Genomic DNA, 72,089 nt, shown 5'->3' with positions numbered 1-72,089 from the left:
TTGTCCACAGATTTCAGATTGCCTCCAGATGTGCATCTGAAAATACTACTGGCCTTCCTGGGAACGATCAAAGCGTAGACTCTTTGAGACATTACTCCCATGGAGATAAGTGGGCATGGTGACTGTTGTATTCAATCCCGATGCCATTTCTGTGTTTCATCAACACTCAGATAGTCCACAGATTACAGAATGCCTCCAGATGTGCATCGGAAACTACTACTGGTCTTCCATCGAACGATCAAAGCGTGGACTGTTTGAGACATTACTCCCGTGGAGGAAATTGCGCATGGTGACTGTTGTTATCAATCCCGATGCAATTTCTGTGTTTCATCAACACTTTGAAGGTCCACAGATTACAGAATGCCTCCAGATGTGCATCGGAAGCTACTACTGGTATTCCATGGAACGATCAAAGCGTACACTGTTTCAGATATTACTCCCATGGAGAAAAGTGTGGATGGTGACTGTTGTATTCCATCATGATGCAATTTCAATGTTTCATCAACACTCTGATAGTCCACAGATTACAGATTGCCTCCAGATGTGCATCGGAAACTACTACTGGTCTTCCTGGGAACGATCAAAGCGTAGACTGTTTTGAGACATTACTGCCATGGAGGAAAGTGCAGATGGGGACTGTTGTATTCAAACTCGATGCAATTTCTGTGATTCATCAACACTTTGAGATTCCACAGATTACAGAATGCCTCCAGATGTGCATCGGAAACTACTACTGGTCTTCCAGGGAACGATCAAATCATAGACTGTTTGAGACATTACTCCCATGGAGGAAAGTGCGCATGGTGACTGTTGTAATCTATCCCGATGCAATTTCTGTGTTTCATCAACACTCTGTTAGTCCACAGTTTACAGAATGCCACCAGATGTGCAACGGAGACTACTACTGGTATTATAGGGAACAATCAAAGCGTTGACTGTTTGAGACATTACTCCCATTTAGAAAAGTGCATATGGTGACTGTTGTATTGAATCCCGATGCATTCTCTGTGTTTTATCAACACCCTGATAGTCCACAGATTACAGAATGCCACCAGTTGTGCATTGGAAACCACTACAGGTCTTCCAGGGAACGATCAAAGCGCAGACTGTTTGAGACATTACTCCCATGGAGGGAAGTGCGCATGGTGACTGTTGTATTCAAAACCTATGCAATTTCTGTGTTTCATCAACATTCTGATAGTCCACAGATTACAGAATGCTTTCGGATGTGCATCGGAAACTACTACTGGTCGTCCAGAGAACGATCAAAGCGTAGACTGTTTGAGACATTACTCCTAATGAGGAAAGTGCGCATGGTGACTGTTTTATTCAATCCCGATGCTATTTCTGTGTTTCTTCAACACTCTGGTAGTCCACAGATTACAGAATTCCACCAGATGTGCATCGGAATCTACTACTGGTCTTCCAGGGAACGATCTATGCGTAGACTGTTTGAGAATTACTCCCATGGAGGAAAGTGCGCATGGTGACTGTTGTATTCAATCCCGATCGAATTTCTGTGTTTCATCAACACTCCGATAGTCCACAGATTACAGAATGCCACCAGATGTGCATCGGAAACAACTACTGGTCTTCTAGGGAACGATCAAAGTTTAGACTGTTTGAGAATTACTCCCATGGAGGAAAGTGCGCATTTTAACTGTTGTATTCAATCCCGATGCAATTTCTGCGTTTCATCAACATTCAGATAGTCCACAGATTACAGAATGCCTCCAGATGTGCATCGGAAACTACTGCTGGTCTTCCATCGAACGATCAAAGCGTGGACTGTTTGAGACATTACTCCCGTGGAGGAAAGTGCGCATGGTGACTGTTGTTATCAACCCCGATGCAATTTCAGTGTTTCATCAACACTTTGAAGGTCCACAGATTACAGAATGCCTCCAGATGTGCATCGGAAGCTACTACTGGTATTCCATTGAACGATCAAAGCGTTAACTGTTTCAGATATTACTCCCATGGAGAAAAGTGCGGATGGTGACTGTTGTATTCCATCATGATGCAATTTCTATATTTCATCAACACTCTGATAGTCCACAGATTACAGATTGCCTCCAGATGTGCATCGGAAGCTACTAATGGTCTTCCAGGAAACGATCAAAGCGTAGAATGTTTCAGACGTTACTCCCATGGAGGAAAGTGCGGATGGTGACTGTTGTATTCAATCCCGATGCAATTTCTGTGTTTCATAAACACTCTGATAGTCCACAGATTACAGATTGTCTCCAGATGTGCATCGGAAACTACTACTGGTCTTCCTGGGAACGATCAATGCGTAGACTGTATCAGACATTACTCCCATGGAGGAAAGTGCGGTTTGTGACTGTTGTATTCACTCCCGATGCAATTTTTGTGTTTCATCAACACTTTGAAAGACCACAGATTACAGATTGCCTCCAGATGTGCATCGTAAACTACTACTGGTCTTCCAGGGAACGATCAAAGCGTGGACTGTTTGAGACATTACTCCCGTGGAGGAAATTGCGCATGGTGACTGTTGTTATCAATCCCGATGCAATTTCTGTGTTTCATCAACACTTTGAAGGTCCACAGATTACAGAATGCCTCCAGATGTGCATCGGAAGCTACTAGTGGTATTCCATGGAACGATCAAAGCGTACACTGTTTCAGATATTACTCCCATGGAGAAAAGTGTGGATGGTGACTGTTGTATTCCATCATGATGCAATTTCAATGTTTCATCAACACTCTGATAGTCCACAGATTACAGATTGCCTCCAGATGTGCATCGGAAACTACTACTGGTCTTCCTGGGAACGATCAAAGCGTAGACTGTTTTGAGACATTACTGCCATGGAGGAAAGTGCAGATGGGGACTGTTGTATTCAAACTCGATGCAATTTCTGTGATTCATCAACACTTTGAGATTCCACAGATTACAGAATGCCTCCAGATGTGCATCGGAAACTACTACTGGTCTTCCAGGGAACGATCAAATCATAGACTGTTTGAGACATTACTCCCATGGAGGAAAGTGCGCATGGTGACTGTTGTAATCTATCCCGATGCAATTTCTGTGTTTCATCAACACTCTGTTAGTCCACAGTTTACAGAATGCCACCAGATGTGCAACGGAGACTACTACTGGTATTATAGGGAACAATCAAAGCGTTGACTGTTTGAGACATTACTCCCATTTAGAAAAGTGCATATGGTGACTGTTGTATTGAATCCCGATGCATTCTCTGTGTTTTATCAACACCCTGATAGTCCACAGATTACAGAATGCCACCAGTTGTGCATTGGAAACCACTACAGGTCTTCCAGGGAACGATCAAAGCGCAGACTGTTTGAGACATTACTCCCATGGAGGGAAGTGCGCATGGTGACTGTTGTATTCAAAACCTATGCAATTTCTGTGTTTCATCAACATTCTGATAGTCCACAGATTACAGAATGCTTTCGGATGTGCATCGGAAACTACTACTGGTCGTCCAGAGAACGATCAAAGCGTAGACTGTTTGAGACATTACTCCTAATGAGGAAAGTGCGCATGGTGACTGTTTTATTCAATCCCGATGCTATTTCTGTGTTTCTTCAACACTCTGGTAGTCCACAGATTACAGAATTCCACCAGATGTGCATCGGAATCTACTACTGGTCTTCCAGGGAACGATCTATGCGTAGACTGTTTGAGAATTACTCCCATGGAGGAAAGTGCGCATGGTGACTGTTGTATTCAATCCCGATCGAATTTCTGTGTTTCATCAACACTCCGATAGTCCACAGATTACAGAATGCCACCAGATGTGCATCGGAAACAACTACTGGTCTTCTAGGGAACGATCAAAGTTTAGACTGTTTGAGAATTACTCCCATGGAGGAAAGTGCGCATTTTGACTGTTGTATTCAATCCCGATGCAATTTCTGCGTTTCATCAACATTCAGATAGTCCACAGATTACAGAATGCCTCCAGATGTGCATCGGAAACTACTGCTGGTCTTCCATCGAACGATCAAAGCGTGGACTGTTTGAGACATTACTCCCGTGGAGGAAAGTGCGCATGGTGACTGTTGTTATCAACCCCGATGCAATTTCAGTGTTTCATCAACACTTTGAAGGTCCACAGATTACAGAATGCCTCCAGATGTGCATCGGAAGCTACTACTGGTATTCCATTGAACGATCAAAGCGTTAACTGTTTCAGATATTACTCCCATGGAGAAAAGTGCGGATGGTGACTGTTGTATTCCATCATGATGCAATTTCTATATTTCATCAACACTCTGATAGTCCACAGATTACAGATTGCCTCCAGATGTGCATCGGAAGCTACTAATGGTCTTCCAGGAAACGATCAAAGCGTAGAATGTTTCAGACGTTACTCCCATGGAGGAAAGTGCGGATGGTGACTGTTGTATTCAATCCCGATGCAATTTCTGTGTTTCATAAACACTCTGATAGTCCACAGATTACAGATTGTCTCCAGATGTGCATCGGAAACTACTACTGGTCTTCCTGGGAACGATCAATGCGTAGACTGTATCAGACATTACTCCCATGGAGGAAAGTGCGGTTTGTGACTGTTGTATTCACTCCCGATGCAATTTTTGTGTTTCATCAACACTTTGAAGTTCCACAGATTACAGAATGCCTCCATATGTGCATCGGAAACTACTACTGGTATTCCAGGGAACGATCAAAGCCTACTCTGTTTCAGATATTACTCCCATGGAGAAAAGTGCGGATGGTGACTGTTGTAATCAATCCCGATGCAATTTCTGTGTTTCATCAACACTCTGATAGTCCACTGATTACAGTATGCCTCCAGATGTGCATCGGAAATTACTACTGGTCTTCCAGGAAACGATCAAATCGTAGACTGTTTGAGACATAACTCCCATGGAGGAAAGCGCGAAAATTGACTGTTGTATTCAAACCCGATGCAATTTCTGTGTTTCATCAACAATCTGTTAGTCCACAGATTACAGAATGCCACCAGATGTGCAACGGAGACTACTACTGGTATTCCAGGGAACGATCAAAGCGTTGACTGTTTGAGACATTACTCCCATGGAGAAAAGTGCGCATGGTGACTGTTGTATTCAATCCCGATGCAATTTCTGTGTTTCATCAACACTCGTATAGTCCACAGATTACAGAATGCCTTCTGATGTGGATCGGAAACTCCTACTGGTCTTCCAGGGAACGATCAAAGCGTAGACTGTTTGAGACATTACTCCCAAGAAGGAAGGTGCGCATGGTGACTGTTGTATTCAATCCCGATGCAATTTCTGTGTTTCATCAATATTCAGATAGTGCACAGATTACAGAATGCCTCCAGATGTGCATCGGAAACTACTACTGGTCGTCCAGGCAACGATCAAAGAGTAGACTGTTTGAGACATTACTCCCATGGAGGAAAGTGCGCATTGTGACTGTTGTATTCAATCCCATTGCAATATCTGTGTTTTATCAACACTCAGTTAGTCCACAGATTTCAGAATGCCTCCATATGTGTATGGGAAACTACTACTGGTCTTCCTGGGAACGATCAAAGCGTAGAGTGTATCAGACATTACTCCCATGGAAGAAAGTGTGGATTGTGACTGTTGTATTCACTCCCGATGCAATTTCTGTGTTTCATCAACAATTTGAAGGTCCACAGATTACAGAATGCCTCCAGATGTGCATCGGAAGCTACTACTGGTATTCCATGGAACGATCAAAGCTTACACTGTTTCAGTTATTACTCCCATGGAGAAATGTGCGGATGGTGACTGTTGTATTATATCATGATGCAATTTCTATGTTTCATCAACACTCTGATAGTCCACAGATTACAGATTGCCTCCAGATGTGCATCGGAAACTACTACTGGTCTTCCAGGAAACGATCAAAGCGTAGAATGTTTCAGACGTTACTCCCATGGAGGAAAGTGTGGATGGTGACTGTTGTATTCAATCCCGATGCAATTTCTGTGTTTCATAAACACTCTGCTAGTCCACAGATTACAGATTGTCTCCAGATGTGCATGGGAAACTACTACTGGTCTTCCTGGGAACGATCAAAGCGTAGACTGTATCAGACATTACTCCCATGGAGGAATGTTCGGATTGTGACTGTTGTATTCACTCCCGATGCAATTTCTGTGTTTCATCAACACTTTGAAGGTCCACAGATTACACAATGCCTCCATATGTGCATCGGAAACTACTACTGGTATACCAGGGAACAATCAAATCCTACACTGTTTCAGATATTACTCAAATGGAGGAAAGTGCGGATGGTGACTGTTGTATTCCATCATGATGCAATTTCTATGTTTCATCAACACTCTGATAGTCCACAGATTACAGATTGCCTCCAGATGTGCATCGGAAACTACTACTGGTCTTCCAGTCCACAGATTACAGATTGCCACCAGATATGCATCGGATAATACTACTGGTCCTCCTGGGAACGATCAAACCGTAGACTGTTTGAGACATTACTGCCATGGAGGAAAGTGCGGATGGTGACTGTTGTATTCAAACTCGATGCAATTTCTGTGTTTCATCAACACTATGAGGGTCCACAGATTACAGAATGCCTCCAGACGTCGTCGGAAACTACTGGTGGTCTTCCAGGGAACGATCAAAGCGTAGACAGTTTGAGACAATACTCCCGTGGAGGAAAGTGCGCATGGTGACTGTTGTATTCAATCCCGATGCAATTTCTGTGTTTCATCAACACTTTGAAGTTCCACAGATTACAGAATGCCTCCAGATGTGCATCGGAAGCTACTACTGGTCTTCCAGTCCACATAATACAGAATGCCTCCAGATGTGCATCGGAAACTACTACTGGTCTTCCAGGGAACGATCGAAGCGTAGACTGTTTGAGACATCACTCCCATTGAGGAAAGTGCGAATATTGACTGTTGTATTCAATCCCGATGCAATTTCTGTGTTTCATCAACACTCTGTTAGTCCACAGATTACAGAATGCCACCAGATGTGCAATGGAGACTACCACTGGTCTTCCAGTGAACGATCAAATCGTTGACTGTTTGAGACATTACTCCCATGGAGAAAAGTGCGCATGGTGACAGTTGTATTCAATCCCGATGCTATGTCTGTGTTTCATCAACACTCTGATAGTCCACAGATTTCAGAATGCTACCAGATGTGCATCGGAAACTACTACTGGTATTCCAGGGAACGATCAAAGCGTAGAATGTTTGAGATATCACTCCCGTGGAGGAAAATGCGCATGGTGACTGTTTTATTCAATCCCGATGCGTTCTCTGTGTTTTATCAACACACTGATAGTAGACAGATTACAGAATGCCACCAGCTGTGCATTGGAAACCACTACAGGTCTTCCAGAGAACGATCAAAGCGCAGACTGTTTGAGACATTACTCCCATGGAGGGAAGTGCGCATGGTGACTGTTGTATTCAATCCCGATGCAATTTCTGTGTTTCATCAACACTCTGATAGTCCACAGATTACAGAATGCCACCAGATGTGCATCGGAAACTACTACTGGTGCAAATGGGAACGATCAAAGCGTAGACTGTTTGAGACATTACTCCCATGGAGGAAAGTGCGCATGGTGACTGTTGTATTCAATCCCGATGCAATTTCTGTGTTTCATCAACACTCATATAGTCCACAGATTACAGAATGCCTCCTGATGTGGATCGGAAACTCCTACTGGTCTTCCAGGGAACGATCAAAGCGTAGACTGTTTGAGACATTACTCCCATGAAGGAAGGTGCGCATGGTGACTGTTGTATTCAATCCCGATGCAATTTCTGTGTTTCATCAATATTCAGATAGTCCACAGATTACAGAATGCCTCCATATGTGCATCGGAAACTACTACTGGTCTTCCAGGCAACGATTAAAGCGTAGACTGTTTGAGACATTACTCCCATGGAGGAAAGTGCGCATTGTGACTGTTGTATTCAATCCCATTGCAATTTCTGTGTTTTATCAACACTCAGTTTGTCCACAGATTTCAGAATGCCTCCATATGTGCATGGGAAACTACTACTGGTCTTCCTGGGAACGATCAAATCGTAGAGTGTATCAGACATTACTCCCATGGAAGAAAGTGCGGATTGTGACTGTTGTATTCACTCCCGATGCAATTTCTATGTTTCATCAACAATTTGAAGGTCCACAGATTACAGAATGCCTCCAGATGTGCATCGGAAGCTACTACTGGTATTCCATGGAACGATCAAAGCGTACACGGTTTCAGATATTACTCCCATGGAGAAAAGTGCGGATGGTGACTGTTGTATTATATCATGATGCAATTTCTATGTTTCATCAACACTCTGATAGTCCACAGATTACAGATTGCCTCCAGATGTGCATCGGAAACTACTACTGGTCTTCCAGGAAACGATCAAAGCGTAGAATGTTTCAGACGTTACTCCCATGGAGGAAAGTGCGGATGGTGACTGTTGTATTCAATCCCGATGCAATTTCTGTGTTTCATAAACACTCTGCTAGTCCACAGATTACAGATTGTCTCCAGATGTGCATCGGAAACTACTACTTGTCTTCCTGGGAACGATCAAAACGTAGACTGTATCAGACATTACTTCCATGGAGGAAAGTGCGGATTGTGACTGTTGTATTCACTCCCGATGCAAATTCTGTGTTTCATCAACACTTTGAAGTTCCACAGACTACAGAACGCCTCCAGATGTGCATCGGAAACTACTACTGGTCTTCCAGTCCACAGAATACAGATTGCCACCAGATATGCATCGGATAATACTACTGGTCTTCCTGGGAACGATCAAAGCATAGACTGTGGGAGACATTACTCCCATGGAGGAATGTGCTCATGGTTACTGTTGTATTCAATCCCGATGCAATTTCTGTGTTTCATCAACACTTTGAAGGTCCACAGATTACAGAATGCCTCCAGATGTGCATCGGAAACTACTACTGGTCTTCCAGGGAACGATCAAAGCATAGACTGTTTGAGACATTACTCCCATGGAAGGAAGTGCGCATGGTGACTGTTGTATTCAATCCCGATGCAATTTCTGTGTTTCATCAACACTCTGATAGTCCACAGATTACAGAATGCCACCAGATGTGCAACGGAGACTACTACTGGTCTTCCAGGGAACGATGAAAGCGTTGACTGTTTGAGACATTACTCTCATGGAGAAAAGTGCGCATGGTGACTGTTGTATTCAATCCCGATGCTATTTCTGTGTTTCATCAACACTCTGATAGTCCACAGATTTCAGAATGCCACCAGATGTGCATCGGAAACTACTACTGGTATTCCAGGGAACGATCAAAGCGTAGAATGTTTGAGATATCACTAACGTGGAGGAAAGTGCGCATGTTGACTGTTGTATTCAATCCCGATGCGTTCTCTGTGTTTTATCAACACCCTGATAGTCCACAGATTACAGAATGCCACCAGTTGTGCATTGGAAACCACTACAGGTCTTCCAGAGAACGATCAAAGCGCAGACTGTTTGAGACATTACTCCCATGGAAGGAAGTGCGCATGGTGACTGTTGTATTCAATCCCGATGCAATTTCTGTGTTTCATCAACACTCTGATAGTCCACAGATTACAGAATGCCACCAGATGTGCATCGGAAACTACTACTGGTCCAAATGGGAACGATCAAAGCGTAGACTGTTTGAGACATTACTCCCATGGAGGAAAGTGCGTATGGTGAGTGTTGTATTCAATCCCGATGCAATTACTGTGTTTCATCAACACTCATATAGTCCACAGATTACAGAATGCCTCCTGATGTGGATCGGAAACTCCTACTGGTCTTCCAGGGAACGATCAAAGCGTAGACTATTTGAGACATTACTCCCATGAAGGAAGGTGCGCATGGTGACTGTTGTATTCAATCCCGATGCCATTTCTGTGTTTCATCAATATTCAGATAGTCCACAGATTACAGAATGCCTCCAGATGTGCATCGGAAACTAGTACTGGTCTTCCAGGCAACGATCAAAACGTAGACTGTTTGAGACATTACTCCCATGGAGGAAGGTGCGCATTGTGACTGTTGTATTCACTCCCGATGCAATTTCTGTGTTTCATCAACAATTTGAAGGTCCACAGATTACAGAATGCCTCCAGATGTGCATCGGAAGCTACTACTGGTATTCCATGGAACGATCAAAGCGTACACTGTTTCAGATATTACTCCCATGGAGAAAAGTGCGGATGGTGACTGTTGTATTATATCATGATGCAATTTCTATGTTTCATCAACACTCTCATAGTCCACAGATTACAGATTGCCTCCAGATGTGCATCGGAAACTACTACTGGTCTTCCAGGAAACGATCAAAACGTAGAATGTTTCAGACGTTACTCCCATGGAGGAAAGTGTGGATGGTGACTGTTGTATTCAATCCCGATGCAATTTCTGTGTTTCATAAACACTCTGATAGTCCACAGATTACAGATTGCCTCCAGATGTGCATCGGAAACTACTACTGGTCTTCCAGTCCACAGATTACAGATTGCCACCAGATATGCATCGGATAATACTACTGGTCCTCCTGGGAACGATCAAAGCATAGACTGTGTGAGACATTACTCCCATGGAGGAATGTGCTCATGGTGATTGTTGTATTCAATCCCGATGCAATTTCTGTGTTTCATCAACACTTTGATGGTCCACAGATTACAGAATGCCTCCAGATGTGCATCGGAAACTGCTACAGGTATTCCATGGAACGATCAAAGCGTAGACTGTTTCAGATATTACTCCCATGCAGAAAAGTGCGGATGGTGACTGTTGTATTCCATCCCGATGCAATTTCTATGTTTCATCAACACTCTGATAGTCCACAGTTTACAGATTGCCTCCAGATGTGCATCGGAATCTTCTACTAGTCTACATGGGAACGATCAAAACGTAGACTGTTTGAGACATTACTCCCATGGAGGAAAGTGCGCATGGTGACTGTTGTAATCAATCCCGATGCAATTTCTGTGTTTCATCAACATTCAGATAGTCCACAGATTTCAGAATGCCTCCATATGTGCAGGGGAAACTACTACTGGTCTTCCTGGGAACGATCAAAGGGTAGAGTGTATCAGACATTACTCCCATGGAGGAAAGTGCGGATTGTGACTGTTGTATTCACTCCCGATGCAATTTCTGTGTTTCATCAACACTTTGAAGGTCCACAGATTACAGAATGCCTCCAGATGTGCATCGGAAACTGCTACAGGTATTCCATGGAACGATCAAAGCGTAGACTGTTTCAGATATTACTCCCATGCAGAAAAGTGCGGATGGTGACTGTTGTATTCCATCCCGATGCAATTTCTATGTTTCATCAACACTCTGATAGTCCACAGTTTACAGATTGCCTCCAGATGTGCATCGGAATCTTCTACTAGTCTTCATGGGTACGATCAAAACGTAGACTGTTTGAGACATTACTGCCATGGAGGAAAGTGCGGATGGTGCTCTTGTATTCAAACTAGATGCAATTTCTGTGTTTCATCTACACTTTGAGGGTCCACAGATTGCAGAATGCCTCCAGATGTGCATCGGAAACTACTACTGGTCTTCCAGGGAACAATCAAAACGTATACTGTTTGAGACATTACTCCCATGGAGGAAAGTGCGCATGGTGACTGTTGTATTCAATCCCGATGCAATTTCTGTGTTTCATCAACACTCATATAGTCCACAGATTACAGAATGCCTCCTGATGTGGATCGGAAACTCCTACTGGTCTTCCAGGGAACGATCAAAGCGTAGACTGTTTGAGACATTACTCCCATGAAGGAAGGTGCGCATGGTGACAGTTGTATTCAATCCCGATGCAATTTCTGTGTTTCATCAATATTCAGATAGTCCACAGATTACAGAATGCCTCCATATGTGCATCGGAAACTACTACTGGTCTTCCAGGCAACGATTAAAGCGTAGACTGTTTGAGACATTACTCCCATGGAGGAAAGTGCGCATTGTGACTGTTGTATTCAATCCCATTGCAATTTCTGTGTTTTATCAACACTCAGTTAGTCCACAGATTACAGAATGCATCCATATGTGCATGGGAAACTACTACTGGTCTTCCTGGGAACAATCAAAGCGTAGAGTGTATCAGACATTACTCCCATGGAAGAAAGTGCGGATTGTGACTGTTGTATTTACTCCCGATGCAATTTCTGTGTTTCATCAACAATTTGAAGGTCCACAGATTACAGAATGCCTCCAGATGTGCATCGGAAGCTACTACTGGTATTCCATGGAACGATCAAAGCGTACACGGTTTCAGATATTACTCCCATGGAGAAAAGTGCGGATGGTGACTGTTGTATTATATCATGATGCAATTTCTATGTTTCATCAACACTCCGATAGTCCACAGATTACAGATTGCCTCCAGATGTGCATCGGAAACTACTACTGGTCTTCCAGGAAACGATCAAAGCGTAGAATGTTTCAGACGGTACTCCCATGGAGGAAAGTGGGGATGGTGACTGTTGTATTCAATCCCGATGCAATTTCTGTGTTTCATAAACACTCTGCTAGTCCACAGATTACAGATTGTCCAAAGATGTGCATCGGAAACAACTACTGGTCATCCTGGGAACGATCAAAACGTAGACTGTATCAGACATTTCTCCCATGGAGGAAAGTGCGGATTGTGACTGTTGTATTCACTCCCGATGCAAATTCTGTGTTTCATCAACACTTTGAAGTTCCACAGACTACAGAATGCCTCCAGATGTGCATCGGAAGCTACTACTGGTCTTCCAGTCCACAGAATACAGATTGCCACCAGATATGCATCGGATAATACTACTGGTCTTCCTGGGAACGATCAAAGCATAGACTGTGTGAGACATTACTCCCATGGAGGAATGTGCTCATGGTGACTGTTGTATTCAATCCCGATGCAATTTCTGTGTTTCATCAACACTTTGAAGGTCCACAGATTACAGAATGCCTCCAGATGTGCATCGGAAACTACTACTGGTCTTCCAGGGATCGATCGAAGCATATACTGTTTGAGACATTACTCCCATGGAGGAAAGTGCGCATGGTGACTGTTTAATCAATCCCGATGCAATTTCTGTGTTTCATCAACACTCTGATAGTCCACAGATTACAGTATGCCTCCAGATGTGCATCGGAAATTACTACTGGTCTTCCATGAAACGATCAAAGCGTAGACTTTTTGAGACATCACTCCCATTGAGGAAAGGGCGAATATTGACTGTTGTATTCCATTCCGATGCAATTTCTGTGTTTCATCAACACTCTGTTAGTCCACAGATTACAGAATGCCACCAGATGTGCAACGGAGACTACCACTGGTCTTCCAGGGAACGATGAAAGCGTTGACTGTTTGAGACATTACTCTCATGGAGAAAAGTGCGCATGGTGACTGTTGTATTCAATCCCGATGCTATTTCTGTGTTTCATCAACACTCTGATAGTCCACAGATTTCAGAATGCCACCAGATGTGCATCGGAAACTACTACTGGTATTCCAGGGAACGATCAAAGCGTAGAATGTTTGAGATATCACTAACGTGGAGGAATGTGCGCATGTTGACTGTTGTATTCAATCCCGATGCGTTCTCTGTGTTTTATCAACACCCTGATAGTCCACAGATTACAGAATGCCACCAGTTGTGCATTGGAAACCACTACAGGTCTTCCAGAGAACGATCAAAGCGCAGACTGTTTGAGACATTACTCCCATGGAAGGAAGTGCGTATGGTGACTGTTGTATTCAATCCCGATGCAATTTCTGTGTTTCATCAACACTCATATAGTCCACAGATTACAGAATGCCTCCTGTTGTGGATCGGAAACTCCTACTGGTCTTCCAGGGAACGATCAAAGCGTAGACTGTTTGAGACAGTACTCCCATGAAGGAAGGTGCGCATGGTGACTGTTGTATTCAATCCCGATGCCATTTCTGTGTTTCATCAATATTCAGATAGTCCACAGATTACAGAATGCCTCCAGACGTGCATCGGAAACTAGTACTGGTCTTCCAGGCAACGATCAAAACGTAGACTGTTTGAGACATTACTCCCATGGAGGAAAGTGCGCATTGTGACTGTTGTATTGAGTCCCATTGCAATTTCTGTGTTTTATCAACACTCAGTTAGTCCACAGATTTCAGAATGCCTCCATATGTGCATGGGAAACTACTACTGGTCTTCCTGGGAACGATCAAAGCGTAGAGTGTATCAGACATTACTCCCATGGAAGAAACTGCGGATTGTGACTGTTGTATTCACTCCCGATGCAATTTCTGTGTTTCATCAACAATTTGAAGGTCCACAGATTACAGAATGCCTCCAGATGTGCATCGGAAGCTACTACTAGTATTCCATGGAACGATCAAAGCGTACACTGTTTCAGATATTACTCCCATGGAGAAAAGTGCGGATGGTGACTGTTGTATTATATCATGATGCAATTTCTATGTTTCATCAACACTCTGATAGTCCACAGATTACAGATTGCCTCCAGATGTGCATCGGAAACTACTACTGGTCTTCCAGGAAACGATCAAAGCGAAGAATGTTTCAGACGTTACTCCCATGGAGGAAAGTGTGGATGGTGACTGTTGTATTCAATCCCGATGCAATTTCTGTGTTTCATAAACACTCTGCTAGTCCACAGATTACAGATTGTCTCCAGATGTGCATCGGAAACTACTAATGGTCTTCCTTGGAACGATCAAAGCGTAGACTGTATCAGACATTACTCCCATGGAGGAAAGTGCGGATTGTGACTGTTGTGTTCACTCCTGATGCAATATCTGTGTTTCATCAACACTTTGAAGGTCCACAGATTACAGAATGCCTCCATATGTGCATCGGAAACTACTACTGGTATACCAGGGAACGATCAAAGCCTACACTGTTTCAGATATTACTCCCATGGAGAAAAGTGCGGATGGTGACTGTTGTATTCCATCATGATGCAATTTCTATGTCTCATCAACACTCTGATAGTCCACAGATTCAGATTGCCTTCAGATGTGCATCGGAAACTACTACTGGTCTTCCAGTCCACAGATTACAGATTGCCACCAGATATGCATCGGATAATACTACTGGTCCTCCTGGGAACGATCAAAGCATAGACTGTGTGAGACATTACTCCCATGGAGGAATGTGCTCATGGTGATTGTTGTATTCAATCCCGATGCAATTTCTGTGTTTCATCAACACTTTGAAGGTCCACAGATTACAGAATGCCTCCAGATGTGCATCGGAAACTGCTACAGGTATTCCATGGAACGATCAAAGCGTAGACTGTTTCAGATATTACCCCCATGCAGAAAAGTGCGGATGGTGACTGTTGTATTCCATCCCGATGCAATTTCTATGTTTCATCAACACTCTGATAGTCCACAGTTTACAGATTGCCTCCAGATGTGCATCGGAATCTTCTACTAGTCTTCATGGGAACGATCAAAACGTAGACTGTTTGAGACATTACTCCCATGGAGGAAAGTGCGCATGGTGACTGTTGTAATCAATCCCGATGCAATATCTGTGTTTCATCAACATTCAGATAGTCCACAGATTTCAGAGTGCCTCCATATGTGCAGGGGAAACTACTACTGGTCTTCGTGGGAACGATCAAAGGGTAGAGTGTATCAGACATTACTCCCATGGAGGAAAGTGCGGATTGTGACTGTTGTATTCACTCCCGATGCAATTTCTGTGTTTCATCAACACTTTGAAGGTCCACAGATTACAGAATGCCTCCAGATGTGCATCGGAAACTGCTACAGGTATTCCATGGAACGATCAAAGCGTAGACTGTTTCAGATATTACTCCCATGCAGAAAAGTGCGGATGGTGACTGTTGTATTCCATGGCGATGCAATTTCTATGCTTCATCAACACTCTGATAGTCCACAGTTTACAGATTGCCTCCAGATGTGCATCGGAATCTTCTACTAGTCTTCATGGGAACGATCAAAACGTAGACTATTTGAGACATTACTCCCATGGAGGAAAGTGCGCATGGTGACTGTTGTATTCAATCCTGATGCTATTTCTGTGTTTCATCAACACTCTGATACTCCACAGATTACGGAATACCTCCAGATGTGCATCGGGAACTAGTACTGGTCTAACAGGGAACGATGAAAGCGTAGAATGTTTGAGACATTACTCCCAAGGAGGAAAGTGCGCATGGTGAGTGTTGTATTCAATCCCGACACAATTACTGTGTTTCATCAACACTCTGATAGTCCTCAGATTACAGATTGCCTCCAGATGTGCAACGGAAACTACTACTGGTCTTCCATCGACCGATCAAATCGTGGACTGATTGAGACATTACTCCCGTGGAGGAAAGTGCGCATGGTGACTGTTGTATTCAATCGCGATGCTACTTCTGTGTTTCATCAACACTCTGATATTCCACAGATTACAGAATGCCTCCAGATTTGCATCGGAAAGTACTACTGGTCTTACAGGGAACGATCAAAGCGTAGACTGTTTGAGACATTACCCCCATGGAGGAAAGTGCGCATGGTGACTGTTGTATTCAATCCCGATGCAATTTCTGTGTTTCATTAACACTCTGATAGTCCACAGATTACAGAATGCCTCCAGATGTGCATCGGAAATTACTACTGGTCTTCCAGGTAACGATAAAAGCGTAGACTGTTTGAGACATTACTCCCATGGAGGAAAGTGCGAATATTGACTGTTGTATTCAATCCCGATGCAATTTCTGTGTCTCATCAACACTCTGTTAGTCCACAGATTACAGAATGCCACCAGATGTGCATCGGAAACTACTACTGGTCTTCCAGGGAACGATCAAAGCGTAGACTATTTGAGACATTACTCCCATGGAGGAAAGTGCGCATGGTGACTGTTGTATTCAATCCTGATGCTATTTCTGTGTTTCATCAACACTCTGATAGTCCATAGATTACAGAATGCCACCAGATGTGCTTCGGAAACTTCTACTGGTCTTCCAGGGAACGATCAAAGCGTAGACTGTTTGAGAATTACTCCCATGGAGAAAAGTGCGGATGGTGACTGTTGTATTCACTCCCGATGCAATTTCTGTGTTTCATCAACACTCAGTTAGTCCACAGATTACAGAATGCCTCCAGATGTGCATCGGAAACTACTATTGGTCTTCCTGGGATCGATCAAAGCATAGACTGTTTGAGACATTACTCCCATGGAGGAAAGTGCGCATGGTGACTGTTGTATTCAATCCCGATGCAATTTCTGTGTTTCATCAACACTCAGATAGTCCACAGATTACAGAATGCCTCCTGATGTGCGTTGGAAACTCCTACTGGTCTTCCAGGGAATGATCAAAGCGTAGACTGTTTGAGACATTACTCCCATGGAGGAAAGTGCGCATGGTGACTGTTGTATTCAATCCCGATGCAATTTCTGTGTTTCATCAACATTTAGATAGTCCACAGATTTCAGAATGCCTCCATATGTGCATGGGAAACTACTACTGGTCTTCCTGGGAACGATCAAAGCGTAGAGTGTATCAGACATTACTCCCATGGAGGAAAGTGCGGATTGTGACTGTTGTATTCACTCCCGATGCAATTTCTGTGTTTCATCAACACTGTGAAGGTCCACAGATTACAGAATGACTCCAGATGTGCATCGGAAACTACTACTGGTATTCCAGGGAACGATCAAAGCGTAGACTGTTTGAGACATTACTCCCATGGAGGAAAGTGCGGATAGTGACTGTTGTATTCAATCCCGATGCAATTTCTGTGTTTCATCAACACTCTGATATTCCACAGATTACAGAATGCCACCAGATGTTTATCGGAAACTACTACTGGTCTTCTAGGGAACGATCAAAGCGTAGACTGTTTGAGAATTACTCCCATGGAGGAAAGTGCGCATGGTGACTGTTGTATTCAATCCCGATGTAATTTCTGTGTTTCATTAACACTCTGATAGTCCACAGATTACAGAATGCCTCATGATGGGCATCGAAAACTACTACTGGTCTTCCAGGGAACAATCAAAACGTAGACTGTATGAGACACTATCCCCATGGAGGAAAGTGCGCATGGTGACTGTTGTATTCAATCCCGATGCTATTTCTGTGTTTCATCAACACTCTGATAGTAAATAGATTACAGAATGCCACCAGATGTGCATCGGAAACTTCTACTGGTCTTCCAGGGAACGATCAAAGCGCAGACTGTTGGGGACATTACTCACATGGAGAAAAGTGCGCATGGTGACTGTTGTATTCAATCCCGATGCAATTTCTGTGTTTCATCAACACTCAGATAGTCCACAGATTACAGAATGCCTCCAGATGTGCATCGGACAGTACTACTGGTCTTCCATCGAACGATAAAATCGTGGACTGTTTGAGACATTACTCCCGTGGAGGAAAGTGCGCATGGTGACTGTTGTTATCAATCCCGATGCAATTTCTATGTTCCATCAAGACTGATAGTCCATAGATTACAGAATGCCACCAGATGTGCATCGGAAACTTCTACTGGTCTTTCAGGGAACGATCAACGCGTAGACTGTATGAGACATTACTCCCATGGAGGAAAGTGCGCATGGTGACTGTTGTATTCAAACCCGATGCCATTTCTGTGTTTCATCAACACTCTGACAGTACACAGATTACAGAATGCCACCAGATGTGCATCGGAAACTACTACTGGTCTTCCAGGAAACAATCAAAGCGTAGAATGTTTCAGACGTTACTCCCATGGAGGAAAGTGCGGATGGTGACTGTTGTATTCAATCCCGATTCAATTTCTGTGTTTCATCAACAGTCTGATAGTACACAGATTACAGAATGCCTCCAGATGTGCATCGGGAACTAGTACTGGTCTAACAGGGAACGATCAAAGCGTAGAAAGTTTGAGACATTACTCCCATGGAGGAATGTGCGCATGGTAAGTGTTGTATTCAATCCCGACGCAATTACAGTGTTTCATCAACACTCTGATAGTCCTCAGATTACAGATTGCCTCCAGATGTGCATCGGAAACTACTACTGGTCTTCCAGTCCACAGATTACAGATTGCCACCAGATATGCATCGGATAATACTACTGGTCCTCCTGGGAACGATCAAAGCATAGACTGTGTGAGACATTACTCCCATGGAGGAATGTGCTCATGGTGATTGTTGTATTCAATCCCGATGCAATTTCTGTGTTTCATCAACACTTTGAAGGTCCACAGATTACAGAATTCCTCCAGATGTGCATCGGAAACTGCTACAGGTATTCCATGGAACGATCAAAGCGTAGACTGTTTCAGATATTACTCCCATGCAGAAAAGTGCGGATGGTGACTGTTGTATTCCATCCCGATGCAATTTCTATGTTTCATCAACACTCTGATAGTCCACAGTTTACAGATTGCCTCCAGATGTGCATCGGAATCTTCTACTAGTCTTCATGGGAACGATCAAAACGTAGACTGTTTGAGACATTACTCCCATGGAAGAAAGTGCGCATGGTGACTGTTGTAATCAATCCCGATGCAATTTCTGTGTTTCATCAACATTCAGATAGTCCACAGATTTCAGAGTGCCTCCATATGTGCAGGGGAAACTACTACTGGTCTTCCTGGGAACGATCAAAGGGTAGAGTGTATCAGACATTACTCCCATGGAGGAAAGTGCGGATTGTGACTGTTGTATTCACTCCCGATGCAATTTCTGTGTTTCATCAACACTTTGAAGGTCCACAGATTACAGAATGCCTCCAGATGTGCATCGGAAACTGCTACAGGTATTCCATGGAACGATCAAAGCGTAGACTGTTTCAGATATTACTCCCATGCAGAAAAGTGCGGATGGTGACTGTTGTATTCCATGGCGATGCAATTTCTATGCTTCATCAACACTCTGATATTCCACAGTTTACAGATTGCCTCCAGATGTGCATCGGAATCTTCCACTAGTCTTCATGGGAACGATCAAAACGTAGACTGTTTGAGACATTACTGCCATGGAGGAAAGTGCGGATGGTGCTCTTGTATTCAAACTAGATGCAATTTCTGTGTTTCATCTACACTTTGAGGGTCCACAGATTGCAGAATGCCTCCAGATGTGCATTGGAAACTACTACTGGTCTTCCAGGGAACGATCAAAGCGTAGACTATTTGAGACATTACTCCCATGGAGGAAAGTGCGCATGGTGACTGTTGTATTCAATCCTGATGCTATTTCTGTGTTTCATCAACACTCTGATACTCCACAGATTACGGAATACCTCCAGATGTGCATCGGGAACTAGTACTGGTCTAACAGGGAACGATGAAAGCGTAGAATGTTTGAGACATTACTCCCAAGGAGGAAAGTGCGCATGGTGAGTGTTGTATTCAATCCCGACACAATTACTGTGTTTCATCAACACTCTGATAGTCCTCAGATTACAGATTGCCTCCAGATGTGCAACGGAAACTACTACTGGTCTTCCATCGACCGATCAAATCGTGGACTGATTGAGACATTACTCCCGTGGAGGAAAGTGCGCATGGTGACTGTTGTATTCAATCGCGATGCTACTACTGTGTTTCATCAACACTCTGATATTCCACAGATTACAGAATGCCTCCAGATTTGCATCGGAAACTACTACTGGTCTTACAGGGAACGATCAAAGCATAGACTGTTTGAGACATTACCCCCATGGATTAAAGTGCGCATGGTGACTGTTGTATTCAATCCCGATGCAATTTCTGTGTTTCATTAACACTCTGATAGTCCACAGATTACAGAATGCCTCCAGATGTGCATCGGAAATTACTACTGGTCTTCCAGGTAACGATAAAAGCGTAGACTGTTTGAGACATTACTCCCATGGAGGAAAGTGCGAATATTGACTGTTGTATTCAATCCCGATGCAATTTCTGTGTCACATCAACACTCTGTTAGTCCACAGATTACAGAATGCCACCAGATGTGCATCGGAAACTACTACTGGTCTTCCAGGGAACGATCAAAGCGTAGACTATTTGAGACATTACTCCCATGGAGGAAAGTGCGCATGGTGACTGTTGTATTCAATCCTGATGCTATTTCTGTGTTTCATCAACACTCTGATAGTCCATAGATTACAGAATGCCACCAGATGTGCTTCGGAAACTTCTACTGGTCTTCCAGGGAACGATCAAAGCGTAGACTGTTTGAGAATTACTCCCATGGAGAAAAGTGCGGATGGTGACTGTTGTATTCACTCCCGATGCAATTTCTGTGTTTCATCAACACTCAGTTAGTCCACAGATTACAGAATGCCTCCAGATGTGCATCGGAAACTACTATTGGGCTTCCTGGGATCGATCAAAGCATAGACTGTTTGAGACATTACTCCCATGGAGGAAAGTGCGCATGGTGACTGTTGTATTCAATCCCGATGCAATTTCTGTGTTTCATCAACACTCAGATAGTCCACAGATTACAGAATGCCTCCTGATGTGCGTTGGAAACTCCTACTGGTCTTCCAGGGAATGATCAAAGCGTAGACTGTTTGAGACATTACTCCCATGGAGGAAAGTGCGCATGGTGACTGTTGTATTCAATCCCGATGCAATTTCTGTGTTTCATCAACATTCAGATAGTCCACAGATTTCAGAATGCCTCCATATGTGCATGGGAAACTACTACTGGTCTTCCTGGGAACGATCAATGCGTAGAGTGTATCAGACATTACTCCCATGGAGGATAGTGCGGATTGTGACTGTTGTATTCACTCCCGATGCAATTTCTGTGTTCCATCAACACTGTGAAGGTCCACAGATTACAGAATGACTCCAGATGTGCATCGGAATCTACTACTGGTATTCCAGGGAACGATCAAAGCGTAGACTGTTTGAGACATTACTCCCATGGAGGAAAGTGCGGATAGTGACTGTTGTATTCAATCCCGATGCAATTTCTGTGTTTCATCAACACTCTGATATTCCACAGATTACAGAATGCCACCAGATGTTTATCGGAAACTACTACTGGTCTTCTAGGGAACGATCAAAGCGTAGACTGTTTGAGAATTACTCCCATGGAGGAAAGTGCGCATGGTGACTGTTGTATTCAATCCCGATGTAATTTCTGTGTTTCATTAACACTCTGATAGTCCACAGATTACAGAATGCCTCATGATGTGCATCGAAAACTACTACTGGTCTTCCAGGGAACAATCAAAACGTAGACTGTATGAGACACTATCCCCATGGAGGAAAGTGCGCATGGTGACTGTTGTATTCAATCCCGATGCTATTTCTGTGTTTCATCAACACTCTGATAGTAAATAGATTACAGAATGCCACCAGATGTGCATCGGAAACTTCTACTGGTCTTCCAGGGAACGATCAAAGCGCAGACTGTTGGGGACATTACTCACATGGAGAAAAGTGCGCATGGTGACTGTTGTATTCAATCCCGATGCAATTTCTGTGTTTCATCAACACTCTGTTAGTCCACAGATTACAGAATGCCACCAGATGTGCATCGGAAACTACTACTGGTCTTCCAGGGAACGATCAAAGCGTAGACTATTTGAGACATTACTCCCATGGAGGAAAGTGCGCATGGTGACCGTTGTATTCAATCCTGATGCTATTTCTGTGTTTCATCAACACTCTGATAGTCCATAGATTACAGAATGCCACCAGATGTGCTTCGGAAACTTCTACTGGTCTTCCAGGGAACGATCAAAGCGTAGACTGTTTGAGAATTACTCCCATGGCGAAAAGTGCGGATGGTGACTGTTGTATTCACTCCCGATGCAATTTCTGTGTTTCATCAACACTCAGTTAGTCCACAGATTACAGAATGCCTCCAGATGTGCATCGGAAACTACTATTGGTCTTCCTGGGATCGATCAAAGCATAGACTGTTTGAGACATTACTCCCATGGAGGAAAGTGCGCATGGTGACTGTTGTATTCAATCCCGATGCAATTTCTGTGTTTCATCAACACTCAGATAGTCCACAGATTACAGAATGCCTCCTGATGTGCGTTGGAAACTCCTACTGGTCTTCCAGGGAATGATCAAAGCGTAGACTGTTTGAGACATTACTCCCATGGAGGAAAGTGCGCATGGTGACTGTTGTATTCAATCCCGATGCAATTTCTGTGTTTCATCAACATTTAGATAGTCCACAGATTTCAGAATGCCTCCATATGTGCATGGGAAACTACTACTGGTCTTCCTGGGAACGATCAAAGCGTAGAGTGTATCAGACATTACTCCCATGGAGGAAAGTGCGGATTGTGACTGTTGTATTCACTCCCGATGCAATTTCTGTGTTTCATCAACACTGTGAAGGTCCACAGATTACAGAATGACTCCAGATGTGCATCGGAAACTACTACTGGTATTCCAGGGAACGATCAAAGCGTAGACTGTTTGAGACATTACTCCCATGGAGGAAAGTGCGGATAGTGACTGTTGTATTCAATCCCGATGCAATTTCTGTGTTTCATCAACACTCAGATATTCCACAGATTACAGAATGCCACCAGATGTTTATCGGAAACTACTACTGGTCTTCTAGGGAACGATCAAAGCGTAGACTGTTTGAGAATTACTCCCATGGAGGAAAGTGCGCATGGTGACTGTTGTATTCAATCCCGATGTAATTTCTGTGTTTCATTAACACTCTGATAGTCCACAGATTACAGAATGCCTCATGATGGGCATCGAAAACTACTACTGGTCTTCCAGGGAACAATCAAAACGTAGACTGTATGAGACACTATCCCCATGGAGGAAAGTGCGCATGGTGACTGTTGTATTCAATCCCGATGCTATTTCTGTGTTTCATCAACACTCTGATAGTAAATAGATTACAGAATGCCACCAGATGTGCATCGGAAACTTCTACTGGTCTTCCAGGGAACGATCAAAGCGCAGACTGTTGGGGACATTACTCACATGGAGAAAAGTGCGCATGGTGACTGTTGTATTCAATCCCGATGCAATTTCTGTGTTTCATCAACACTCAGATAGTCCACAGATTACAGAATGCCTCCAGATGTGCATCGGACAGTACTACTGGTCTTCCATCGAACGATAAAATCGTGGACTGTTTGAGACATTACTCCCGTGGAGGAAAGTGCGCATGGTGACTGTTGTTATCAATCCCGATGCAATTTCAGTGTTCCATCAAGACTGATAGTCCATAGATTACAGAATGCCACCAGATGTGCATCGGAAACTTCTACTGGTCTTTCAGGGAACGATCAACGCGTAGACTGTATGAGACATTACTCCCATGGAGGAAAGTGCGCATGGTGACTGTTGTATTCAAACCCGATGCCATTTCTGTGTTTCATCAACACTCTGACAGTACACAGATTACAGAATGCCACCAGATGTGCATCGGAAACTACTACTGGTCTTCCAGGAAACAATCAAAGCGTAGAATGTTTCAGACGTTACTCCCATGGAGGAAAGTGCGGATGGTGACTGTTGTATTCAATCCCGATTCAATTTCTGTGTTTCATCAACAGTCTGATAGTACAAAGATTACAGAATGCCTCCAGATGTGCATCGGGAACTAGTACTGGTCTAACAGGGAACGATCAAAGCGTAGAAAGTTTGAGACATTACTCCCATGGAGGAATGTGCGCATGGTAAGTGTTGTATTCAATCCCGACGCAATTACAGTGTTTCATCAACACTCTGATAGTCCTCAGATTACAGATTGCCTCCAGATGTGCATCGGAAACTACTACTGGTCTTCCAGTCCACAGATTACAGATTGCCACCAGATATGCATCGGATAATACTACTGGTCCTCCTGGGAACGATCAAAGCATAGACTGTGTGAGACATTACTCCCATGGAGGAATGTGCTCATGGTGATTGTTGTATTCAATCCCGATGCAATTTCTGTGTTTCGTCAACACTTTGAAGGTCCACAGATTACAGAATGCCTCCAGATGTGCATCGGAAACTGCTACAGGTATTCCATGGAACGATCAAAGCGTAGACTGTTTCAGATATTACTCCCATGCAGAAAAGTGCGGATGGTGACTGTTGAATTCCATCCCGATGCAATTTCTATGTTTCATCAACACTCTGATAGTCCACAGTTTACAGATTGCCTCCAGATGTGCATCGGAATCTTCTACTAGTCTTCATGGGAACGATCAAAACGTAGACTGTTTGAGACATTACTCCCATGGAGGAAAGTGCGCATGGTGACAGTTGTAATCAATCCCGATGCAATTTCTGTGTTTCATCAACATTCAGATAGTCCACAGATTTCAGAGTGCCTCCATATGTGCAGGGGAAACTACTACTGGTCTTCCTGGGAACGATCAAAGGGTAGAGTGTATCAGACATTACTCCCATGGAGGAAAGTGCGGATTGTGACTGTTGTATTCACTCCCGATGCAATTTCTGTGTTTCATCAACACTTTGAAGGTCCACAGATTACAGAATGCCTCCAGATGTGCATCGGAAACTGCTACAGGTATTCCATGGAACGATCAAAGCGTAGACTGTTTCAGATATTACTCCCATGCAGAAAAGTGCGGATGGTGACTGTTGTATTCCATGGCGATGCAATTTCTATGCTTCATCAACACTCTGATAGTCCACAGTTTACAGATTGCCTCCAGATGTGCATCGGAATCTTCCACTAGTCTTCATGGGAACGATCAAAACGTAGACTGTTTGAGACATTACTGCCATGGAGGAAAGTGCGGATGGTGCTCTTGTATTCAAACTAGATGCAATTTCTGTGTTTCATCTACACTTTGAGGGTCCACAGATTGCAGAATGCCTCCAGATGTGCATTGGAAACTACTACTGGTCTTCCAGGGAACGATCAAAGCGTAGACTATTTGAGACATTACTCCCATGGAAGAAAGTGCGCATGGTGACTGTTGTATTCAATCCTGATGCTATTTCTGTGTTTCATCAACACTCTGATACTCCACAGATTACGGAATACCTCCAGATGTGCATCGGGAACTAGTACTGGTCTAACAGGGAACGATGAAAGCGTAGAATGTTTGAGACATTACTCCCAAGGAGGAAAGTGCGCATGGTGAGTGTTGTATTCAATCCCGACACAATTACTGTGTTTCATCAACACTCTGATAGTCCTCAGATTACAGATTGCCTCCAGATGTGCAACGGAAACTACTACTGGTCTTCCATCGACCGATCAAATCGTGGACTGATTGAGACATTACTCCCGTGGAGGAAAGTGCGCATGGTGACTGTTGTATTCAATCGCGATGCTACTACTGTGTTTCATCAACACTCTGATATTCCACAGATTACAGAATGCCTCCAGATTTGCATCGGAAACTACTACTGGTCTTACAGGGAACGATCAAAGCGTAGACTGTTTGAGACATTACCCCCATGGATTAAAGTGCGCATGGTGACTGTTGTATTCAATCCCGATGCAATTTCTGTGTTTCATTAACACTCTGATAGTCCACAGATTACAGAATGCCTCCAGATGTGCATCGGAAATTACTACTGGTCTTCCAGGTAACGATAAAAGCGTAGACTGTTTGAGACATTACTCCCATGGAGGAAAGTGCGAATATTGACTGTTGTATTCAATCCCGATGCAATTTCTGTGTCACATCAACACTCTGTTAGTCCACAGATTACAGAATGCCACCAGATGTGCATCGGAAACTACTACTGGTCTTCCAGGGAACGATCAAAGCGTAGACTATTTGAGACATTACTCCCATGGAGGAAAGTGCGCATGGTGACTGTTGTATTCAATCCTGATGCTATTTCTGTGTTTCATCAACACTCTGATAGTCCATAGATTACAGAATGCCACCAGATGTGCTTCGGAAACTTCTACTGGTCTTCCAGGGAACGATCAAAGCGTAGACTGTTTGAGAATTACTCCCATGGAGAAAAGTGCGGATGGTGACTGTTGTATTCACTCCCGATGCAATTTCTGTGTTTCATCAACACTCAGTTAGTCCACAGATTACAGAATGCCTCCAGATGTGCATCGGAAACTACTATTGGGCTTCCTGGGATCGATCAAAGCATAGACTGTTTGAGACATTACTCCCATGGAGGAAAGTGCGCATGGTGACTGTTGTATTCAATCCCGATGCAATTTCTGTGTTTCATCAACACTCAGATAGTCCACAGATTACAGAATGCCTCCTGATGTGCGTTGGAAACTCCTACTGGTCTTCCAGGGAATGATCAAAGCGTAGACTGTTTGAGACATTACTCCCATGGAGGAAAGTGCGCATGGTGACTGTTGTATTCAATCCCGATGCAATTTCTGTGTTTCATCAACATTCAGATAGTCCACAGATTTCAGAATGCCTCCATATGTGCATGGGAAACTACTACTGGTCTTCCTGGGAACGATCAATGCGTAGAGTGTATCAGACATTACTCCCATGGAGGATAGTGCGGATTGTGACTGTTGTATTCACTCCCGATGCAATTTCTGTGTTCCATCAACACTGTGAAGGTCCACAGATTACAGAATGACTCCAGATGTGCATCGGAATCTACTACTGGTATTCCAGGGAACGATCAAAGCGTAGACTGTTTGAGACATTACTCCCATGGAGGAAAGTGCGGATAGTGACTGTTGTATTCAATCCCGATGCAATTTCTGTGTTTCATCAACACTCTGATATTCCACAGATTACAGAATGCCACCAGATGTTTATCGGAAACTACTACTGGTCTTCTAGGGAACGATCAAAGCGTAGACTGTTTGAGAATTACTCCCATGGAGGAAAGTGCGCATGGTGACTGTTGTATTCAATCCCGATGTAATTTCTGTGTTTCATTAACACTCTGATAGTCCACAGATTACAGAATGCCTCATGATGTGCATCGAAAACTACTACTGGTCTTCCAGGGAACAATCAAAACGTAGACTGTATGAGACACTATCCCCATGGAGGAAAGTGCGCATGGTGACTGTTGTATTCAATCCCGATGCTATTTCTGTGTTTCATCAACACTCTGATAGTAAATAGATTACAGAATGCCACCAGATGTGCATCGGAAACTTCTACTGGTCTTCCAGGGAACGATCAAAGCGCAGACTGTTGGGGACATTACTCACATGGAGAAAAGTGCGCATGGTGACTGTTGTATTCAATCCCGATGCAATTTCTGTGTTTCATCAACACTCTGTTAGTCCACAGATTACAGAATGCCACCAGATGTGCATCGGAAACTACTACTGGTCTTCCAGGGAACGATCAAAGCGTAGACTATTTGAGACATTACTCCCATGGAGGAAAGTGCGCATGGTGACCGTTGTATTCAATCCTGATGCTATTTCTGTGTTTCATCAACACTCTGATAGTCCATAGATTACAGAATGCCACCAGATGTGCTTCGGAAACTTCTACTGGTCTTCCAGGGAACGATCAAAGCGTAGACTGTTTGAGAATTACTCCCATGGCGAAAAGTGCGGATGGTGACTGTTGTATTCACTCCCGATGCAATTTCTGTGTTTCATCAACACTCAGTTAGTCCACAGATTACAGAATGCCTCCAGATGTGCATCGGAAACTACTATTGGTCTTCCTGGGATCGATCAAAGCATAGACTGTTTGAGACATTACTCCCATGGAGGAAAGTGCGCATGGTGACTGTTGTATTCAATCCCGATGCAATTTCTGTGTTTCATCAACACTCAGATAGTCCACAGATTACAGAATGCCTCCTGATGTGCGTTGGAAACTCCTACTGGTCTTCCAGGGAATGATCAAAGCGTAGACTGTTTGAGACATTACTCCCATGGAGGAAAGTGCGCATGGTGACTGTTGTATTCAATCCCGATGCAATTTCTGTGTTTCATCAACATTTAGATAGTCCACAGATTTCAGAATGCCTCCATATGTGCATGGGAAACTACTACTGGTCTTCCTGGGAACGATCAAAGCGTAGAGTGTATCAGACATTACTCCCATGGAGGAAAGTGCGGATTGTGACTGTTGTATTCACTCCCGATGCAATTTCTGTGTTTCATCAACACTGTGAAGGTCCACAGATTACAGAATGACTCCAGATGTGCATCGGAAACTACTACTGGTATTCCAGGGAACGATCAAAGCGTAGACTGTTTGAGACATTACTCCCATGGAGGAAAGTGCGGATAGTGACTGTTGTATTCAATCCCGATGCAATTTCTGTGTTTCATCAACACTCAGATATTCCACAGATTACAGAATGCCACCAGATGTTTATCGGAAACTACTACTGGTCTTCTAGGGAACGATCAAAGCGTAGACTGTTTGAGAATTACTCCCATGGAGGAAAGTGCGCATGGTGACTGTTGTATTCAATCCCGATGTAATTTCTGTGTTTCATTAACACTCTGATAGTCCACAGATTACAGAATGCCTCATGATGGGCATCGAAAACTACTACTGGTCTTCCAGGGAACAATCAAAACGTAGACTGTATGAGACACTATCCCCATGGAGGAAAGTGCGCATGGTGACTGTTGTATTCAATCCCGATGCTATTTCTGTGTTTCATCAACACTCTGATAGTAAATAGATTACAGAATGCCACCAGATGTGCATCGGAAACTTCTACTGGTCTTCCAGGGAACGATCAAAGCGCAGACTGTTGGGGACATTACTCACATGGAGAAAAGTGCGCATGGTGACTGTTGTATTCAATCCCGATGCAATTTCTGTGTTTCATCAACACTCAGATAGTCCACAGATTACAGAATGCCTCCAGATGTGCATCGGACAGTACTACTGGTCTTCCATCGAACGATAAAATCGTGGACTGTTTGAGACATTACTCCCGTGGAGGAAAGTGCGCATGGTGACTGTTGTTATCAATCCCGATGCAATTTCTATGTTCCATCAAGACTGATAGTCCATAGATTACAGAATGCCACCAGATGTGCATCGGAAACTTCTACTGGTCTTTCAGGGAACGATCAACGCGTAGACTGTATGAGACATTACTCCCATGGAGGAAACTGCGCATGGTGACTGTTGTATTCAAACCCGATGCCATTTCTGTGTTTCATCAACACTCTGACAGTACACAGATTACAGAATGCCACCAGATGTGCATCGGAAACTACTACTGGTCTTCCAGGAAACAATCAAAGCGTAGAATGTTTCAGACGTTACTCCCATGGAGGAAAGTGCGGATGGTGACTGTTGTATTCAATCCCGATTCAATTTCTGTGTTTCATCAACAGTCTGATAGTACACAGATTACAGAATGCCTCCAGATGTGCATCGGGAACTAGTACTGGTCTAACAGGGAACGATCAAAGCGTAGAAAGTTTGAGACATTACTCCCATGGAGGAATGTGCGCATGGTAAGTGTTGTATTCAATCCCGATGCAATTTCTGTGTTTCATCAACACTCAGATAGTCCACAGATTACAGAATGCCTCCTGATGTGCATTGGAAACTAGTACAGGTCTTCCATCGTACGATCAAATCGTGGACTGATTGAGACATTACTTCCGTGGAGGCAAATGCGCATGGTGACTGTTGTATTCAATCCCTATGCTATTTCTGTGCTTCATCAACACTCTGATACTCCACAGATTACGGAATGCCTCCAGATGAGCATCGGAAATTACTACTGGTCTTCCAGGTAACGATCAAAGCGTAGACTGTTTGAGACATTACTCCCATGGAGGAAAGTGCGAATATTGACTGTTGTATTCAATCCCGATGCAATTTCTGTGTCTCATCAACACTCTGTTAATCCACAGATTACAGAATGCCACCAGATGTGCATCGAAAACTACTACTAGTCTTCCAGGTAACGATCAAAGCGTAGACTATTTGAGACATTACTCCCATGGAGGAAAGTGCGCATGGTGACTGTTGTATTCAATCCTGATGCTATTTCTGTGTTTCATCAACACTCTGATAGTCCATAGATTACAGAATGCCACCAGATGTGCTTCGGAAACTTCTACTGGTCTTCCAGGGAACGATCAAAGCGTAGACTGTTGGAGACATTACTCCCATGGAGAAAAGTGCGCATGGTGACTGTTGTATTCAATCCCGACGCAATTTCTGTGTTTCATCAACACTCAGATAGTCCACAGGTTATAGAATGCCTCCAGATGTGCATCGGAAACTACTACTGGTCTTCCATAAAACGATTAAATCGTGGACTGTTTGAGACATTACTTCCATGGAGGAAAGTGTGCATGGTGACTGTTGTATTCATTCCCGATGCTATATCTGTGTTTCACCAACACTCAGATAGTCCACAGATTACAGAATGCCTCCTGATGTGCATCGGAAACTTCTACTGGTCTTCCAGGGAACGATCAAAGCGTAGACTGTTTGAGAATTACTCCCATGGAGAAAAGTGCGGATGGTGGCTGTTGTATTCACTCCCGATGCAATTTCTGTGTTTCATCAACACTCAGATAGTCCACAGATTACAGAATGCCTCCTGATGTGCATTGGAAACTCCTACTGGTCTTCCAGGGAACGATCAAAGCGTAGACTGTTTGAGACATTACTCCCATGGAGGAAAGTGCGCATGGTGACTGTTGTATTCAATCCCGATGCAATTTCTGTGTTTCATCAACATTCAGATAGTCCACAGATTTCAGAATGCCTCCATATGTGCATGGGAAACTACTACTGGTCTTCCTGGGAACGATCAAAGCGTAGAGTGTATCAGACATTACTCCCATGGAGGAAAGTGCGGATTGTGACTGTTGTATTCACTCCCGATGCAATTTCTGTGTTTCATCATCACTTTGAAGGTCCACAGATTACAGAATGCCTCCAGATGTGCATCGGAAACTACTACTGGTATTCCATGGAACGATCAAAGCGTAGACTGTTTCAGATATTACTTCCATGCAGAAAAGTGCGGATGGTGACTGTTGTATTACATCCCGATGCAATTTCTATGTTTCATCAACACTCTGATAGTCCACAGTTTACAGATTGCCTCCAGATGTGCATCGGAATCTTCTACTAGTCTTCATGGCAACGATCAAAGCGTAGACTGTTTGAGACATTACTGCCATGGAGGAAAGTGCGGATGGTGCTGTTGTATTCAAACTCGATGCAATTTCTGTGTTTCATCTACACTTTGAAGGTCCACAGATTACAGAATGCCTCCAGATGTGCATCGGAAACTACTACTGGTATTCCTTGGAACGATCAAAGCGTAGACTGTTTCAGATATTACTTCCATGCAGAAAAGTGCGGATTGTGACTTTTGTATTCACTCCCGATGCAATTTCTGTGTTTCATCATCACTTTGAAGGTCCACAGATTACAGAATGCCTCCAGATGTGCATTGGAAACTGCTACAGGTATTCCATGGAACGATCAAAGCGTAGACTGTTTCAGATATTACTCCCATGCAGAAAAGTGCGGATGGTGACTGTTGTATTCCATCCCGTTGCAATTTCTATGTTTCATCAACACCCTGATAGTCCACAGTTTACAGATTGCCTCCAGATGTGCATCGGAATCTTCTACTAGTCTTCATGGGAACGATCAAAACGTAGACTGTTTGAGACATTACTCCCATGGAGGAAAGTGCGCATGGTGACTGTTGTAATCAATCCCGATGCAATTTCTGTGTTTCATCAACATTCAGATAGTCCACAGATTTCAGAATGCCACCATATGTGCATGGGAAACTACTACTGGTGTTCCTGGGAACGATCAAAGGGTAGAGTGTATCAGACATTACTCCCATGGAGGGAAGTGCGGATTGTGACTGTTGTATTCACTCCCGATGCAATTTCTGTGTTTCATCAACACTTTGAAGGTCCACAGATTACAGAATGCCTCCAGATGTGCATCGGAAACTGCTACAGGTATTCCATGGAACGGTCAAAGCGTAGACTGTTTCAGATATTACTCCTATGCAGAAAAGTGCGGATGGTGACTGTTGTATTACATCCCGATGCAATTTCTATGTTTCATCAACACTCTGATAGTCCACAGTTTACAGATTGCCTCCAGATGTGCATCGGAATCTTCTACTAGTCTTCATGGGAACGATCAAAACGTAGACTGTTTGAGACATTACTGCCATGGAGGAAGGTGCGGATGGTGCTCTTGTATTTAAACTACATGCAATTTCTGTGTTTTATCTACACTTTGAGGGTTTACAGATTGCAGAATGCCTCCAGATGTGCATCGGAAACTACTACTGGTCTTCCAGGGAACAATCAAAACGTATACTGTTTGAGACATTACTCCCATGGAGGAAAGTGCGCATGTTGACTGTTGTATTCAATCTCGATGCTATTTCTATGTTTCATCATCACTCTGATAGTCCACGGATTACAGAATGCCACCAGATATGCATCGGAAACTACTACTGGTATTCCAGGAAACGGTCGAAGCGTAGAATGTTTGAGATATCACTCCCGTGGAGGAAAATGCGCATGGTGACTGTTGTATTCAATCCTGATGCTATTTCTGTGTTTCATCAACACTCTGATACTCCACAGATTACGGAATGCCTCCAGATGTGCATCGGAAACTACTACTGGTCTTTCAGGGAACGATCAACGCGTAGACTGTATGAGACATTGCTCCCATGGAGGAAAGTGCGCATGGTGACTGTTGTATTCAAACCCGATGCCATTTCTGTGTTTCATCAACACTCTGACAGTCCACAGATTACAGAATGCCACCAGATGTGCATCGGAAACTACTACTGGTCTTCCAGAAAACAATCAAAGCGTAGAGTTTTTCAGACGTTACTCCCATGGAGGAAAGTGCGGATGGTGACTGTTGTATTCAATCCCGATTCAATTTCTGTGTTTCATCAACAGTCGGATAGTCCACAGATTACAGAATGCCTCCAGATGTGCATCGGGAACTAGTACTGGTCTAACAGGGAACGATGAAAGCGTAGAATGTTTGAGACATTACTCCCAAGGAGGAAAGTGCGCATGGTGAGTGTTGTATTCAATCCCGACACAATTACTGTGTTTCATCAACACTCTGATAGTCCTCAGATTACAGATTGCCTCCAGATGTGCATCGGAAACTACTACTGGTCTTCCATCGACCGATCAAATCGTGGACTGATTGAGACATTACTCCCGTGGAGGAAAGTGCGCATGGTGACTGTTGTATTCAATCGCGATGCTACTTCTGTGTTTCATCAACACTCTGATATTCCACAGATTACAGAATGCCTCCAGATTTGCATCGGAAACTACTACTGGTCTTCCAGGGAACGATCAAAGCGTAGACTGTTTGAGACATTACTCCCATGGAGGAAAGTGCGAATATTGACTGTTGTATTCAATCCCGATGCAATTTCTGTGTCTCATCAACACTCTGTTAGTCCACAGATTACAGAATGCCACCAGATGTGCATCGGAAACTACTACTGGTCTTCCAGGGAACGATCAAAGCGTAGACTATTTGAGACATTACTCCCATGGAGGAAAGTGCGCATGGTGACTGTTGTATTCAATCCTGATGCTATTTCTGTGTTTCATCAACACTCTGATAGTCCATAGATTACAGAATGCCACCAGATGTGCTTCGGAAACTTCTACTGGTCTTCCAGGGAACGATCAAAGCGTAGACTGTTTGGGAATTACTCCCATGGAGAAAAGTGCGGATGGTGACTGTTGTATTCACTCCCGATGCAATTTCTGTGTTTCATCAACACTCAGTTAGTCCACAGATTACAGAATGCCTCCATATGTGCATGGGAAACTACTACTGGTCTTCCTGGGAACGATCAAAGCGTAGAGTGTATCAGACATTACTCCCATGTAGGAAAGTGCGGATTGTGACTGTTGTATTCACTCCCGATGCAATTTCTGTGTTTCATCAACACTGTGAAGGTCCACAGATTACAGAATGACTCCAGATGTGCATCGGAAACTACTACTGGTATTCCATGGAACGATCAAAGCGTAGACTATTTCAGATATTACTCCCATGCAGAAAAGTGCTGATGGTGACTGTTGTATTCCATCCCGATGCAATTTCTATGGTTTTTATCAACACTCTGATAGTCCACAGTTTACAGATTACCTCCAGATGTGCATCGGAATCTTCTACTAGTCTTCATGGGAACGTTCAAAGCGTAGACTGTTTGAGACATTACTGTCATGGAGGAAAGTGCGGATGGTGCTGTTGTATTCAAACTCGATGCAATTTCTGTGTTTCATCTACACTTTGAGGGTCCACAGATTGCAGAATGCCTCCAGATGTGCATCGGAAACTACTACTGGTCTTCCAGGGAACGATCAAAGCGTAAACTATTTGAGACATTACTCCCATGGAGGAAAGTGCGCATGTTGACTGTTGTATTCAATCTCGACGCTATTTCTGTGTTTCATCAACACTCCGATAGTCCACAGATTACAGAATGCCACAAGATGTGCATCGGAAACTACTACTGGTATTCCAGGGAACGATCGAAGCGTAGACTGTTTGAGTTATCACTCCCGTGGAGGAAAGTTCGCATGGTGACTGTTGTATTCAATCCCGATGCATTCTCTGTGTTTCATCAACACTCTGATAGTCCACAGATTAGTGAATGCCACCAGTTGTGCATCGGAAACCATTACTGGTCTTTCAGGGAACGATCAAAGCGTTGACTGTTTGAGACATTACTCCCGTGGAGGAATGTGCGCATGGTAACTGTTGTATTCAATCCCAATGCAATTTCTGTGTTACATCAACACTCTGATAGTCCACAGATTACAGAATGCCACCAGATGTGCATCGGAAACTACTACTGGTGTTCCAGGGAACGATCAAATCGTAGACTGTTTGAGACATTACTACCACGGATGGAAGTGCGGATGGTGACTGTTGTATTCAATCCCGATGAAATTTCTGTGTTTCATCAACACTCTGATAGTCCACAGATTACAGAATGCCACCAGATGTGGATCGAAAACTGCCTCTGGTCTTCCAGAGAACCATCAAAGCGTAGACTGTTTGAGACATTACTCCCAAGGAGGAAATTGCTCATGATGACTGTTGTACTCAATCCCGATGCTATTTCTGTTTTTCATCAACACTCTGATAGTCCACAGATTACCGAATGCCACCAGATGTTTATCGGAAACTACTACTGGTCTTCTAGGGAACGATCAAAGCGTAGACTGTTTGAGAATTACTCCCATGGAGGAAAGTGCGCATGGTGACTGTTGTATTCAATCCCGATGTAGTTTCTGTGTTTCATTAACACTCTGATAGTCCACAGATTACAGAATGCCTCATGATGTGCATCGAAAACTACTACTGGTCTTCCAGGGAACAATCAAAACGTAGACTGTTTGAGACACTATCCCCATGGAGGAAAGTGCGCATGGTGACTGTTGTATTCAATCCCGATGCTATTTCTGTGTTTCATCAACACTCTGATAGTCCATAGATTACAGAATGCCACCAGATGTGCATCGGAAACTTCTACTGGTCTTCCAGGGAACGATCAAAGCGCAGACTGTTGGGGACATTACCACATGGAGAAAAGTGCGCATGGTGACTGTTGTATTCAATCCCGATGCAATTTCTGTGTTTCATCAACACTCAGATAGTCCACAGATTACAGAATGCCTCCAGATGTGCATCGGAAAGTACTACTGGTCTTCCATCGAACGATAAAATCGTGGACTGTTTGAGACATTACTCCCGTGGAGGAAAGTGCGCATGGTGACTGTTGTTATCAATCCCGATGCAGTTTCTGTGTTCCATCAAGACTGATAGTCCATAGATTACCGAATGCCACCAGATGTGCATCGTAAACTTCTACTGGTCTTTCAGGGAACGATCAACGCGTAGACTGTATGAGACATTACTCCCATGGAGGAAAGTGCGCATGGTGACTGTTGTATTCAAACCCGATGCCATTTCTGTGTTTCATCAACACTCTGACAGTTCACAGATTACAGAATGAGACCAGATGTGCATCGGAAACTACTACTGGTCTTCCAGGAAACAATCAAAGCGTAGAATGTATCAGACGTTACTCCCATGGAGGAAAGTGCGGATGGTGACTGTTGTATTCAATCCCGATTCAATTTCTGTGTTTCATCAACAGTCTGATAGTACACAGATTACAGAATGCCTCCAGATGTGCATCAGGAACTAGTACTGGTCTAACAGGGAACGATCAAAGCGTAGAAAGTTTGAGACATTACTCCCATGGAGGAATGTGCGCATGGTGAGTGTTGTATTCAATCCCGACGCAATTACAGTGTTTCATCAACACTCTGATAGTCCTCAGATTACAGATTGCCTCCAGATGTGCATCGGAAACTACTACTGGTCTTCCATCGTACGATCAAATCGTGGACTGATTGAGACATTACTCCCGTGGAGGCAAATGCGCATGGTGACTGTTGTATTCAATCCCGGTGCTATTTCTGTGCTTCATCAACACTCTGATACTCCACAGATTACGGAATGCCTCCAGATGAGAATCGGAAATTACTACTGGTCTTCCAGGTAACGATCAAAGCGTAGACTGTTTGAGACATTACTCCCATGGAGGAAAGTGCGAATATTGACTGTTGTATTCAATCCCGATGCAATTTCTGTGTCTCATCAACACTCTGTTAATCCACAGATTACAGAATGCCACCAGATGTGCATCGAAAACTACTACTGGTCTTCCAGGGAACGATCAAAGCGTAGACTATTTGAGACATTACTCCCATGGAGGAAAGTGCGCATGGTGACTGTTGTATTCAATCCTGATGCTATTTCTGTGTTTCATCAACACTCTGATAGTCCATAGATTACAGAATGCCACCAGATGTGCTTCGGAAACTTCTACTGGTCTTCCAGGGAACGATCAAAGCGTAGACTGTTGGAGACATTACTCCCATGGAGAAAAGTGCGCATGGTGACTGTTGTATTCAATCCCGACGCAATTTCTGTGTCTCATCAACACTCAGATAGTCCACAGGTTATAGAATGCCTCCAGATGTGCATCGAAAACTACTACTGGTCTTCCATAAAACGATTAAATCGTGGACTGTTTGAGACATTACTTCCATGGAGGAAAGTGTGCATGGTGACTGTTGTATTCATTCCCGATGCTATATCTGTGTTTCACCAACACTCAGATAGTCCACAGATTACAGAATGCCTCCTGATGTGCATCGGAAACTTCTACTGGTCTTCCAGGGAACGATCAAAGCGTAGACTGTTTGAGAATTACTCCCATGGAGAAAAGTGCGAATGGTGACTGTTGTATTCACTCCCGATGCAATTTCTGTGTTTCATCAACACTCAGTTAGTCCACAGATTACAGAATGCCTCCAGATGTGTATCGGAAACTACTATTGGTCTTCCTGGGAACGATCAAAGCATAGACTGTTTGAGACATTTCTCCCATGGAGGAAAGTGCGCATGGTGACTGTTGTATTCAATCCCGATGCAATTTCTGTGTTTCATCAACACTCAGATAGTCCACAGATTACAGAATGCCTCCTGATGTGCATGGGAAACTACTACTGGTCTTCCTGGGAACGATCAAAGCGTAGAGTGTATCAGACATTACTCCCATGGAGGAAAGTGCGGATTGTGACTGTTGTATTCACTCCCGATGCAATTTCTGTGTTTCATCATCACTTTGAAGGTCCACAGATTACAGAATGCCTCCAGATGTGCATCGGAAACTACTACTGGTATTCCATTTAACGATCAAAGCGTAGACTGTTTCAGATATTACTTCCATGCAGAAAAGTGCGGATGGTGACTGTTGTATTACATCCCGATGCAATTTCTATGTTTCATCAACACTCTGATAGTCCACAGTTTACAGATTGCCTCCAGATGTGCATCGGAATCTTCTACTAGTCTTCATGGCAACGATCAAAGCGTAGACTGTTTGAGACATTACTGCCATGGAGGAAAGTGCGGATGGTGCTGTTGTATTCAAACTCGATGCAATTTCTGTGTTTCATCTACACTTTGAGGGTCCACAGATTGCAGAATGCCTCCAGATGTGCATCGGAAACTACTACTGGTCTTCCAGGGAACGATCAAAGCGTAGACTATTTGAGACATTACTCCCATGGAGGAAAGTGCGCATGTTGACTGTTGTATTCAATCTCGATGCTATTTCTGTGTTTCATCAACACTCTGATAGTCCACAGATTACAGAATGCCACCAGATGTGCATCGGAAACTACTACTGGTATTCCAGGGAACGATCGAAGCGTAGACTGTTTGAGATATCACTCCCGTGGAGGAAAGTGCGCATGGTGACTGTTGTATTCAATCCCGATGCATTCTCTGTGTTTCATCAACACTCTGATAGTCCACAGATTACAGAATGCCACCAGTTGTGCATCGGAAACCATTACTGGTCTTTCAGGGAACGATCAAAGCGTAGACTGTTTGAGACATTACTCCCGTGGAGGAATGTGCGCATGGTAACTGTTGTATTCAATCCCAATGCAATTTCTGTGTTACATCAACACTCTGATAGTCCACAGATTACAGAATGCCACCAGATGTGCATCGGAAACTACTGCTGGTGTTCCAGGGAACGATCAAATCGTAGACTGTTTGAGACATTACTCCCATGGATGGAAGTGCGGATGGTGACTGTTGTATTCCATCCCGATGAAATTTCTGTGTTTCATCAACACTATGATAGTCCACAGATTACAGAATGCCACCAGATGTGGATCGAAAACTGCTTTTGGTCTTCCAGAGAACCATCAAAGCGTAGACTGTTTGAGACATTACTCCCAAGGAGGAAATTGCTCATGATGACTGTTGTACTCAATCCCGATGCTATTTCTGTTTTTCATCAACACTCTGATAGTCCACAGATTACCGAATGCCACCAGATGTTTATCGGAAACTACTACTGGTCTTCCAGGGAACGATCAAAGCGTAGACTGTTTGAGAATTACTCCCATGGAGGAAAGTGCGCATGGTGACTGTTGTATTCAATCCCGATGGAATTTCTGTGTTTCATTAACACTCTGATAGTCCACAGATTACAGAATGCCTCATGATGTGCATCGAAAACTACTACTGGTCTTCCAGGGAACAATCAAAACATAGACTGTTTGAGACATTATCCCCATGGAGGAAAGTGCGCATGGTGACTGTTGTATTCAATCCCGATGCTATTTCTGTGTTTCATCAACACTCTGATAGTCCATAGATTACAGAATGCCACCAGATGTGCATCGGAAACTTCTACTGGTCTTCCAGGGAACGATCAAAGCGTAGACTGTTGGGGACATTACTCACATGGAGAAAAGTGCGCATGGTGACTGTTGTATTCAATCCCGATGCAATTTCTGTGTTCCATCAAGACTCTGATAGTCCATAGATTACAGAATGCCACCAGATGTGCATCGGAAACTTCTACTGGTCTTTCAGGGAACGATCAACGCGTAGACTGTATGAGACATTACTCCCATGGAGGAAAGTGCGCATGGTGACTCTTGTATTCAAACCCGATGCCATTTCTGTGTTTCATCAACACTCTGACAGTCCACAGATTACAGAATGCCACCAGATGTGCATCGGAAACTACTACTGGTCTTCCAGGAAACAATCAAAGCGTAGAATGTTTCAGACGTTACTCCCATGGAGGAAAGTGCGGATGGTGACTGTTGTATTCAATCCCGATTCAATTTCTGTGTTTCATCAACAGTCTGATAGTACACAGATTACAGAATGCCTCCAGATGTGCATCGGGAACTAGTACTGGTCTAACAGGGAACGATCAAAGCGTAGAAAGTTTGAGACATTACTCCCATGGAGGAAAGTGCGCTTGGTGAGTGTTGTATTCAATCCCGACGCAATTACTGTGTTTCATCAACACTCTGATAGTCCTCAGATTACAGATTGCCTCCAGATGTGCATCGGAAACTACTACTGGTCTTCCAGGGAACGATCAAAGCGTAGACTATTTGAGACATTACTCCGATGGAGGAAAGTGCGCATGGTGACTGTTGTATTCAATCTTGATGCTATTTCTGTGTTTCATCAACACTCTGATAGTCCATAGATTACAGAATGCCACCAGATGTGCTTCGGAAACTTCTACTGGTCTTCCAGGGAACGATCAAAGCGTAGACTGTTGGAGACATTACTCCCATGGTGAAAAGTGCGCATGGTGACTGTTGTATTCAATCCCGACGCAATTTATTTGTTTCATCAACACTCAGATAGTCCACAGGTTATAGAATGCCTCCAGATGTGCATCGGAAACTACTACTGGTCTTCCATCGAACGATTAAATCGTGGACTGTTTGAGACATTACTTCCATGGAGGAAAGTGTGCATGGTGACTGTTGTATTCAATCCCGATGCAATTTCTGTGTTTCATCAACACTCAGATAGTCCACAGATTACAGAATGCCTCCTGATGTGCATTGGAAAGTAATACTGGTCTTCCAGGGAACGATCAAAGCGTAGACTGTTTGAGACATTATTCCCATGGAGGAAAGTGCGGATTGTGACTGTTGTATTCACTCCCGATGCAATTTCTGTGTTTCATCAACACTTTGAAGGTCCACAGATTACAGAATGCCTCCAGATGTGCATCGGAAACTACTACTGGTATTCCATGGAACGATCAAAGCGTAGACTGTTTCAGATATTACTAACATGCAGAAAAGTGCGGATGGTGACTGTTGTATTCCATCCCGATGCAATTTCTATGTTTCATCAACACTCTGATAGTCCACAGTTTACAGATTGCCTCCAGATGTGCATCGGAATCTTCTACTAGTCTTCATGGCAACGATCAAAGCGTAGACTGTTTGAGACATTACTGCCATGGAGGAAAGTGCGGATGGTGCAGTTGTATTCAAACTCGATGCAATTTCTGTGTTTCATCTACACTTTGAGGGTCCACAGATTGCAGAATGCCTCCAGATGTGCTTCGGAAACTACTACTGGTCTTCCAGGGAACGATCAAAGCGTAGACTATTTGAAACATTACTCCCATGGAGGAAAGTGCGCATGTTGACTGTTGTATTCAATCTCGATGCTATTTCTGTGTTTCATCAACACTCTGATAGTCCACAGATTACAGAATGCCACCAGATGTGCATCGGAAACTACTACTGGTATTCCAGGGAACGATCGAAGCGTAGACTGTTTGAGATATCACTCCCGTGGAGGAAAGTGCGCATGGTGACTGTTGTATTCAATCCCGATGCATTCTCTGTGTTTCATCAACACTCTGATAGTCCAAAGATTACAGAATGCCACCAGTTGTGCATCGGAAACCATTACTGGTCTTTCAGGGAACGATCAAAGCGTAGACTGTTTGAGACATTACTCCCGTGGAGGAATGTGCGCATGGTAACTGTTGTATTCAATCCCAATGCAATTTCTGTGTTACATCAACACTCTGATAGTCCACAGATTACAGAATGCCACCAGATGTGCATCGGAAACTACTACTGGTGTTCCAGGGAACGATCAAATCGTAGACTGTTTGAGACATTACTCCCATGGATGGAAGTGCGGATTGTGACTGTTGTATTCAATCCCGATGAAAATTCTGTGTTTCATCAACACTATGATAGTCCACAGATTACAGAATGCCACCAGATGTGGATCGAAAACTGCCTCTGGTCTTCCAGAGAACCATCAAAGCGTAGACTGTTTGAGACATTACTCCCAAGGAGGAAATTGCTCATGATGACTGTTGTACTCAATCCCGATGCTATTTCTGTTTTTCATCAACACTCTGATAGTCCACAGATTACCGAATGCCACCAGATGTTTATCGGAAACTACTACTGGTCTTCCAGGGAACGATCAAAGCGTAGACTGTTTGAGAATTACTCCCATGGAGGAAAGTGCGCATGGTGACTGTTGTATTCAATCCCGATGGAATTTCTGTGTTTCATCAACACTCAGTTAGTCCACAGATTACAGAATGCCTCCAGATGTGCATCGGAAACTACTATTGGTCTTCCTGGGAACGATCAAAGCATAGACTGTTTGAGACATTACTCCCATGGAGGAAAGTGCGCATGGTGACTGTTGTATTCAATCCCGATGCAATTTCTGTGTTTCATCAACACTCAGATAGTCCACAGATTACAGAATGCCTCCTGATGTGCGTTGGAAACTCCTACTGGTCTTCCAGGGAACGATCAAAGCGTAGACTGTTTGAGACATTACTCCCATGGAGGAAAGTGCGCATGGTGACTGTTGTATTCAATCCCGATGCAATTTCTGTGTTTCATCAACATTCAGATAGTCCACAGATTTCAGAATGCCTCCATATGTGCATGGGAAACTACTACTGGTCTTCCTGGGAACGATCAAAGCGTAGAGTGTATCAGACATTACTCCCATGTAGGAAAGTGCGGATTGTGACTGTTGTATTCACTACCGATACAATTTCTGTGTTTCATCAACACTGTGAAGGTCCACAGATTACAGAATGACTCCAGATGTGCATCGGAAACTACTACTGGTATTCCATGGAACGATCAAAGCGTAGACTATTTCAGATATTACTCCCATGCAGAAAAGTGCTGATGGTGACTGTTGTATTCCATCCCGATGCAATTTCTATGGTTTTTATCAACACTCTGATAGTCCACAGTTTACAGATTACCTCCAGATGTGCATCGGAATCTTCTACTAGTCTTCATAAGAACGTTCAAAGCGTAGACTGTTTGAGACATTACTGTCATGGAGGAAAGTGCGGATGGTGCTGTTGTATTCAAACTCGATGCAATTTCTGTGTTTCATCTACACTTTGAGGGTCCACAGATTGCAGAATGCCTCCAGATGTGCATCGGAAACTACTACTGGTCTTCCAGGGAACGATCAAAGCGTTAACTATTTGAGACATTACTCCCATGGAGGAAAGTGCGCATGTTGACTGTTGTATTCAATCTCGACGCTATTTCTGTGTTTCATCAACACTCCGATAGTCCACAGATTACAGAATGCCACAAGATGTGCATCGGAAACTACCACTGGTATTCCAGGGAACGATCGAAGCGTAGACTGTTTGAGTTATCACTCCCGTGGAGGAAAGTTCGCATGGTGACTGTTGTATTCAATCCCGATGCATTCTCTGTGTTTCATCAACACTCTGATAGTCCACAGATTACTAAATGCCACCAGTTGTGCATCGGAAACCATTACTGGTCTTTCAGGGAACGATCAAAGCGTAGACTGTTTGAGACATTACTCCCGTGGAGGAATGTGCGCATGGTAACTGTTGTATTCAATCCCAATGCAATTTCTGTGTTACATCAACACTCTGATAGTCCACAGATTACAGAATGCCACCAGATGTGCATCGGAAACTACTACTGGTGTTCCAGGGAACGATCAAATCGTAGACTATTTGAGACATTACTCCCATGGATGGAAGTGCGGATGGTGACTGTTGTATTCAATCCCGATGAAATTTCTGTGTTTCATCAACACTCTGATAGTCCACAGATTACAGAATGCCACCAGATGTGGATCGAAAACTGCCTCTGGTCTTCCAGAGAACCATCAAAGCGTAGACTGTTTGAGACATTACTCCCAAGGAGGAAATTGCTCATGATGACTGTTGTACTCAATCCCGATGCTATTTCTGTTTTTCATCAACACTCTGATAGTCCACAGATTACCGAATGCCACCAGATGTTTATGGGAAACTACTACTGGTCTTCTAGGGAACGATCAAAGCGTAGACTGTTTGAGAATTACTCCCATGGAGGAAAGTGCGCATGGTGACTGTTGTATTCAATCCCGATGCTATTTCTGTGTTTCATCAACACTCTGATAGTCCATAGATTACAGAATGCCACCAGATGTGCATCGGAAACTTCTACTGGTCTTCCAGGGAACGATCAAAACGCAGACTGTTGGGGACATTACCACATGGAGAAAAGTGCGCATGGTGACTGTTGTATTCAATCCCGATGCAATTTCTGTGTTTCATCAACACTCAGATAGTCCACAGATTACAGAATGCCTCCAGATGTGCATCGGAAAGTACTACTGGTCTTCCATCGAACGATAAAATCGTGGACTGTTTGAGACATTACTCCCGTGGAGGAAAGTGCGCATGGTGACTGTTGTTATCAATCCCGATGCAATTTCTGTGTTCCATCAAGACTGATAGTCCATAGATTACAGAATGCCACCAGATGTGCATCGGAAACTTCTACTGGTCTTTCAGGGAACGATCAACGCGTAGACTGTATGAGACATTACTCCCATGGAGGAAAGTGCGCATGGTGACTGTTGTATTCAAACCCGATGCCATTTCTGTGTTTCATCAACACTCTGACAGTTCACAGATTACAGAATGAGACCAGATGTGCATCGGAAACTACTACTGGTCTTCCAGGAAACAATCAAAGCGTAGAATGTTTCAGACGTTACTCCCATGGAGGAAAGTGCGGATGGTGACTGTTGTATTAAATCCCGATTCAATTTCTGTGTTTCATCAACAGTCTGATAGTACACAGATTACAGAATGCCTCCAGATGTGCATCAGGAACTAGTACTGGTCTAACAGGGAACGATCAAAGCGTAGAAAGTTTGAGACATTACTCCCATGGAGGAATGTGCGCATGGTGAGTGTTGTATTCAATCCCGACGCAATTACAGTGTTTCATCAACACTCTGATAGTCCTCAGATTACAGATTGCCTCCAGATGTGCATCGGAAACTACTACTGGTCTTCCATCGTACGATGAAATCGTGGACTGATTGAGACATTACTCCCGTGGAGGCAAATGCGCATGGTGACTGTTGTATTCAATCCCGATGCTATTTCTGTGCTTCATCAACACTCTGATACTCCACAGATTACGATATGCCTCCAGATGAGCATCGGAAATTACTACTGGTCTTCCAGGTAACGATCAAAGTGTAGACTGTTTGAGACATTACTCCCATGGAGGAAAGTGCGAATATTGACTGTTGTATTCAATCCCGATGCAATTTCTGTGTCTCATCAACACTCTGTTAATCCACAGATTACAGAATGCCACCAGATGTGCATCGAAAACTACTACTGGTCTTCCAGGGAACGATCAAAGCGTAGACTATTTGAGACATTACTCCCATGGAGGAAAGTGCGCATGGTGACTGTTGTATTCAATCCTGATGCTATTTCTGTGTTTCATCAACACTCTGATAGTCCATAGATTACAGAATGCCACCAGATGTGCTTCGGAAACTTCTACTGGTCTTCCAGGGAACGATCAAAGCGTAGACTGTTGGAGACATTACTCCCATGGAGAAAAGTGCGCATGGTGACTGTTGTATTCAATCCCGACGCAATTTCTGTGTCTCATCAACACTCAGATAGTCCACAGGTTATAGAATGCCTCCAGATGAGCATCGGAAACTACTACTGGTCTTCCATAAAACGATTAAATCGTGGACTGTTTGAGACATTACTTCCATGGAGGAAAGTGTGCATGGTGACTGTTGTATTCATTCCCGATGCTATATCTGTGTTTCACCAACACTCAGATAGTCCACAGATTACAGAATGCCTCCTGATGTGCATCGGAAACTTCTACTGGTCTTCCAGGGAACGATCAAAGCGTAGACTGTTTGAGAATTACTCCCATGGAGAAAAGTGCGAATGGTGACTGTTGTATTCACTCCCGATGCAATTTCTGTGTTTCATCAACACTCAGTTAGTCCACAGATTACAGAATGCCTCCAGATGTGTATCGGAAACTACTATTGGTCTTCCTGGGAACGATCAAAGCATAGACTGTTTGAGACATTTCTCCCATGGAGGAAAGTGCGCATGGTGACTGTTGTATTCAATCCCGATGCAATTTCTGTGTTTCATCAACACTCAGATAGTCCACAGATTACAGAATGCCTCCTGATGTGCATTGGAAACTCCTACTGGTCTTCCAGGGAACGATCAAAGCGTAGACTGTTTGAGACATTACTCCCATGGAGGAAAGTGCGCATGGTGACTGTTGTATTCAATCCCGATGCAATTTCTGTCTTTCATCAACATTCAGATAGTCCACAGATTTCAGAATGCCTCCATATGTGCATGGGAAACTACTACTGGTCTTCCTGGGAACGATCAAAGCGTAGAGTGTATCAGACATTACTCCCATGGAGGAAAGTGCGGATTGTGACTGTTGTATTCACTCCCGATGCAATTTCTGTGTTTCATCATCACTTTGAAGGTCCACAGATTACAGAATGCCTCCAGATGTGCATCGGAAACTACTACTGGTATTCCATGGAACGATCAAAGCGTAGACTGTTTCAGATATTACTTCCATGCAGAAAAGTGCGGATGGTGACTGTTGTATTACATCCCGATGCAATTTCTATGTTTCATCAACACTCTGATAGTCCACAGTTTACAGATTGCCTCCAGATGTGCATCGGAATCTTCTACTAGTCTTCATGGCAACGATCAAAGCGTAGACTGTTTGAGACATTACTGCCATGGAGGAAAGTGCGGATGGTGCTGTTGTATTCAAACTCGATGCAATTTCTGTGTTTCATCTACACTTTGAGGGTCCACAGATTGCAGAATGCCTCCAGATGTGCATCGGAAACTACTACTGGTCTTCCAGGGAACGATCAAAGCGTAGACTATTTGAGACATTACTCCCATGGAGGAAAGTGCGCATGTTGACTGTTGTATTCAATCTCGATGCTATTTCTGTGTTTCATCAACACTCCGATAGTCCACAGATTACAGAATGCCACCAGATGTGCATCGGAAACTACTACTGGTATTCCAGGGAACGATCGAAGCGTAGACTGTTTGAGATATCACTCCCGTGGAGGAAAGTGCGCATGGTGACTGTTGTATTCAATCCCGATGCATTCTCTGTGTTTCATCAACACTCTGATAGTCCACAGATTACAGAATGCCACCAGTTGTGCATCGGAAACCATTACTGGTCTTTCAGGGAACGATCAAAGCGTAGACTGTTTGAGACATTACTCCCGTGGAGGAAAGTGCGCATGGTAACTGTTGTATTCAATCCCAATGCAATTTCTGTGTTACATCAACACTCTGATAGTCCACAGATTACAGAATGCCACCAGATGTGCATCGGAAACTACTACTGGTGTTCCAGGGAACGATCAAATCGTAGACTGTTTGAGACATTACTCCCATGGATGGAAGTGCGGATGGTGACTGTTGTATTCAATCCCGATGAAATTTCTGTGTTTCATCAACACTATGATAGTCCACAGATTACAGAATGCCACCAGATGTGGATCGAAAACTGCTTCTGGTCTTCCAGAGAACCATCAAAGCGTAGACTGTTTGAGACATTACTCCCAAGGAGGAAATTGCTCATGATGACTGTTGTACTCAATCCCGATGCTATTTCTGTTTTTCATCAACACTCTGATAGTCCACAGATTACCGAATGCCACCAGATGTTTATCGGAAACTACTACTGGTCTTCCAGGGAACGATCAAAGCGTAGACTGTTTGAGAATTACTCCCATGGAGGAAAGTGCGCATGGTGACTGTTGTATTCAATCCCGATGGAATTTCTGTGTTTCATTAACACTCTGATAGTCCACAGATTACAGAATGCCTCATGATGTGCATCGAAAACTACTACTGGTCTTCCAGGGAACAATCAAAACATAGACTGTTTGAGACATTATCCCCATGGAGGAAAGTGCGCATGGTGACTGTTGTATTCAATCCCGATGCTATTTCTGTGTTTCATCAACACTCTGATAGTCCATAGATTACAGAATGCCACCAGATGTGCATCGGAAACTTCTACTGGTCTTCCAGGGAACGATCAAAGCGTAGACTGTTGGGGACATTACTCACATGGAGAAAAGTGCGCATGGTGACTGTTGTATTCAATCCCGATGCAATTTCTGTGTTTCGTCAACACTCAGATAGTCCACAGTTTACAGAATGCCTCCAGATGTGCATCGGAAAGTACTACTGGTCTTCCATCGAACGATAAAATCGTGGACTGTTTGAGACATTACTCCCGTGGAGGAAAGTGCGCATGGTGACTGTTGTTATCAATCCCGATGCAATTTCTGTGTTCCATCAAGACTCTGATAGTCCATAGATTACAGAATGCCACCAGATGTGCATCGGAAACTTCTACTGGTCTTTCAGGGAACGATCAACGCGTAGACTGTATGAGACATTACTCCCATGGAGGAAAGTGCGCATGGTGACTCTTGTATTCAAACCCGATGCCATTTCTGTGTTTCATCAACACTCTGACAGTCCACAGATTACAGAATGCCACCAGATGTGCATCGGAAACTACTACTGGTCTTCCAGGAAACAATCTAAGCGTAGAATGTTTCAGACGTTACTCCCATGGAGGAAAGTGCGGATGGTGACTGTTGTATTCAATCCCGATTCAATTTCTGTGTTTCATCAACAGTCTGATAGTACACAGATTACAGAATGCCTCCAGATGTGCATCGGGAACTAGTACTGGTCTAACAGGGAACGATCAAAGCGTAGAAAGTTTGAGACATTACTCCCATGGAGGAAAGTGCGCTTGGTGAGTGTTGTATTCAATCCCGACGCAATTACTGTGTTTCATCAACACTCTGATAGTCCTCAGATTACAGATTGCCTCCAGATGTGCATCGGAAACTACTACTGGTCTTCCATCGAACGATCAAATCGTGGACTGATTGAGACATTACTCCCGTGGAGGAAAATGCGCATGGTGACTGTTGTATTCAATCCCGATGCTATTTCTGTGCTTCATCAACACTCTGATAGTCCATAGATTACAGAATGCCACCAGATGTGCTTCGGAAACTTCTACTGGTCTTCCAGGGAACGATCAAAGCGTAGACTGTTGGAGACATTACTCCCATGGTGAAAAGTGCGCATGGTGACTGTTGTATTCAATCCCGATGGAATTTCTGTGTTTCATTAACACTCTGATAGTCCACAGATTACAGAATGCCTCATGATGTGCATCGAAAACTACTACTGGTCTTCCAGGGAACAATCAAAACATAGACTGTTTGAGACATTATCCCCATGGAGGAAAGTGCGCATGGTGACTGTTGTATTCAATCCCGATGCTATTTCTGTGTTTCATCAACACTCTGATAGTCCATAGATTACAGAATGCCACCAGATGTGCATCAGAAACTTCTACTGGTCTTCCAGGGAACGATCAAAGCGTAGACTGCTGGAGACATTACTCCCATGGTGAAAAGTGCGCATGGTGACTGTTGTATTCAATCCCGATCCAATTTATTTGTTTCATCAACACTCAGATAGTCCACAGGTTATAGAATGCCTCCAGATGTGCATCGGAAACTAATACTGGTCTTCCAGGGAACGATCAAAGCGTAGACTGTTTGAGACATTACTCCCATGGAGGAAAGTGCGCATGGTGACTGTTGTATTCAATCCCGATGCAATTTCTGTGTTTCATCAACATTCAGATAGTCCACAGATTTCAGAATGCCTCCATATGTGCATGGGAAACTACTACTGGTCTTCCTGGGAACGATCAAAGCGTAGAGTGTATCAGACATTACTCCCATGGAGGAAAGTGCGGACTGTGACTGTTGTATTCACTCCCGATGCAATTTCTGTGTTTCATCAACACTTTGAAGGTCCACAGATTTCAAAATGCCACCAGATGTGCATCGGAAACTACTACTGGTATTCCATGGAACGATCAAAGCGTAGACTGTTTCAGATATTACAAACATGCAGAAAAGTGCGAATGGTGACTGTTGTATTCCATACCGATGCAATTTCTATGTTTCATCAACACTCTGATAGTCCACAGTTTACAGATTGCCTCCAGATGTGCATCGGAAACTACTTCTGGTCTTCCAGGGAACGATCAAAGCGTAGACTATTTGAGACATTACTCCCATGGAGGAAAGTGCGCATGTTGACTGTTGTATTCAATCTCGATGCTATTTCTGTGTTTCATCAACACTCTGATAGTCCACAGATTACAGAATGCCAGCAGATGTGCATCGGAAACTAGTACTGGTATTCCAGGGAACGATCGAAGCGTAGACTGTTTGAGACATTACTCCCGTGGAGGATTGTGCGCAAGGTAACTGTTGTATTCAATCCCGATGCAATTTCTGTGTTTCATTAACACTCTGATAGTCCACAGATTACAGAATGAATCATGATGTGCATCGAAAACTACTACTGGTCTTCCAGGGAACAATGAAAACGTAGACTGTCTGAGACATTATTCCCATGGAGGAAAGTGCGCATGGTGACTGTTGTATTCTATCCCGATGCTATTTCTGTGTTTCATCAACACTCTGATAGTCCATAGATTACAGAATGCCACCAGATGTGCATCGGAAACTTCTACTGGTCTTCCAGGGAACGATCAAAGCGTAGACTGTTGGGCACATTACTCCCATGGAGAAAAGTGCGCATGGTGACTGTTGTATTCAATCCCGATTCAATTTCTGTGTTTCATCAACAGTCTGATAGTACACAGATTACAGAATGCCCCCAGATGTGCATCGGGAACTAGTACTGGTCTAACAGGGAACGATCAAAGCGTAGAAACTTTGAGACATTACTCCCATGGAGGAAAGTGCGCATGGAGAGTGTTGTATTCAATCCCGACGCAATTACTGTGTTTCATCAACACTCTGATAATCCTCAGATTACTGATTGATTCCAGATGTGCATCGGAAACTACTACTGGTCTTCCATCGAACGATTAAATCGTGGACTGTTTGAGACATTACTCCCATGGAGGAAAGTGTGCATGGTGACTGTTGTATTGATTCCCGATACTATATTTGTGTTTCACCAACACTCTGATAGTCCACAGATTACAGAATGCCTCCTGATGTGCATCGGAAACTACTACTGGTCTTCCAGGGAACGATCAAACCCTAGACTGTTTGTTACATTACTCCCATGGACGAAAGTGCGCATGGTGACTGTTGTATTCAATCCCGCTGCAATTCCTGTGCTTCATCAAAACTTTGAAGGTCCACAGATTACAGAATGCCACCTGATGTGCATCGGAAACTACTACTGGTCTTGCAAGGAACGATCAAAGCGTAGAGTGTATCAGACATTACTCCCATAGAGGAAAGTGCGCATGGTGACTGTTGTATTCAATCCCGATGCTATTTCTGTGTTTCATTAACACACTGATAGTCCACAGATTACAGAATGCCACCAGATGTGCATCGGAAACTACAACTGGTATTCCAGGGAACGATCAAAGCGTAGACTGTTTGAGACATTACTCCCATGGAGGAAAGTGCGAATATTGACTGTTGTATTAAATCCCGATGCAATTTCTGTGTCTCATCAACACTCTGTTAGTCCACAGATTACAGAATGCCACCAGATGTGCATCGGAAACTACTACTGGTCTTCCAGGGAACGATCAAAGCGTAGACTATTTGAGACATTACTCCCATGGAGGAATGTGCGCATGGTGACTGTTGTATTCAATCCTGATGCTATTTCTGTGTTTCATCAACACTCTGATAGTCCATAGATTACAGAATGCCACCAGATGTGCTTCGGAAACTTCTACTGGTCTTCCAGGGAACGATCAAAGCGTAGACTGCTGGAGACATTACTCCCATGGAGAAAAGTGCGCATTGTGACTGTTGTATTCAATCCCGACGCAATTTCTGTGTTTCATCAACACTCAGATAGTCCACAGGGTATAGAATGCCTCCAGATGTGCATCGGAAACTACTACTGGTCTTCCATCGAACGATTAAATCGTGGACTGTTTGAGACATTACTTCCATGGAGGAAAGTGTGCATGGTGACTGTTGTATTCTATCCCGATGCCATTTCTGTGTTTCATCAACACTCAGATAGTCCACAGATTACAGAATGCCTCCTGATGTGCTTCGGAAACTTCTACTGGTCTTCCAGGGAACGATCAAATCGTAGACTGTTGGGAACATAACTCCCATGGAGAAAAGTGCGCATGGTGACTGTTGTATTCAATCCTGATGCAATTTCTGTGTGTTTCATCAACACTCAGATAGTCCACAGATTACAGAATGCCTCCAGATGTTCATCGGAAAGTCCTACTGGTCTTCCATCGAACGATCAAATCGTAGACTGTTTGAGAATTACTCCCATGGAGAAAAGTGCGGATGGTGACCGTTGTATTCACTCTCGATGCAATATCTGTGTTTCATCAACACTCAGTTAGTCCACAGATTACAGAATGCCTCCAGATGTGCATCGGGAACTACTATTGGTCTTCCTGGGAACGATCAAAGCATAGACTGTTTGAGACATTACTCCCATGGAGGAAAGTGCGCATGGTGACTGTTGTATTCAATCCCGATGCAATTTCTGTGTTTCATCAACACTCAGATAGTCCTCAGATTACAGAATGCCTCCTGATGTGCATTGGAAACTCCTACTGGTCATCCAGGGAACGATCAGAGCGTAGACTGTTTGAGACATTACTCCCATGGAGGAAAGTGCGCATGGTGACTGTTGTATTCAATCCCGATGCAATTTCTGTGTTTCATCAACATTCAGATAGTCCACAGATTTCAGAATGCCTCCATATGTGCATGGGAAACTACTACTGGTCTTCCTGGGAACGATCAAAGCGTAGAGTGTATCAGACATTACTCCCATGGAGGAAAGTGCGGATTGTGACTGTTGTATTCACTCCCGATGCAATTTCTGTGTTTCATCAACACTTTGAAGGTCCACAGATTACAGAATGCCTCCAGATGTGCATCGGAAACTACTACTGGTATTCCATGGAACGATCAAAGCGTAGACTGTTTCAGATATTACTAACATGCAGAAAAGTGCGGATAGTGACTGTTGTATTCCATCCCGATGCAATTTCTATGTTTGATCAACACTCTGATAGTCCACAGTTTACAGAATGCCAACAGATGTGCATCTGAAACTACTACTGGTCTTCCAGGGAACGATCAAAGCGTTGACTGTTTGAGATATCACTCCCGTGGAGGAAAGTGCGCATGTTGACTGTTGTATTCAATCCCGATGCAATTTATGTGTCTCATCAACACTCTGTTAGTCCACAGATTACAGAATGCCACCAGATGTGCATCTGAAACTACTACTGGTCTTCCAAGGAACGATCAAAGCGTAGACTATTTGAGACAGTACTCCCATGGAGGAAAGTGCGAATGGTGAATGTTGTATTCAATCCTGATGCTATTTCTGTGTTTCATCAACACTCTGATAGTCCATAGATTACAGAATGCCACAAGATGTGCTTCGGAAACTTCTACTGGTCTTCCAGGGAACGATCAAAGCGTAGACTGTTGGGCACATTACTCCCATGGAGAAAAGTGCGCATGGTGACTGTTGTATTCAATCCCGATTCAATTTCTGTGTTTCATCAACAGTCTGATAGTACACAGATTACAGAATGCCCCCAGATGTGCATCGGGAACTAGTACTGGTCTAACAGGGAACGATCAAAGCGTAGAAACTTTGAGACATTACTCCCATGGAGGAAAGTGCGCATGGAGAGTGTTGTATTCAATCCCGACGCAATTACTGTGTTTCATCAACACTCTGATAATCCTCAGATTACTGATTGATTCCAGATGTGCATCGGAAACTACTACTGGTCTTCCATCGAACGATTAAATCGTGGACTGTTTGAGACATTACTCCCATGGAGGAAAGTGTGCATGGTGACTGTTGTATTGATTCCCGATACTATATTTGTGTTTCACCAACACTCTGATAGTCCACAGATTACAGAATGCCTCCTGATGTGCATCGGAAACTACTACTGGTCTTCCAGGGAACGATCAAACCCTAGACTGTTTGTTACATTACTCCCATGGACGAAAGTGCGCATGGTGACTGTTGTATTCAATCCCGCTGCAATTCCTGTGCTTCATCAAAACTTTGAAGGTCCACAGATTACAGAATGCCACCTGATGTGCATCGGAAACTACTACTGGTCTTGCAAGGAACGATCAAAGCGTAGAGTGTATCAGACATTACTCCCATAGAGGAAAGTGCGCATGGTGACTGTTGTATTCAATCCCGATGCTATTTCTGTGTTTCATTAACACACTGATAGTCCACAGATTACAGAATGCCACCAGATGTGCATCGGAAACTACAACTGGTATTCCAGGGAACGATCAAAGCGTAGACTGTTTGAGACATTACTCCCATGGAGGAAAGTGCGAATATTGACTGTTGTATTAAATCCCGATGCAATTTCTGTGTCTCATCAACACTCTGTTAGTCCACAGATTACAGAATGCCACCAGATGTGCATCGGAAACTACTACTGGTCTTCCAGGGAACGATCAAAGCGTAGACTATTTGAGACATTACTCCCATGGAGGAATGTGCGCATGGTGACTGTTGTATTCAATCCTGATGCTATTTCTGTGTTTCATCAACACTCTGATAGTCCATAGATTACAGAATGCCACCAGATGTGCTTCGGAAACTTCTACTGGTCTTCCAGGGAACGATCAAAGCGTAGACTGCTGGAGACATTACTCCCATGGAGAAAAGTGCGCATTGTGACTGTTGTATTCAATCCCGACGCAATTTCTGTGTTTCATCAACACTCAGATAGTCCACAGGGTATAGAATGCCTCCAGATGTGCATCGGAAACTACTACTGGTCTTCCATCGAACGATTAAATCGTGGACTGTTTGAGACATTACTTCCATGGAGGAAAGTGTGCATGGTGACTGTTGTATTCTATCCCGATGCCATTTCTGTGTTTCATCAACACTCAGATAGTCCACAGATTACAGAATGCCTCCTGATGTGCTTCGGAAACTTCTACTGGTCTTCCAGGGAACGATCAAATCGTAGACTGTTGGGAACATAACTCCCATGGAGAAAAGTGCGCATGGTGACTGTTGTATTCAATCCTGATGCAATTTCTGTGTGTTTCATCAACACTCAGATAGTCCACAGATTACAGAATGCCTCCAGATGTTCATCGGAAAGTCCTACTGGTCTTCCATCGAACGATCAAATCGTAGACTGTTTGAGAATTACTCCCATGGAGAAAAGTGCGGATGGTGACCGTTGTATTCACTCTCGATGCAATATCTGTGTTTCATCAACACTCAGTTAGTCCACAGATTACAGAATGCCTCCAGATGTGCATCGGGAACTACTATTGGTCTTCCTGGGAACGATCAAAGCATAGACTGTTTGAGACATTACTCCCATGGAGGAAAGTGCGCATGGTGACTGTTGTATTCAATCCCGATGCAATTTCTGTGTTTCATCAACACTCAGATAGTCCTCAGATTACAGAATGCCTCCTGATGTGCATTGGAAACTCCTACTGGTCATCCAGGGAACGATCAGAGCGTAGACTGTTTGAGACATTACTCCCATGGAGGAAAGTGCGCATGGTGACTGTTGTATTCAATCCCGATGCAATTTCTGTGTTTCATCAACATTCAGATAGTCCACAGATTTCAGAATGCCTCCATATGTGCATGGGAAACTACTACTGGTCTTCCTGGGAACGATCAAAGCGTAGAGTGTATCAGACATTACTCCCATGGAGGAAAGTGCGGATTGTGACTGTTGTATTCACTCCCGATGCAATTTCTGTGTTTCATCAACACTTTGAAGGTCCACAGATTACAGAATGCCTCCAGATGTGCATCGGAAACTACTACTGGTATTCCATGGAACGATCAAAGCGTAGACTGTTTCAGATATTACTAACATGCAGAAAAGTGCGGATAGTGACTGTTGTATTCCATCCCGATGCAATTTCTATGTTTGATCAACACTCTGATAGTCCACAGTTTACAGAATGCCAACAGATGTGCATCTGAAACTACTACTGGTCTTCCAGGGAACGATCAAAGCGTTGACTGTTTGAGATATCACTCCCGTGGAGGAAAGTGCGCATGTTGACTGTTGTATTCAATCCCGATGCAATTTATGTGTCTCATCAACACTCTGTTAGTCCACAGATTACAGAATGCCACCAGATGTGCATCTGAAACTACTACTGGTCTTCCAAGGAACGATCAAAGCGTAGACTATTTGAGACAGTACTCCCATGGAGGAAAGTGCGAATGGTGAATGTTGTATTCAATCCTGATGCTATTTCTGTGTTTCATCAACACTCTGATAGTCCATAGATTACAGAATGCCACAAGATGTGCTTCGGAAACTTCTACTGGTCTTCCAGGGAACGATCAAAGCGTAGACTGTTGGAGACATTACTCCCATGGAGAAAAGTGCGCATGGTGACTGTTGTATTAAATCCCGATGCAATTTCTGTGTTTCATCAACACTCAGATAGTCCACAGGTTATAGAATGCCTCCAGATGTGCATCGGAAACTACTACTGGTCTTCCATCGAACGATTAAATCGTGGACTGTTTGAGACATTACTCCCATGGAGAAAAGTGTGCATGGTGACTGTTGTATTGATTCCCGATACTATATTTGTGTTTCACCAACACTCTGATAGTCCACAGATTACAGAATGCCTCCTGATGTGCATCGGAAACTACTACTGGTCTTCCAGGGAACGATCAAACCCTAGACTGTTTGTTACATTACTCCCATGGACGAAAGTGCGCATGGTGACTGTTGTATTCAATCCCGCTGCAATTCCTGTGCTTCATCAAAACTTTGAAGGTCCACAGATTACAGAATGCCACCTGATGTGCATCGGAAACTACTACTGGTCTTGCAAGGAACGATCAAAGCGTAGAGTGTATCAGACATTACTCCCATGGAGGAAATTGCGCATGGTGACTGTTGTATTGAATCCCGATGCAATTTCTGTGTTTCATCAACACTTTGAAGGTCCAAAGAAAACAGAATGCCTCCAGATGTGCATCGGAATCTACTACTGGTTTCCAGGAAACGATGAAACCGTAGACTGTTCGAGACATTACTCCCATGGAGGAAAGTGCGCATGGTGACTGTTGTATTCAATCCCGATGCTATTTTTGTGTTTCATGAACACTCTGATAGTCCACAGATTACAGAATGCCACCAGATGTGCATCGGAAACTACAACTGGTATTCCAGGGAACGATCAAAGCGTTGACTGTTTGAGATATCACTCCCGTGGAGGAAAGTGCGCATGTTGACTGTTGTATTCAATCCCGATGCATTCACTGTGTTTCATCAACACTCTGATAGTCCACAGATTGCAGAATGCCACCAGATGTGCAGCGGAAACTGGTGTTCCAGGGAACGATCAAATCGTAGACTGTTTGAGACATTACTCACCATGGAGGGAATTGCGCATGGTGACCGTTGTATTCAATCACGATGCAATTTCTGTGTTTCACCAACACTCTGATAGTCCAAAGATTACAGAATGCCACCAGATGTGCATCGGAAACTACTACTGGTCTTCCAGGAAACGGTCAAAGCGTAGAATGTTTCAGACGTTACTCCCATGGAGGAAAGTGCGGATGGTGACAGTATTATTCAATCCCGACGCAATTTCTGTGTTTCATCAACACTCTGATAGTCCATAGATTACAGAATGCCACCAGATGTGCATCGGAAACTTCTACTGGTCTTCCAGGGAACGATCAAAGCGTAGACTGTTTAAGACATTACTCCCATGGAGGAATGTGCGTATGGTGACTGTTGTATTCAATCCCGATGCAATTTCTGTGTTTCATCAACACTCTGATAGTCCACAGATTACAGAATGCCACCAGATGGTCATCGGAAACTACTACTGGTCTTCCAGGGAACGATCAAAGCGTAGACTGTTTGAGAATTACTCCCATGGAGGAAAGTGCGCATGGTGACTGTTGTATTCAATCCCGATGGAATTTCTGTGTTTCATCAACACTCTGATAGTCCACAGATTACAGAATGCCTCCATTTGTGCATCGAAAACTACTACTGGTCTTCCAGGGAACAATCAAAATGTAGACTGTTTGAGACAATACTCCCATGGAGGAAAGTGCGCATGGTGACTGTTGTATTCCATCCCGATGCAATTTCTGTGTTTCATCAACACTCTGATAGTCCATAGATTACAGAATGCTACCAGATGTGCATCGGAAACTTCTGCTGGTCTTCCAGGGAACGATCAAAGCGTAGACTATTTGAGACATTACTCCCATGGAGGAATGTGCGCATGGTGACTGTTGTATTCAATCCCGATGCAATTTCTGTGTTTCATCAACACTCTGATAGTCAAGAGATTACAGAATGCCACCAGATGTGCATCGGAAACTACTACTGGTATTCCAGGGAACGATCAAAGCGTAGACTGTTTGAGACATTACTCCCATGGAGGAAAGTGCGCATGGTGACTGTTGTATTCCATCCCGATGCTATTTCCGTGTTTCACCAACACTCTGATAGTCCACAGATTACTGAATGCCACCAGATGTGCATCAGAAACTACTACTGGTCTTCCAGGGAAAGATCAAAGCGTAGAATGTTTGAGAATTACTCCCATGGAGGAATGTGCGCATGGTGACTGTTGAATTCAATCCCGATGCAATTTCTGTGTTTCATCAACACTCTGATAGTCCACAGATTGCAGAATGCCTCCAGAAATGCATCGAAAACTACTACTGGTCTTCCAGGGAACAATCAAAACGTATACTGTTTGAGACATTACTCCCATTGAGAAAAGTGCGCATGGTGACTGCTGTATTCAATCCCGATGCAATTTCTGATTTTCATCAACACTCTGATAGTCCACATATTACAGATTGCCTCCAGATGTGCATCGGAAACTACTACTGGTCTTCCTGGGAACGATCAAAGCGTAGACTGTTTCAGACGTTACTCCCATGGAGGAAAGTGCGGATGGTGACTGTTGTATTCACTCCCGACGCAATTTCTGTGTTTTACCAACATTTTATAGGTCCACAGATTACAGAATGCTTGCAGATGTGCACCGGAAACTGCTAATGGTCTTCCAGGGAACGATCAAAGCGTAGACTGTTTGAGACATTACTCCCATGGAGGAAAGTGCGCATGGTGTTTGTTGTATTCAATCCCGACGCAATATCTGTGTTTCATCAACACTCTGATAGTCCATAGATTACAGAATGCCACCAGATGTGCATCGGAAACTTCTACTGGTCTTCCAGGGAAGGATCAAAGCGTAGACTGTTTAAGACATTACTCCCATGGAGGAATGTGCGTATGGTGACTGTTGTATTCAATCCCGATGCAATTTCTGTGTTTCATCAACACTCTGATAGTCCACAGAATACAGAATGCCACCAGATGGTCATCGGAAACTACTACTGGTCTTCCAGGGAACGATCAAAGCGTAGACTGTTTGAGAATTACTCCCATGGAGGAAAGTGCGCATGGTGACTGTTGTATTCAATCCCGATGGAATTTCTGTGTTTCATCAACACTCTGATAGTCCACAGAATACAGAATGCCTCCATTTGTGCATCGAAAACTACTACTGGTCTTCCAGGGAACAATCAAAATGTAGACTGTTTGAGACAATACTCCCATGGAGGAAAGTGCGCATGGTGACTGTTGTATTCAATCCCGATGCAATTTCTGTGTTTCATCAACACTCTGATAGTCAACAGATTACAGAATGCCACCAGATGTGCATCGGAAACTACTACTGGTATTCCAGGGAACGATCAAAGCGTAGACTGTTTGAGACATTACTCCCATGGAGGAAAGTGCGCATGGTGACTGTTGTATTCCATCCCGATGCTATTTCCGTGTTTCACCAACACTCTGATAGTCCACAGATTACTGAATGCCACCAGATGTGCATCAGAAACTACTACTGGTCTTCCAGGGAAAGATCAATGCGTAGAATGTTTGAGAATTACTCCCATGGAGGAAAGTGCGCATGGTGACTGTTGAATTCAATCCCGATGCAATTTCTGTGTTTCATCAACACTCTGATAGTCTACAGATTACAGAATGCCTCCAGAAATGCATCGAAAACTACTACTGGTCTTCCAGGGAACAATCAAAACGTATACTGTTTGAGACATTACTCCCATTGAGGAAAGTGCGCATGGTGACTGCTGTATTCAATCCCGATGCAAATTCTGATTTTCATCAACACTCTGATAGTCCACATATTACAGATTGCCTCCAGATGTGCATCGGAAACTACTACTGGTCTTCCTGGGAACGATCAAAGCGTAGACTGTTTCAGACGTTACTCCCATGGAGGAAAGTGCGGATGGTGACCGTTGTATTCACTCCCGACGCAATTTCTGTGTTTTATCAACATTTTAAAGGTCCACAGATTACAGAATGCTTCCAGATGTGCACCGGAAACTGCTAATGGTCTTCCAGGGAACGATCAAAGCGTAGACTGTTTGAGACATTACTCCCATGGAGGAAAGTGCGCATGGTGTTTGTTGTATTCAATCCCGATGCTATATCTGTATTTCACCAACACTCTGATAGTCCACAGATTACTGAATGCCCCCAGATGTGCATCGGAAACTACTACTGGTCTTCCAGTGAACGATCAAAGCGTAGAATGTTTGAGAATTACGACCATGGAGGAAAGTGCGCATGGTGACTGTTGTATACAATCCCGATGCAATTTCTATGTTTCATCAACACTCTGATAGTCCAGAGATTACAGAATGCCTCCAGATGTGCATCGGAAACTACTACTGGTCTTCCAGGGAACAATCAAATCGTTGCCTGTTTGAGACATTACTCCCATGGAGGAAAGTGCGCATGGTGACTGTTGTATTCAATCCCGATGCTATTTCTGTGTTTCATCAACACACTGATAGTCCACAGATTACAGAATGAAACGAGATGTGCATCGGAAACTACTACTGGTATTCCAGGGAACGATCCAAGCGTAGACTGTTTGAGATATCACTCCCGCGGATGAAAGTGCGCATGGTGACTGTTGTATTTAATCCCGATGCATTCTCTGTGTTTCACCAACACTCTGATAGTCCACAGATTACTGAATGACACCAGATGTGCATCGGAAACTACTACTGGTCTTCCAGGGAACGATCAAAGCGTCGAATGTTTGAGAATTACTCCCATGGAGGAAAGTGCGCATGGTGACTGTTGTATTCAATCCCGATGCAATTTCTGTGTTTCATCAACACTCTGATAGTCCACAGATTACAGAATGCCTCCAGATGTGCATCGGAAATTACTACTGGTCGTCCAGGGAACGATCAAAGCGTAGACTGTTTGAGACATTACTCCCAAGGAGGTAAGTGCGCATGGTGACTGTTGTATTCAATCCCGATGCTATTTCTGTGTTTCATCAACACTCTGATAGTCCACTGATTACAGAATGCCACCAGATGTGCATCGGAAACTACTACTGGTATTCCAGGGAACGATCAAATCGTAGACTGTTTGAGATATCACTCCCATGGAGGAAAGTGCGCATGGTGACTGTTGTATTCACTCCCGATGCAATTTCTGTGTTTTATCAACATTTTGAAGGTCCACAGATTACAGAATGCTTCCAGATGTGCACCGGAAACTACTAATGGTCTTCCAGGGAACGATCAAAGCGTAGACTGTTTCAGACATTACTCCCATGGAGGAAAGTGCGCATGGTGAGTGTTGTATTCAATCCCGATGCTATTTCTGTGTTTCACCAACACTCTGATAGTCCACAGATTACTGAATGCCACCAGATGTTTATCGGAAACTACTACTGGTCTTCCAGGGAACGATCAAATCGTAGAATGTTTGAGAATTACACCCATGGAGGAAAGTGCGCATGGTGACTGTTGTATTCAATCCCGATGCAATTTCTTTGTTTCATCAACACTCTGATAGTCCGCAGATTACAGAATGCCTCCAGATGTGCATCGGAAACTACTACTGGTCTTCCAGTGAACGATCATAGCGTAGACTGTTTGAGACATTACTCCCAGGGAGGAATGTGCGAATATTGACTGTTGTATTCAATCCCGATGCAATTTCTGTGTTTCATCACCACTCTGTTAGTCCACAGATTACAGAATGCCACCAGATGTGCATCGGAGACTACTACTGGTCTTCCAGGGAACGATCAAAGCGTAGACTGTTTGAGACATTACTCCCATGGAGGAAAGTGCGCATGGAGACTTTTGTATTCAATCCCGATGCTATTTCTGTGTTTCATCAACACTCTGATAGTCCACAGATTACACAATGCCACCAGAAGTGCATCGGAAACTACTACTGGTATTCCAGGGAACGATCAAAGCGTAGACTGTTTGAGATGTCACTCACGTGGAGGAAAGTGCGCATGGTGACTGTTGTATTCAATCCCGACGCACTCTCTGTGTTTAATCAACACCCTGATAGTCCACAGATTACAGAATGCCACCAGTTGTGCATCGGAAACCACTACTGGTCTTTCAGGGAACGATCAAAGCGTAGACTGTTTCAGACATTACTCACATGGAGGAATGTGCGCATTGTGACTGTTGTATTCAATCCCGATGCTATTTCTGTGTTTCATCAACTCTCTGATAGTCCACAGATTACAGAATGCCACCACATGTGCATCGGAAACTACTACTGGTGTTCCAGGGAACGATCAAATCGTAGACTGTTTGAGACATTACTCCCATGGAGGGAAGTTCGCATGGTGACTGTTGTATCCAATCCCGTTGCAATTTCTGTGTTTCATCAACACTCTGATAGTCCACAGATTACAGAATGCCACCAGATGTGCATCGAAAACTACTACTGGTCTTCCAGTGAACGATCAAAGCGTAGACTGTTTGAGACATTACCCCCAAGGAGGAAAGTGCTCATGATGACTGTTGTATTCAATCCCGATGCTACTTCTGTGTTTCATCAACACTCTGACAGTCCACAGATTACAGAATTCCACCAGATGTGCATCGGAAACTACTACTGGTCTTCCAGGGAACGATCAAAGCGTAGACTGTTTGAGAATTACTCCCATGGAGGCATGTGCGCATTGTGACTGTTGTATTCAATCCCGATGCTATTTCTGTGTTTCTCGAACACTCTGATAGTCCACAGATTACTGAATGCCACCAGATGTGAATCGGAAACTACTACTGGTCTTCCAGGGAACGATCAAAGCGTAGAATGTTTGAGAATTACTCCCATGGGGGAAAGTGCGCATGGTGACTGTTGTATTCAATCCCGATGAACTTTCTGTGTTTCATCAACACTCTGATAGTCCATAGATTACAGAATGCCTCCAGATGTGCATCGGAAATTACTACTGGTCTTCCAGGGAACGATCAAAGCGTAGACTGTTTGAGACATTACTCCCATGGAGGAATGTGCGCATGGTGACTGTTGTATTCAATCCCGATGCCATTTCTGTGTTTCTCGAACACTCTGATAGTCCACAGATTACTGAATGCCACCAGATGTGAATCGGAAACTACTACTGGTCTTCCAGGGAACGATCAAAGCGTAGAATGTTTGAGAATTATCCCATGGGGGAAAGTTCGCATGGTGACTGTTGTATTCAATCCTGATGCAATCCCTGTGTTTCATCAACACTCTGATAGTCCGCAGGTTACAGAATGCCTCCATTTGTGCATTGAAAACTACTACTGGTCTTCCAAGGAACAATCAAAACGTAGACTGTTTGAGACATTACTCCCATGGTGGAAAGTGCGCATGGTGACTGTTGTATTCAATCCCGATGAACTTTCTGTGTTTCATCAACACTCCGATAGTCCACAGATTACAGAATGCCTCCAGATGTGCATCGGAAATTACTACTGGTCTTCCAGGGAACGATCAAAGCGTAGACTGTTTGAGACATTACTCCCATGGAGGAAAGTGCGAATATTGACCGTTGTATTCCATCCCGATGCAATTTCTGTCTTTCATCAACACTCTGTTAGTCCACAGATTACAGAATGCCACCAGATGTGCATCGGAAACTACTACTGGTCTTCCAGGGAACGATCAAATCGTAGACTGTTTGAGACATTACTCCCATGGAGGAAAGTGCGCATGGTGACTGTTGTATTCAATCCCGATGCTATTTCTGTGTTTCATCAACACTCTGATAGTCCACTGATTACGGAATGCCACCAGATGTGCATCGGAAACTACTACTGGTATTCCAGGCAACGATCAAAGCGTAGACTGTTTGAGATATCACTCCCGTCGAGGAAAGTGCGCATGGTGACTGTTGTATTCAATCCCGATGCATTCTCTGTGTTTCATCAACACTCTGATTATCCACAGATTACAGAATGAAACCAGTTGTGCATCGGAAACCACTACTGGTCTTTCAGTTAGCGATCAAAGCGTAGACTGTTTGAGACATTACTCCCATGGAGGAAAGTGCGCATGGTGACTGTTGTATTCAATCCCGATGCAATTTCAGTGTTTCATTAACACTCAGTTAGTCCACAGATTCCAGAATGCCACCAGATGTGCATAGGAAACTACTACTGGTCTTCCAAGGAACAATCAAAACGTAGACTGTTTGAGACATTACTCCCATGGAGGAAAGTGCGCATGGTGACTGTTGTATTCAATCCCGATGAACTTTCTGTGTTTCATCAACACTCTGATAGTCCATAGATTACAGAATGCCACCAGATGTGCATCGGAAACTTCTACTGGTCTTCCAGGGAACGATCAAAGCGTAGACTGTTTGAGACATTACTCCCATGGAGGAATGTGCGCATGGTGACTGTTGTATTCAATCCCGATGCCATTTCTGTGTTTCTCGAACACTCTGATAGTCCACAGATTACTGAATGCCACCAGATGTGAATCGGAAACTACTACTGGTCTTCCAGGGAACGATCAAAGCGTAGAATGTTTGAGAATTACTCCCATGGGGGAAAGTTCGCATGGTGACTGTTGTATTCAATCCTGATGCAATTCCTGTGTTTCATCAACACTCTGATAGTCCACAGATTACAGAATGCCTCCAGATGTGCATCGGAAATTACTACTGGTCTTCCAGGGAACGATCAAAGCGTAGACTGTTTGAGACATTACTCCCATGGAGGAAAGTGCGAATATTGACCGTTGTATTCCATCCCGATGCAATCTCTGTCTTTCATCAACACTCTGTTAGTCCACAGATTACAGAATGCCACCAGATGTGCATCGGAAACTACTACTGGTCTTCCAGGGAACGATCCAAGCGTAGACTGTTTGAGACATTACTCCCATGAAGGAAAGTGCGCATGGTGACTGTTGTATTCAATCCCGATGCTATTTCTGTGTTTCATCAACACTCTGATAGTCCACTGATTACGGAATGCCACCAGATGTGCATCGGAAACTACTACTGGTATTCCAGGGAACGATCAAAGCGTAGACTGTTTGAGATATCACTCCCGTCGAGGAAAGTGCGCATGGTGACTGTTGTATTCAATCCCGATGCTTTCTCTGTGTTTCATCAACACTCTTATGATCCACAGATTACAGAATGAAACCAGTTGTGCATCGGAAACTCCTACTGGTCATCCAGGGAACGATCAGAGCGTAGACTGTTTGAGACATTACTCCCATGGAGGAAAGTGCGCATGGTGACTGTTGTATTCAATCCCGATGCAATTTCTGTGTTTCATCAGCATTCAGATAGTCCACAGATTTCAGAATGCCTCCATATGTGCATGGGAAACTACTACTGGTCTTCCTGGGAACGATCAAAGCGTAGAGTGTATCAGACATTACTCCCATGGAGGAAAGTGCGGATTGTGACTGTTGTATTCACTCCCGATGCAATTTCTGTGTTTCATCAACACTTTGAAGGTCCACAGATTACAGAATGCCTCCAGATGTGCATCGGAAACTACTACTGGTATTCCATGGAACGATCAAAGCGTAGACTGTTTCAGATATTACTAACATGCAGAAAAGTGCGGATGGTGACTGTTGTATTCCATCCCGATGCAATTTCTATGTTTGATCAACACTCTGATAGTCCACAGTTTACAGAATGCCTCCAGATGTTCATCGGAAACTACTACTGGTCTTCCATCGAACGATAAAATCGTGGACTGTTTGAGACATTACTCCCGTGGAGGAAAGTGCGCATGGTGACTGTTGTTATCAATCCCGATGCAATTTCTGTGTTCCATCAAGACTCTGATAGTCCATAGATTACAGAATGCCACCAGATGTGCATCGGAAACTTCTACTGGTCTTTCAGGGAACGATCAACACGTAGACTGTTTGAGACATTACTCCCATGGAGGAAAGTGTGCATGGTGACTGTTGTATTCAAACCCGATGCCATTTCTGTGTTTCATCAACACTCTGACAGTCCACAGATTACAGAATGCCACCAGATGTGCATCGGAAACTACTACTGGTCTTCCAGGAAACAATCAAAGCGTAGAATGTTTCAGACGTTACTCCAATGGAGGAAAGTGCGGATGGTGACTGTTGTATTCAATCCCGATTCAATTTCTGTGTTTCATCAACAGTCTGATAGTCCAAAGATTACAGAATGCCTCCAGATGTGCATCGGGAACTAGTACTGGTCTAACAGGGAACGATCAAAGCGTAGAAAGTTTGAGACATTACTCCCAAGGAGGAAAGTGCGCATGGTGAGTGTTGTATTCAATCCCGACACAATTACTGTGTTTCATCAACACTCTGATAGTCCTCAGATTACAGATTGCCTCCAGATGTGCATCGGAAACTACTACTGGTCTTCCATCGACCGATGAAATCGTGGACTGATTGAGACATTACTACAGTGGAGGAAAGTGCGCATGGTGACTGTTGTATTCAATCGCGATGCTATTTCTGTGTTTCATCAACACTCTGATAGTCCACAGATTACAGAATGCCTCCAGATTTGCATCGGAAACTACTACTGGTCTTCCAGGGAACGATCAAAGCGTAGACTGTTTGAGACATTACTCCAATGGTGGAAAGTGCGAATATTGACTGTTGTATTCAATCCCGATGCAATTTATGTGTCTCATCAACACTCTGTTAGTCCACAGATTACAGAATGCCACCAGATGTGCATCGGAAACTACTACTGGTCTTCCAGGGAACGATCAAAGCGTAGACTATTTGAGACAGTACTCCCATGGAGGAAAGTGCGAATGGTGAATGTTGTATTCAATCCTGATGCTATTTCTGTGTTTCATCAACACTCTGATAGTCCATAGATTACAGAATGCCACAAGATGTGCTTCGGAAACTTCTACTGGTCTTCCAGGGAACGATCAAAGCGTAGACTGTTGGAGACATTACTCCCATGGAGAAAAGTGCGCATAGTGACTGTTGTATTAAATCCCGATGCAATTTCTGTGTTTCATCAACACTCAGATAGTCCACAGGTTACAGAATGCCTCCAGATGTGCATCGGAAACTACTACTGGTCTTCCATCGAACGATTAAATCGTGGACTGTTTGAGACATTACTCCCATGGAGGAAAGTGTGCATGGTGACTGTTGTATTGATTCCCGATGCTATTTTTGTGTTTCACCAACACTCTGATAGTCCACAGATTACAGAATGCCTCCTGATGTGCATTGGAAACTACTACTGGTCTTCCAGGGAACGATCAAAACGTAGACTGTTTGAGACATTACTCCCATGGAGGAAAGTGCGCATGGTGACTGTTGTATTCACTCCCGATGCAATTTCTGTTTTTCATCAACACTCTGATAGTCCACAGATTACAGAATGCCTCCACATGTGCATCGGAAACTACTACTGGTCTTCCAGGGAACGATCAAACCCTAGACTGTTTGTTACATTACTCCCATGGACGAAAGTGCGCATGGTGACTGTTGTATTCAATCCCGCTGCAATTCCTGTGCTTCATCAAAACTTTGAAGGTCCACAGATTACAGAATGCCACCTGATGTGCATCGGAAACTACTACTGGTCTTGCAAGGAACGATCAAAGCGTAGAGTGTATCAGACATTACTCCCATGGAGGAAATTGCGCATGGTGACTGTTGTATTGAATCCCGATGCAATTTCTGTGTTTCATCAACACTTTGAAGGTCCAAAGAAAACAGAATGCCTCCAGATGTGCATCGGAATCTACTACTGGTTTCCAGGAAACGATGAAACCGTAGACTGTTCGAGACATTACTCCCATGGAGGAAAGTGCGCATGGTGACTGTTGTATTCAATCCCGATGCTATTTTTGTGTTTCATGAACACTCTGATAGTCCACAGATTACAGAATGCCACCAGATGTGCATCGGAAACTACAACTGGTATTCCAGGGAACGATCAAAGCGTTGACTGTTTGAGATATCACTCCCGTGGAGGAAAGTGCGCATGTTGACTGTTGTATTCAATCCCGATGCATTCACTGTGTTTCATCAACACTCTGATAGTCCACAGATTGCAGAATGCCACCAGATGTGCAGCGGAAACTGGTGTTCCAGGGAGCGATCAAATCGTAGACTGTTTGAGACATTACTCACCATGGAGGGAATTGCGCATGGTGACCGTTGTATTCAATCACGATGCAATTTCTGTGTTTCATCAACACTCTGATAGTCCAAAGATTACAGAATGCAACCAGATGTGCATCGGAAACTACTACTGGTCTTCCAGGAAACGGTCAAAGCGTAGAATGTTTCAGACGTTACTCCCATGGAGGAAAGTGCGGATGGTGACAGTATTATTCAATCCCGACGCAATTTCTGTGTTTCATCAACAATCTGATAGTCCATAGATTACAGAATGCCACCAGATGTGCATCGGAAACTTCTACTGGTCTTCCAGGGAACGATCAAAGCGTAGACTGTTTAAGACATTACTCCCATGGAGGAATGTGCGTATGGTGACTGTTGTATTCAATCCCGATGCAATTTCTGTGTTTCATCAACACTCTGATAGTCCACAGATTACAGAATGCCACCAGATGGTCATCGGAAACTACTACTGGTCTTCCAGGGAACGATCAAAGCGTAGACTGTTTGAGAATTACTCCCATGGAGGAAAGTGCGCATGGTGACTGTTGTATTCAATCCCGATGGAATTTCTGTGTTTCATCAACACTCTGATAGGCCACAGATTACAGAATGCCTCCATTTGTGCATCGAAAACTACTACTGGTCTTCCAGGGAACAATCAAAATGTAGACTGTTTGAGACAATACTCCTATGGAGGAAAGTGCGCATGGTGACTGTTGTATTCAATCCCGATGCAATTTCTGTGTTTCATCAACACTCTGATAGTCCATAGATTACAGAATCCTACCAGATGTGCATCGGAAACTTCTACTGGTCTTCCAGGGAACGATCAAAGCGTAGACTATTTGAGACATTACTCCCATGGAGGAAAGTGCGGATGGTGACTGTTGTATTCACTCCCGACGCAATTTCTGTGTTTTATCAACATTTTAAAGGTCCACAGATTACAGAATGCTTCCAGATGTGCACCGGAAACTGCTAATGGTCTTCCAGGGAACGATCAAAGCGTAGACTGTTTGAGACATTACTCCCATGGAGGAAAGTGCGCATGGTGTTTGTTGTATTCAATCCCGATGCTATATCTGTATTTCACCAACACTCTGATAGTCCACAGATTCATGAATGCCCCCAGATGTGCATCGGAAACTACTACTGGTCTTCCAGGGAACAATCAAATCGTAGCCTGTTTGAGACATTACTCCCATGGAGGAAAGTGCGCATGGTGACTGTTGTATTTAATCCCGATGCATTCTCTGTGTTTCATCAACACTCTGATAGTCCACAGATTACAGAATGCCACCAGTTGTGCATCTTAAACCACTACTGGTCATTCAGGGAACGATCAAAGCGTAGACTGTTTGAGACATTACTCCCATGAAGGAAAGTGCGCATGGTGACTGTTGTAATCAATCCCGATGCTATTTCTGTGTTTCACCAACACTCTGATAGTCCACAGATTACTGAATGACACTAGATGTGCATCGGAAACTACTACTGGTCTTCCAGGGAACGATCAAAGCGTCGAATGTTTGAGAATTACTCCCATGGAGGAAAGTGCGCATGGTGACTGTTGTGTTCAATCCCGATGCAATTTCTGTGTTTCATCAACACTCTGATAGTCCACAGATTACAGAATGCCTCCAGATGTGCATCGGAAATTACTACTGGTCGTCCAGGGAACGATCAAAGCGTAGACTGTTTGAGACATTACTCCCAAGGAGGTAAGTGCGCATGGTGACTGTTGTATTCAATCCCGATGCTATTTCTGTGTTTCATCAACACTCTGATAGTCCACTGATTACAGAATGCCACCAGATGTGCATCGGAAACTACTACTGGTATTCCAGGGAACGATCAAATCGTAGACTGTTTGAGATATCACTCCCATGGAGGAAAGTGCGCATGGTGACTGTTGTATTCACTCCCGATGCAATTTCTGTGTTTTATCAACATTTTGAAGGTCCACAGATTACAGAATGCTTCCAGATGTGCACCGGAAACTACTAATGGTCTTCCAGGGAACGATCAAAGCGTAGACTGTTTCAGACATTACTCCCATGGAGGAAAGTGCGCATGGTGAGTGTTGTATTCAATCCCGATGCTATTTCTGTGTTTCTCCAACACTCTGATAGTCCACAGATTACTGAATGCCACCAGATGTTTATCGGAAACTACTACTGGTCTTCCGGGGAACGATCAAATCGTAGAATGTTTGAGAATTACACCCATGGAGGAAAGTGCGCATGGTGACTGTTGTATTCAATCCCGATGCAATTTCTGTGTTTCATCAACACTCTGATAGTCCGCAGATTACAGAATGCCTCCAGATGTGTAATCGGAAACTACTACTGGTCTTCCAGGGAACGATCATAGCGTAGACTGTTTGAGACATTACTCCCATGGAGGAATGTGCGAATATTGACTGTTGTATTCAATCCCGATGCAATTTCTGTGTTTCATCACCACTCTGTTAGTCCACAGATTACAGAATGCCACCAGATGTGCATCGGAGACTACTACTGGTCTTCCAGGGAACGATCAAAGCGTAGACTGTTTGAGACATTACTCCCATGGAGGAAAGTGCGCATGGAGAATTTTGTATTCAATCCCGATGCTATTTCTGTGTTTCATCAACACTCTGATAGTCCACAGATTACACAATGCCACCAGAAGTGCATCGGAAACTACTACTGGTATTCCAGGGAACGATCAAAGCGTAGACTGTTTGAGATGTCACTCACGTGGAGGAAAGTGCGCATGGTGACTGTTGTATTTAATCCCGATGCACTCTCTGTGTTTAATCAACACCCTGATAGTCCACAGATTACAGAATGCCACCAGTTCTGCATCGGAAACCACTACT

The sequence above is a fragment of the Schistocerca gregaria genome, unplaced genomic scaffold (assembly GCF_023897955.1).
Source record: "Schistocerca gregaria isolate iqSchGreg1 unplaced genomic scaffold, iqSchGreg1.2 ptg000169l, whole genome shotgun sequence".
Taxonomy (NCBI): Eukaryota; Metazoa; Arthropoda; class Insecta; order Orthoptera; family Acrididae; genus Schistocerca; species Schistocerca gregaria.
Note: the sequence above shows the minus strand (reverse complement) of the source record.